Raw genomic sequence first — 72,089 nt, 5'->3', positions numbered from 1 at the left:
TATATATATATATATATATATATATATATATCTATTGTCCCCAAAAGCCCTTTTGAGGGCTGGTATTTGTGTAATTTTTTTTGTTCTGTGATATATATATATATATATATATATATATATATATATATATATATATATATCTATTGTCCCCAAAAAGCCCTTTTGAGGGCTGGTATTTGTGTAATTTTTTTTGTTCTGTGATATATATATATATATATATATATATATATATATATATATATCGTCCCCAAAAGCCCTTTTGAGGGCTGGTATTTGTGTAATTTTTTTTGTTCTGTGATATATATATATATATATATATATATATATATATATATATATATATATATATATATATATTGTCCCCAAAAGCCCCTTTGAGGGCTGGTATTTGAGTATTTTTTTAATATATATATATATATATATGTAGCATGTCCAGAACCAGAAAAAAAAGATCATATAGGTGTAAAAGGGGTTCCCACCATCCCTGCTCTACTGAAAAATTATCTTCTTTTTCTGGTTCTGGACATGCTACAGAGCTGAAACTTCACATGTACACTTTTTAGACCCCCTAGACACTAAATCACACAAAAAAGTTCTTAAAAATTGTCATTTTTGATAGAGAGCCAATTATTGGAAAAAAAAAAAACTTAACAAAAATTTCTTTGGATTTATTGTCTGGGGGGTCTAAAAAGTGTACCTGTGAAGTTTCAGCTCTGTAGCATGTCCAGAACCAGAAAAAAAATAGAATCAGGGTTAGGGTTAGGGCTAGGGTTAGGGTCAGGGCTAAGGTTAGGGTTATTTTTAGTGCTTAGGGTTAGAGTTAGAGGGGTAGGGGTAGGGCTACTAACTCTAACCCTAAGTATCTCACCGTAACCCTAACCCTAGCCCCTAACACTAAACCTAACCCTAACCCTCTAACCATAACCCTAACCCTCTAACCCTAACCCTCTAAACCTAGCCATAAAAATAACCCTAACCCTAAACCTTACCCTAACCCTAACCCTAACCCTAACCCTAGCCCTAACCCTAACCCTAACCCTAACCCTAACCCTAGCCCTAACCCTAGCCCTAACCCTAATTCGCATTTTTTTCTGGTTCCGGACATGCTACAGAGCTGAAACTTCACAGGTACACTTTTTAGACCCCCCAGATGCTAAATCCAAAGAAATTTTTTATTTTTATTTTTTTTTTAATTTTTCCAATAATTGGCTCTCTATCAAAAAATTACAATTTTTAAGAACTTTTTTTTGTGTGATCCCTCTCCGGCATGCCACAGTCCAGGTGTTTGTCCCCTTGAAACAACTTTTCCATTACTATTGTGGCCAGAAAGAGTCCCTGTGGGTTTTAAAATTCGCCTGCCTATTAAAGTCTATGGCGGTTCGCAATGTTCGCCGGTTCGCGAACATTCGCCGATGTTCGCGTTCGCCGTTCGCGAACAGCGAATTTTATGTTCGCGACATCACTAATTTTATATATTCTGACACAAACAGTGTTTGCGCTCAGCATATATGGATACCTTTGCTGATAGCAGCTGTGGTGATTTTCTGATTTCAGCACTGCAGTTAAAATCCTATTTTGGTGGATAGTGTCGTGTATACCCATCATTAAATTCAGTGGGTGGTTGTTTGGGCGGTTAATGATGAGTAATACTACGCATTATTCCTGTGCTGATTTCTGATAGGTTCTCTTTTTTTCCGTTCAGCCCACAGGCTGCATGAAAAAAAAAAAAACCTATATGCCAAACAAGGACCAGCAATGTACTGGTACGTTGCTGGACTTTGAGTGGTTGTACCAGGATGATGCCTGCAGATTTAGGCATCATCTTGGTATCGTTTTTTACAGCCAGCGGTCGGCTTACATGTAAAAGCAATCCTAGCAGGTAATTGGCCGCTAGACTGCTTTTACATGCAGTGGGAGGGGCTTCCCCCCCACCGCCGCCTTCCGCAGCCTTCCGTGGTTTTTCTCGGGCTCTCCTGTCCCACCGGTTAACCCGAGAGTGCAGCCGGTGGTTCAGTTATCTAACCATAGAGCTAATTGAAGATTAGAATGGCTCCAATCATCTCTATGGCCTAAGATGCCGGAGGCTACGAGCATTTCATGACTTCTTTTTCGCCAGAAATAAACAGGGCCATTGGGAAATTGTGAAAGTATTTTATCACACCAATTTTGGCGTGGTCAGATGCGTTAAGGTCAGAGTAGAGATCTAGAGTATAAAAGACCCCAATTTGTTTTAAAAAGAGTACCTGTCACTACAGATTGCTATCATAGGGGATATCTAAATTCACTGTGATAACAATAAAAATGATTTAAAAAAAAAAATTAAAGGAAAGGTGTCAAAATAACATAAAAAAGCAAAAAAAAAAACGAGCCCCCCCCCTTTCCCCCCGTGCTTGCGCGCAATGGCACACGCAAGCGTTGGTCTAGTGTCATATGTAAACCGCAATTTCAGCATGCATGTGAGGTATCGCCGCGATTGCCAGATCGAGTGCAGTAATTCTTGCAGTAGACCTCCTCTGTAAGTCTAAAGTGGTAACCTGTAGAGACTTTTAAATGTTTTTAAAAATGTACGTACGTTGTTGCCGCTGCGCAGGCGTGCGCAATTTTTAAAGCATGTCATGAACTCGGCATAAGATCATCTTTTAAATTTTACCAAAAAAAATGGAATTATATAGTGTATTTGTGCAATAAATTTAAAAAAAATGTATTTTTTTCGCAAAAATTGCGTTTGGAAAATCTGTGCGCAAATACCGTGTGACAAAAAAATTTTCAACATCCACCATTTTATTCTATAGGGCCTCTGCTTTAAAGAAATATATAATGTTTGGGGGTTCAAAGTAATTTTCTAGTAAAAAAAAAATATTTTTTTCATGTAAACAAAAAGGCACAGAAAAGGCTTGGTTTTCAAGTGGTTAGAAGAGTGGGTGATGTGTGGATAAGATTGAGCATAAAATGCCGGGACAGTTCAAACACCCCCCAAATGACCCCTTTTTGAAAAGTAGACACCCAAAGCTATTTGCTGAGAGGCATGGCGAGTCCATGGAATATTTCATATTTTGCTACAAGTGTCGGGAAAATTATTATTTCTTTTTTTTTTTGTTGTTTTTTTACAGAAAGTTGTCACTAAATGATATATTGCTCACACATGCCATGTGTATATGTGAAATGACACCCCAAAATACATTCTGCTGCTTCTCCTGAGTACAGGGATACCCCATGTGTGAGACTTTTTGGCAGCCTAGCTGTGTACGTGCCCCCGAAAACCAATCCACATCTTCAGGTTTTCTAATGGCGTAAATTGCTGATTTTACCCCTGACTACCCGTCACAGTTTCAGAGGCCCTGAAATTTCAAGATAGCACAAAACCCCCCCAAATGACCCCATTTTGCAAAGTAGACACTCCAAGCTATTGGCTGAGAAGCATGGTGAGTCCATGGAATAGTTTATATTTTGCCACAAGTTTCGGGAAAATAATTTTTTTTTTTTTTTTTACACAAAGTTGTCAGTAAATGATATAATGCTCACACATGCCATGGGTATATGTGAAATGACACCCCAAAATACATTCTGCTGCTTCTCCTGAGTACAGGGATACCCCATGTGTGAGACTTTTTGCCAGTCTAGCCGCGTACAGGACCCGGAAAACCAATCTGCACCTTCTGGCTTTCTAAGGGCGTAAATTGTTGATCTCACTCCTTACTACCTATCACACTTTTGAAGTCCATAAAAGGCCAAGATGGCACAAAACCCCCCCAAATGACCCCATTTTGCAAAGTAGACACTCCAATCTATTTGCTGAGAGGCATGGTGAGTATTTTGCAGCTCTCATTTTTTTTGGAAAATTAAGAAAAAACAGGAAAATGCATTTTTTTTCCTCTTTTTTCAATTTCCAAAACTTTGTGACAAAAAGTGAGATCTGCAAAACACTCAACATGCCTCTCTGCAAATAGCTCAGGGTGTCTACTTTCCAAAATTGGGTCATTTGGGGGGGTTTTGTGCTATCTTGGAATTTTAGGGCCTCCGAAACTGTGATAGGTAGTCAGGAGTGAAATCAACAATCTACGCCCTTGGAAAGCCTGAAAGTGGAGGTTGGTTTTCGGGGTCCTGTACTCGGCTAGACTGCAAAAAAGTCTCACACATGGGGTATCCCTGTACTCAGGAGAAGCAGCAGAATGTATTTTGGGTTGTCATTTCACATATACCCATGGCATGTGTGAGCAAAATATCATTTACTGACAGCTTTGTGTAAAAAATATATATATATATATATATATATATATTTCCCGGAACTTGTGGCAAAATATAAAATATTCCATGGACTCACCATGCCTCTCAGCAAACAGCTTGGGGTGTCTACTTTCCAAAATGGGGTCATTTGGGGGGGTTTTGTGGTATCTTGACATTTCAGGGCCTCCTAAACCGTTATAGGTAGTGAGAAAATGCAATGAAAAATGTACGCCCTTTGAAATTCTGATGGTGGTGATTTGTTTTCGGGCTCCCGTACACAGCTACGCTCCCAAAAAGTCCCACATATGTGGTATCCCTGTACTCAGGAGAAGCAGCAGAATATATTTTGGGGTGTAATTACACATATACCCATGGCATGTGTGAGCAATATATCATTTCAATGACAACTTTGTGTAAAAAAAAAAAAATTTTCGCTCTTTTTTTATTAATATCGCAAAAAATAAAAAGCGCAGAGGTGATAAAATACCACCAAAAGAAAGCTCTGTTTGTGGGAAAAAAAGGACGTAAATTTCGTTTGGGTACAGCATTGCATGACCGCGCAATTATCAGTTAAAGTCACGAAGTGCCAAGTTGAAAAAAGGGGTCTGGTCTTTTAGCAGCCAAATCCTCCGGGGCTTAAGTGGTTAAAGGAACACTCTAACCACCATGACCACTTTAAATCACTTTTTTTTCAAAACTCCCCATTATAGCCATGGACTGCCTCTGGAGGTTACACCCTGCTTTCAGTAAACCCGGGGGGGGTGGGGCTACATTTCTGGTGCCCAATGTGGGGCCTGGCAGAAAGTGTTTGCCGTTGTCCCAAGCAACCAACTGCAACACAGCAATTTTGCCATGGCACCCTGGGGATTGTGAACTGTGACATCAAGTAAAGCCCTAGAGACTGTTTCCACCCTGCCTTCAGTAGACCCAGGGGGCACTACAATTGGTAAGCTGGAATATAATACATTTTTTGTTTTGGGTTAAATACCACTTTAAGATAAACCTAAACAATAATCACATGAATTATTTAGTAGTATATTAACTAAAAAAAGAATTGTGTCCGATTTAAAAAAAAAAAAAAATCAATGTTGGTGTATTCAGTGTTATGGCACACATAAAATTATGAATTCTTGCACTGCCTCCTAAAAAATTCTCTAAGAATTTTACACATGTGTCAAATTACAGCTCAGATCCAATGCTGCAGGAACAGCTAACAGCTATGTGACTTGTACCTGGAAGAAACATGTGCTGAGTTGCCAATTTAAGCCTGTCAGCTGTGATAGATGGCTTTGGTAACCAAATATTTCCCACAGCATGCAAAATGATTTTGTTTGCGGCATCCTGGTCTCAAACCAATTACCTCTGAAGCTAAGGTTTTCATTCTGTGAGGGTAAAGCACTTCAAGCAATGGTTTTATCATTTTTAGGCAGTCAGTCAATATTCAATAGTGTCCCTTAGAGATATCTTGCATTCCTATAAAATGAAGTAAAGGAGATTAGGATACATGAATAAAATGTTTAAGTATGCTCTACATGACTTTGCTATTCCTACATAATAACTTACTAAAAATGTATTATGCAGCTAAAGCAGGTGAGCATACAGTAAAACATAAAATAACAAGGGATTAATAAAGACACCCAAGCACAGAAGGTTTTTGTAATTCAAGTGCAAGATTCAATCCTCAGAATATCTGTAGATCTTTGCTTTTCTACCACCAATCTTCAGTGCATATTGCACAAATCAGATCTGTATTTATGGAAAGATCTCATGGACTCAGGCCATGGTCTTGTATACATACATACAGTGAGGAAAGTAATTATTGGATCCCCTGTAGATTTTGTAAGTTTGCCCACTCACAAATAAATTAAGGGTCTATATTTTTTTTTATCATAGGTGTAATTTATATGATAGAGACATAATATCAACTAAAAATCCAGAAAAAACACACAATACATAGTTACATAGTAGGTGAGGTTGAATAAAGACAACAGTCCATCCAGTTCTACCTGTGTAGGTGTGTGTGGCTGTAATCATCTCACATACCCCTGAATGTTCTGATCCTTGAGATGTACATCTAAAAGTCTTTTGAAAGCCACCATACTACCCGCAGAAACCACCTCTTGTGGTAGAGAATTCCACAATCTTGTAGCCCTAACAGTAAAGAACCCCCCACGTTGCCTGAGGTTAAAACGCATCTCCTCTAATCGCATTGTATGCCCCCGAGTCCTCATGCAATCCCTTCGACTGAACAGCTTTTTTTCTAAGCTGAGATCCCCATTGAGATATTTAAAAATTGCTATCATGTCCCCCCTCAGGCGTCTCTTCTCCAGGGAGAATAAATCAAGCGATTGCAGACGCTCTTCATAATTAAGGTCCTCCAATCCCCTAATTAGTTTAGTTGCCCTTCTCTGGACTCTCTCCAGCTCCAAAACATCCCTCCTGAGGACTGGCGACCAGAACTGGACAGAATACTCCAGATGCGGTCGGACCAGAGTTATACTCCAGATGCGGTCGGACCAGATGTTATATAAATTGAGTTGCAGTTCAGTATTTGATTCCCAAGCAAAACATGACTTAAGCCCAGTACACACGATCAGATTATCGAACGATCTGTCGTCCGTTTTTTGTGGCATGCTAGTCTGATGTGGAAAGTGAAGAGGTTATTTTCATACGAATTTTCCCATACAACAGAATTCTACTTCAGAAGTGATGTCATGTGTTGGATTGCTTTGTATGTGTTCTTTCGTCTCTGAGCATGCTTAGTCTTGCTCATAAGATTTTTCCCCGTCGAAATCTGTACTAATGAGACGAAAATCGGACGTGTGTTGACGGAGGACAAAAATTTTATAGCCTGCACATCAGGATTTTGTCAGCCGAAAAGTCGGAGTCGGCTGCCGAATGCACCATACTAACAATCCGAAAATCGGCAGATCGGTCGTCGGATGAAATTTCCCTTCCGAATTTCTTATCGTGTGTACGGGGCTTTAGAACTTGGTGGGGAAACCCTTGTTTGCAAGCACAGAGGTAAGATGTTTCTTGTAGTTGGTGACCAGGTTTGCACACATCTCAGGAGGGATTTTGGTCCACTCTTTAGAGATCTTCTCTAAATCCTTAAGGTTTCTTGGCTGTCTCTTGGCAACTCTAGGTTTCAGCTCCCTCCATAAATTTTCTAGAACAAACCCCCAGAACAAAATCCTCCCATGCAAATCCCCCCTCCCAATATACAGTATCTCACAAAAGTGAGTACACCCCTAACATTTTTGTAAATATTTTATTCTATCTTTTTATGTGACAACACTGAAGAAATGACACTTTGCTACAATGTAGAGTGTACAGCTTGTATAACAATGTAAATTTTCTGTACCCTCAAAATAATTCAACACACAGCCATCAATGTCTAAACCGCTGGCAACAAAAGTGAGTACACCCCTAAGTGAAATTGTCCAAATTGGGACCAAAGTGTCAATATTTTGTGTGGCCACCATTATTTTCCAGCACTGCCTTAACCCTCTTGGGCATGGAGTTCACCAGAGCTTCACAGGTTGCCACTGGAGTCCTCTTCCACTCCTCCATGACGACATGACGGAGCTGGTGGATATTAGAGACCTTGCACTTCTCCACCTTCTATTTGAGGATGGCCCACAGATGCTCAATAGGGTTTAGGTCTGTAGACATGCTTGGCCAGTCCATCACCTTTACCCTCAGCTTCTTTAGCAAGGCAGTGGTCGCCTTGGAGGTGTTTTTGGGGTCGTTATCATGTTGGAATGCTGGCTTGCGGCCCAGTCTCCACAAGGAGGGGATCATGCTCTGCTTCAGTATGTCACAGTACATGGCATTCATGGTTTCCTCAAAGAACTGTAGTTCCCCCGTGTTGGCAGCACTCATGCAGCCACAGACCACGACACTCCCACCACCATGCTTGACTGTATGCAAGACACTTGTTTTTGTACTCCATACCTGGTTGCCGCCACACACGCTTGACACCATCTGAACTGAATAAGTTTATCTTGGTCTCATTACACCACAGGGCATGGATTCATGAAAGACAGAAGTTGTCAAACAAACCTGATTTATTTTTATTAGGAGGTGGCTGTGGACGTAATATACTTGGATTTTGCAAAAGCATTTGACACGGTTCCCCACACAAAGCTAATGTGTAAGGTAAAGTCTACTGGCTTGGAAAGATTGGTTTGTAATTGTATAGAAAATTGGCTAAAAGATAGAATTCAGAGAGTAGTGGTTAATGATTCTTACTCTGAATGGTCTAAGGTTATCAGTGGTGTACCCCAAGGTTTAGTGTTGGGACCCTTACTTTTTAATATCTTTATAAATTATATAGGGTCTGGGACTAAAAGTACCATTTCAGTCTTTGCAGATGACACCAAGCTTTGCAGTGGAATAACAGGATGTCTCCAACTTACAAGCTGATCTCAATGCATTGTTTCACTGGGCAACTATGTGGCAAATGAGGTTTAATGTTGATAAATGTAAAGTTATGCAATTTGGGGCTAAGAATATGCATGCATCATACATACTAGGTGGTGTAGAACTGGGGGAATCCATAGCGGAGAATGATCTGAGTGTTCTGGTAGATCATAAGCTTAATAATAGCATGCAATGCCAAGCTGCAGTTTCCAAAGCATGCAAAGTCCTTTCTTGTATTAAAAGAGGCATGGACTCCAGAGAGCGGGATATCATTTTGCCCCTGTACAAGTCATTAGTAAGACCTCATCCGGAATATGCAGTTCCGTTTTGGGCACCATTTCTTAAAAAGGATATCGGGGAACTGGAGAAAGTGCAGAGAAGGGCAACCAAACTGATAAGAGGCATGGAGGAGCTCAGCTATGAGAAAAGATTAGAGGAACTGAATTTATTCTCTCTTGAGAAGAGGAGATTAAGGGGGGATATTATCAACATGTATAAATACATAAGGAGTCCATATAGTGAACTTGGTGTTGAGTTTTTCACTTTAAGGTCAACACAGAGGACAAGAGGGCACTCTTTACGTCTAGAGGAAAACAGATTTTGTCTCCAAATATGGAAAGGTTTCTTCACTGTAAGAACTGTGAAATTGTGGAATAGACTCCCTCCAGAGGTGGTTCTGGCTAGCTCACTAGATTGCTTTAAACACTTGCCGACAGCCGTAAGTACATATACTGCGGCGGTCAGCCCCGGCCAGGCAAAGTGACGTACCGGTACGTCACTAGCGTGTCACTCGCTTGTGAGCCAATAGCCCCGGCTCGTTCCCTAACAAGTCAGTGTGTGTGATCATTCGCCGGGAAGGGAGAAAGGCAGGCGGCTAATATAAACAAGCCGCCTGTCATTCTCCCCTGTGTAAAAATGGAGATCAGACGGTTCTACTATGTAGGACCATTGATCTCTGTTTTTACACTAGTAGCCATGTCCAATCACAGTTAGAAACACGCCCCTAGGACACACTTAACCCCTCCCTCTCCAATACAGTTAACTCCTTCCCTGCCAGTGTCATTTTTACAGTAACAGTGCATATGTATAGCACTGATTACTGCAGTAATGTCACTGGTAAGCCCAAAAGTGTCAAAAATGTCAGTCAAGGGTCCGATCTTTCCGCCACAATGTTGCAGTCCCGCAAAAAAAAAAAAATTGCAGATCGCCGCCATTACTCGTTAAAAAAAAACCAACAAAAATGACAAAAATCTTTCCCTTTGTTAGTAAACGCGGTAACTTTTGCGCAAACCAATCAAAATACGCTTTTTGCGATTTTTTTTTACCAAACATATGTAGCATAAAACAAATTGGCCGAAAATGTTAAAAAATGTATTTTTACATTTTTTTGGGGAATTTCATATAAAAAAATGTGAAAAATATTGTTATTTTTGCAAAATTTACGCACTTTTTTTGTTTATAATGCATGATCAAAAAATTGCACAGGTGATCAAATACCACCAAAAAAAAGCTCTGTTTGTGGGGAAAAAAGGACGTCAAATTAGTTTAGGTACAGCGTCGCACGGCCGCGCAATTGTCCGTTAAAGTCACGCAGTGCCGAATCGCAAAATACCCCCTGGTCAGGAAGGGGGGTAAAATCTTCCGGGGCTTAAGTGGTTAAAAAAGGTCTGGATTCTTTCCTGGGTGTACTTAATATACAGTCTAAGTGGGTAAAAAAATATATATATATTTTTTTTAGGTAAAGTTGATCCAGGGAATATCCGATTGCCTCTTGGGGGGATCAGGAAGGAATTTTTTTCCCTTGCTGTAGCAAATTGGATCATGCTTTGCAGGGTTTTTTCGCCTTCCTCTGGATCAACTGCGGGTATAGGATTGTGTATATGGGATTGTATGGTTGGGTTTTCAATACTGGTGTGAGATTCGCATCAAGTGTAGAGCGTTTAAAGGACACCGCTCCACGCTTTTTCTTTCTTTTAAGGGCTTTCCTCACCCATGTTTATTAAAGGAAAGTGCATCAATCAGAAAAATAACATAGGTTTCCCAAGCAGGGGTTTCAGCATTTCAATCCTCAGCAAAAATAAATGATCATTCAGCCTTCCTGGCTTGAACTTGCAGCCCTCCTGGCTTGTACTTGCAGCGCTGCTGCTCTGGCCTCAAACTCCAGGCCCTTGTCTGTCTCCCACAGACTTTACTCACCTAAAGAGGTGCACACGGATAGCTGCCTCATGCTGCACTGACTCCCAGGCCAGACCTCCTGTCTGCCGGGGTGGAGCTGTCTCCAACTGGGGGCTCTGAGTGGTAAACCTTGGAATAATATGAACGCAGCCCACAGGTGTGCAATCAGCAGGCCTGTCTTAATCAAAACCAGACGTAGATTGCTAACACACACAGTGACCCGGGGTCGCCTTCCTACACTGTTTTTTTTTTTTCTTTTTTTCTTTTTTGTTGGTTGAACCAGATGGACTTGTGTCTTTTTTCAACCTGACTAACTATGTAACTATGGTTCCAGTAAGCCATGTCCTTAGTCTGCTTGTCTTCAGCAAACAGTTTGCAGACTTTCTTGTGCATCATCTTAAGAAGAGGCTTCCTTCTGGGACAACAGCCATGCAGACCAATTTGATGCAGTGTGTGACATATGGTCTGAGCACTGACAGGCTGACCCTCCCACCCTTTTAACCTCTAAAGCAATGCTGGCAGCACTCATACGTCTATTTCTCAAAGACAACCTCTGGATATGACGCTGAGCATGGGCACTAAACTTCCTTGGTCCACCATGGCGTGGCTTGTTCTGAGTAGAACCTGTCTGGTTAAACAGCTGTATGTCTTGGCCATCGTGCTGCAGCTCAGTTTCAGGGTCCTGGCAATCCTCCTATAGCCTAGGCCATCTTTATGTAGAGCAACAATTCCTTTTTTCAGATCCTCAGAGAGTTCTTTTTCATGAGGTGCCATGTTGATCTTCCAGTGACCAGTATGAGAGAGTGAGAGCGTTAACACCTAATTTAACACACCTGTTCCCCATTCACACCTGAGAATGAGTCACATAACACCGGGGAGGGAAAATATTTAATTGGGCCCAATTTGGAAATTTTCACTTAGGGGTATACTCAATTTTGTTGCCAGCGGTTTAGACACTATTGGCTGTGTGTTGAGTTATTTTGAGGGGACAGCATCATACAAGCTGTACACTCAATACTTTACATTGTAGCAAAGTGGCATTTCTTCAGTGTTGTCACATGAAAAGATAGAATAAAATATTTAAAAAAATGTGAGGGGTGCACTCACGTTTGTGAGATACTGTAAATATTCCTCCCCCTTCCTCAGCATAAGTACTCCTCCACCCTCCCCAAATCCCCTTGTTTTGCCTTGATTCACCGAGACTCACATCAAATCCCGGGACAGTCCTGGTGAATCTGGAAAGCTTTTGAGGTATGTATACACTCGGCTACAGTTTTTCATCAGCTTGTGAATGAAGACAGGAATGTGTGCAATTAAACCACCCTTGCAATCCAATTGCTCACTTTGAGCAACCAATAATCATAGCTCCCAATTGTCCTTTTGAGACCAATTCCCTCTATATCGGTGCAGCCTCAATTGTCCCCTCTTTTTTTATTTGAGTTGTACATCTCTATACAAAATGTACCTTTTTACTAAAGTTTAATGTTGCACTAAATTTTTCTCCAAGCTCCATATTACTGCATTTGTTATTTTAAAAAGTCATTATAAAGGAAAAATAAATGTCAATAAAGCACTTGCGTGGTTTTGCCAACTGTTTTCTGCATTTGGACCTTTGTGGTCCCTGTACCAGGGACTGTGGCACGGACATGTTCTTTGCCTACATAATGTGGATGATTTACTATAACTGGAGAGTACAAAATCTGGTGCAGCTGTGCATGGTAACCAATCAGCTTCTAACATCAGCTTGTTTAATTGAAAACCTGGAAGCTGATTGGTTTCTATGCAGAGCTGCACCAGATTTTGCAATCCATAATTTCAGTGCTATAAAGTGTCCCTCTTTATCATTTCAGAAAGTTAAGAAGTATTAAATAATAATAAAGAAAAGACTCAAATTGCTGGAATATGCCTTTTTGTATTGTGGTGGTATTGATATACTGTTCATTTCCAACAATTTTTTTTTGTTTACTAAAGGCTGATTGAAAGCTTCCAAATTACCAAGTGTTGGGGCAACTTAGGGCTGCAAATTTATAAAGATGGCAGACTGCTATTTTCTTTATTTCTACCATGCCTGAGGGGGGAAACTAAACCAACGTGCCACAAACGTGTGTGTTCAGTTCACTATGGTGGCATGTTTTACTCAAATGTAAACATAATACAATACTCTTCTGCCAATCGCCTAAAGTGTTACTAAATCCAACACAGTAAAATCAGTCTGTATTTGCAGTAAAGCATGCTTGTTAAGTTCACAGTGTAACCAAAGGAGTTATCCCCTGCATTGTGTAAAAAGGCTGTTTGATCCGGTCTTCTCTGATCCTCCCCTTATTTTCTGTTCCCAATCCATCTGCTGATTGTACAGAGCTTTGAAGTCACTCTGCACATGCTCAGTTTGGTGTGTATTGCTAGAGAGTTTTTTGTTATTATTTTTGCTTTTTGGGAGGGTGCATTTGATCAGCAAAGGGCCAATCAGCACTGCCCGGACAGAGGGTCAGGGGCCATGCAACCTCATAGGACAGTTAGAGAAGAATGAAAACTCCTCCAAGCTGTAACCAGTGCTCGGCCAGACCCTGATAGACCTCATAAGACTACTATATACTGCTGATGAGAAAAGGTATTTAGCAGGTTTGATTTACTAAAACAATTGCATTTCTATGCAATGATTGCATTTCTATGCTCTGTGTGTTGGAATTAAGTTTTATTTAAATATTATATAGTCATGCTTAATTGAATGATTGTAGTTATGCTTTGTCAATACTTACTTTATCTAGTTATTCTGACCAAGTAAAAAAGGCACTGGGCTTGCACCCTTTCACATTAGGTAATAGTTTGTTTATCTGTTGTGGTAAGGTATGTTACCCATGGATTCTTATACAATAGTGAGGATGGTGCTATCTGGCCTCTCTGGTTCCAGTTATGGATATAATTGGGAGTGGGGGTCCTCGCCATGTATTACAAGCAAGTAACCATCCAAAATATCCCCTTAAACATGTAAATAGGAGGGAACTCTTTAATAAAGGGGACACGGCATGGGCAGGGTTCCTATCATGGACAGGATGGGGAATTCAGGTAATGAAAAGAATAAACAAGTATTCAGCTATAATGGATGAGGTATTAGATCAAAAGTCAGATGACATTGCCCTACTTAATCGGGAACAAAGGGCTTTATGGAAACAGTTAATGTTACATAAGCTGGCAATTGAATCTATGGGAGCTGCACTTACTGGTCTCTGTGAAGTAACAGAAGATTATGAGTGTTGTACGTGGATTCACAATACAAGCATGGAAGTACCTGATTATTAGGAAGTAATTGATCAAAATTGAAATGAGGTAGCAGGACTTCAGGCAGAAGCCTGGAAAATTGTTAATGATGGCTGGAATCCTTTTAAGGGATTGGGAAGTTTTGGAGATTTTTTTGGATCTGTACTATTATGGTTTAGACAAGCTGGAATGTTAATTTTAATGTGTTTATTGCTTCTTCTCTTTATATATTTGCTTGTAAAGATAGGTCAATGCATTTATAGGAAGGCAACACACGATGATGCATATTGGAGACAAGATTTATAGTTGTCACTTTTGTGACAAATGGGAGGGAATGTTGGAATTATGTTTTATTTAAATGTTATATAGCCATGCTTAATTGAATGATTGGAGTTATGCTTTACATTTTAATTTTACCAAAAATATTTCTCTTTGTAACCTAAACATTTTACTGTTGAGGATGTAAATTTCCTCCCATTGTTTCTGAGTTGTGAGAAAATTTTTTGGTCGCACAGTATTTTGCTATTATGAGATGTTTCTTTCCTGAGTTTGCTTTCCTGTTATGTATATATCTGTTTCCTACTATGTATATGTTATGTCCATTGTACTTAAGTATTATATGTATATTTTTAGTTGGTCTGGAAAACTAATGTCACATCCCCTTTATGAACTTTATATAAGCTGTCCTGACCAGAATTCCATTGAATACAGACTGAAAGACCATACCTGTCTTTCAGTCTGGCCAGCAGAAGTGTACCTACCAAGGGGTATTACCTTTCACTGTGTACTGTGGGAGGCCAGATATAGTGAGTGCAGGATCCTGGGTTGAGTAACACTTTAATTTACTATTGAAAACAATTGGATTTTAGATAAACATTCCAGCCTTCCTATCATTGTTTATGTGAATCTGGTATATTGGGCTTATATGCTAAAACCTATCCTTGGATATAACTGCCCCATAATTGCACAAATCTGTTAAAATGGTTTCAATCAAATTACAAAATAATGTATATCTAATTACATTTCTTCTTTGTATATGTAATTTACAATTTGCAATATGTCCAATAGGTTTAATCATTTTGTACTTTCCATTATTCCCAAATAATAGTGTAGCGATAACTCCAAAGGAGCCACTTGGTAATTTGGGCTCTCTGTTCTGAGCCTTAACTCCAAGAACAACCTCAGCCCAGCTGACTCAACTGGTTGAATAAAAGTCACTGCAAGTATTTATAATAACAGTAGTATAGATACCGTGGCTGTAATTTAGCACCAGGAAATAGACACAGTGGTAAATAAATTGAATGTATTGGTAGGAGATAGAATGAATGGTGGTTTGAGCATATATGAGTACACAGACGATAGGTTCAGACACAGTCTGCTAGACAGTATAATCATGGTGCTAAATAGAGTTCTGTACCACTTGACTAGAATCAACACATAAATCACTAAAGTCAGCAATAAACAGTGCATATAGGCATTACTTGCAATGTGAATAATAATACTATAACTAGTCTAGAGTGCATTCTACAAGAATGGCCAGGATATGGTGCAATGTCTCCTGAGAGGTACCTCTCAGCATAAGCAATAGGTAAAGGTCTCTGTGTAACAGCTATAAAAGACAGTCTTTAGTCCTAACTTTTGAGCTGGCTAGCATTAGGGCCCTGTTGTACTATTGATGCACATGAGAATCATCCTAGTCAAGCCTGCAGACAGCAATAAGGTTACTAGTAGAGATGTATAGAACTGTTCGCCGGCGGACAGTTCCCGGCGAACTTAGCATGTTCGCGTTCGCCGCTGCGGGCGAACATATGCGATGTTCGGTCCGCCCCCCATAATACATCATTGAGGCAAACTTTGACCCTGAACTTTACAGTCAGCAGGCACATTTCCAGCCAATCAGCATACCTCCCTCCCACACCCTCCCACCTCCTATAAATAAGCAAGGGCAGCATCCATCTTAGATCATTCTGAAGCAGTGTGTGTAGTGAGAGTAGGGAGAGCTGCTGCTGCTGCTGCTGTTAAGCTAGGGACAGTTAGTCAGTGTTCCTGGTCTTGCAGTGTTCTTGGTCCACTACTGCTGTAAGGACAGCACCCCAAAAAGCCCTTCTAAGGGCTGGTATTTGTGTAATTTTTTATATATATATATATATATATATATATATATCTAGCGTCCCCAAAAGCCCTTTTAAGGGCTGGTAATTGAGTTGTTTCTTCTTATAGTGTCCCCAAAAGCCCTTTTAAGGGCTGGTAATTGAGGATTTTTTTTTATTTATATATATATATATACATATATATATATCTAGTGTCCCCAAAAGCCCTTTTAAGGGCTGGTAAGGTAATAGAGTTTTTTCTATATATATATATATATATATATATATATATCTATTGTACACTGTGACTGCAGTTGCCTGCCCGCTGTGTGTGAGAGGCCACAGACCTACCACAGACTGTACTGTGTGCACACCACACTCATTTCGGGTGGCACAGGCACAGTACCTGGCATTTTAAAAAATATTTTTTTTTTTTCCTCTGTCATAATTGCAGTGAGTGCTGTGTCAGGTCCACAGAGTGCACTGTACCCACTGCAGTGCACTGCCCACCACTGATATATATACGGTGGCACAGCATCTTGTTGCAATAAATTGAAAAAAAAAATATTTTTTATTATTGCAGTTGCCTGGGCTGCCAGTGACTGTCAGGTCCACAGAGTGTACTGTGCCCACTGCAGTGCCACTGTGTGCCCACCCACCACTGATATATAAGGTGGCACAGCAGCTTGCAAAGTAAAAAAATATATATATATTTTTTAATTGCAGTTGCCTGGGTGCCAGTGACTGCTGTCAGGTCCACAGAGAGTGTACTGTGCCACTGCCCACCCACCACTGATATATAAGGTGGCACAGCAGCTTGCAAAGTAAAAAAATATATATATATTTTTTAATTGCAGTTGCCTGGGTGCCAGTGACTGCTGTCAGGTCCACAGAGAGTGTACTGTGCCACTGCCCACCCACCACTGATATATAAGGTGGCACAGCAGCTTGCAAAGTAAAAAAAAAATATATATATTTTTTAATTGCAGTTGCCTGGGTGCCAGTGACTGCTGTCAGGTCCACAGAGAGTGTACTGTGCCACTGCCCACCCACCACTGATATATAAGGTGGCACAGCAGCTTGCAAAGTAAAAAAATATATATATATTTTTTAATTGCAGTTGCCTGGTTGCCAGTGACTGTCAGGTCAACAGAGTGTACTGTACCCACTGCCCAACACTCCTATAGGGGTGGCACAGCACCTTGCACTCATAGTACAACAGTAACAACACATTAAAAAAAAAAATGACAGGCAGAGGCAGGCCACCCCGCAAGGGCCGTCGTGGTCGTGGTGCTGTGATTTCCTTAGGCCCTAGAATAATGCCCAGTGTTCAGAGGCCACCACAGACCCTGAACTCAAAAAAATCTGAGGCCATAGTTGACTGGCTTACACAGGACACCCAATCGTCTACAGCTTCCGCTCGGAACCTTAATGCACCATCCTCCTCCAGCTCAGCTTCGGGCACCTCTCAATTTACCACTCGCCAGCCCGCCGGCACCACCACCAACACTAGCACCACAGCCGCTTCACTTGATCCGTCAGAGGAGTTATTTTCACATCAGTTGGAAGAAATAAGTGATGCGCAACTATTAGTGCCAGAGGATGTAGATAACGGGGATATGTCTCAGTCAGGCAGCATTATACACATGGACGTACATTGTGATGATGATGATGATGATGTTGTACCTGCTGCTGCTGCCTTTGCTGAGTTGTCAAGTGAAGCGGCTGATGATGACGATGTGTCTGTGGATGTCACCTGGGTGCCTGCTCGAAGAGCAGAAGAAGAGGGGGAAAGTTCAGATGGGGAGACAGAGAGGAGGAGGAGACGAGTTGGAAGCAGGGGGAGGAGGTCATCGCAAGGAGCTAGTGGCGCAGTCAGACAGCATGTAGATTCGGCACCCGGGGTCAGCCAGACAGCACGCCAATCAATGCAAGCTGTTGCCACCACCAGAATGCTGTCCTTGCAAAGCTCAGCAGTGTGGCATTTTTTTTGTGTGTCTGCCTCTGATATCAGCGATGCCATTTGTAACCTGTGCCAAAAGAAACTGAGTCGTGGGAAGTCCAACACCCACCTAGGTACAACTGCTTTGCGAAGGCACATGATCTCACATCACAAACGCCTATGGGATCAACACATGAGTAAAAGCAGCACACAAACTGAAAGCCACCATCCTCCTCCTGGTCCAGCATCTTCAGCCACGTCAACCACTGCTGTCCTCCATGCCCCCTATCAACAACCCGCCCCTCCGCCTCTCACCTTCAGCAGTTCCTGCTCGTCACCTGCCCACAGTCAGGTGTCTGTCAAGGAAATGTTTGAGCGTAAGAAGCCAATCTCACAGAGTCACCCCCTTGCCCGGCGTCTGACAGCTGGCTTGTCGGAACTCTTAGCCCGCCAGCTTTTACCATACAAGCTGGTGGAGTCTGAGGCCTTCAAAAAATTTGTCGCTATTGGGACACCGCAGTGGAAGGTACCCGGCCGAAATTATTTTTCACAAAAGGCAATCCCCAACCTGTACTCTATTGTGGAAAAGGAAATCATGTCACGTCTGGCACACAGTGTTGGGGCAAGAATCCATCTGACCACTGATAGCTGGTCTGCAAAGCACGGTCAGGGCAGGTATATAACTTACACTGCGCATTGGGTAAACCTGCTGGCGGCTGCCAAGCATGGAATGCGTGGCTCTGCTGCAGAGGAGTTGGTGACACCGCCACGACTTGCAGGCAGGCCTGCTGCCACCTCCTCTACTTCTCCTACTCCATCCTCTTTGCTAACCTCCTCGGCTGAGTCCTCTTCTGCTGTTGCGTCTTGCTCCACACCAACTGCACCCCCCCAGCTCCCCAGGGGCTATTCCACATGCCGGATACGACAGTGTCACGCTGTCTTGGGGTTGACTTGCCTGAAAGCAGAGAGTCACACCGGACCAGCACTACTGTCCGCCCTGAACGCACAGGTGGATCAGTGGCTGACCCCGCACCAACTGGAGATCGGCAAAGTGGTGTGTGACAACGGCAGCAATTTGTTGGCGGCATTGAATTTGGGCAAGTTGACACATGTGCCGTGCATGGCACATGTGTTGAATCTGATTGTGCAACATTTTGTGCAGAAGTACCCAGGCTTACAGGACGTCCTCAAGCAGGCCAGGAAGGTGTGTGGCCATTTCAGGCGTTCCTACACGGCCATGGCGCACTTTGCAGATATTCAGCGGCAAAACAACATGCCAGTGAGGCGCTTGATTTGCGACAGCCCGACACGTTGGAATTCAACACTGCTAATGTTCGACCGCCTGTTCCAACAAGAAAAAGCGGTCAACGAGTATTTGTATGACCGGGGTGCTAGGACAGCCTCTGCGGAGCTGGGTATTTTTTTGCCACGTTACTGGACGCTCATGCGCAATGCCTGTAGGCTCATGCGTCCTTTTGAGGAGGTGACAAACCTAGTGAGTCGCACCGAAGGCACCATCAGCGACATCATCCCATATGTTTTTTTCCTGGAGCGTGCCCTGCGAAGAGTGCTGGATCAGGCCGTAGATGAGCGTGAAGAGGAAGAGTTGTGGTCACCATCACCACCACCAGAAACAGCCTTACCATCGCTTGCTGGACCTGCGGCAACACTGGAAGAGGAGTGTGAGGAAGAGGAGTCAGAGGAGGAATGTGGCTTTGAGGAGCAGGAACACCAACCACAGCAGGTTTTCCAGGGTGCTCGTTGTCACCTATCTGGTACCCGTGGTGTTGTACGTGGCTGGGGGGAAGAACACACCTTCAATGACATCAGTGAGGACGAGGAATTGGACATGAGTAGCTCGGCATCCAACCTTGTGCAAATGGGGTCTTTCATGCTGTCATGCCTGTTGAGGGACCCTCGTATAAAAAGGCTGATGGAGAACGACCTGTACTGGGTGGCCACGCTACTAGACCCCCGGTATAAGCAGAAAGTCTCTGATATGTTACCCAATTACCGGCAGTCGCAAAGGATGCAGCAGCTACAAAATAAGTTGAAAAGTATGCTTTACACAGCATATAAGGGTGATGTCACAGCACAATGGGAATCCAACAGGGGAAGAGGTGAAAGTAATCCTCCTCCTACCACCACAACCACGCCGGCAAGGACAGGACGCTTTACAGACGTCTTGTTGATGGAGGACATGCGGAGCTTTTTTAGTCCTATGCATCGCCACAGCCCTTCGGGGTCCACCCTCAGAGAACGACTCGACCGACAGATAGCAGACTACCTTGCCTTAACTGCAGATATCGACACTCTGAGGAGCGATGAACCCCTTGACTACTGGGTGTGCAGGCTTGACCTGTGGCCTGAGCTATCCCAATTTGCCATTGAACTTCTGGCCTGCCCCGCTTCAAGTGTGCTGTCAGAAAGGACCTTCAGCGCAGCAGGAGGTATTGTCACTGAGAAGAGAAGTCGCCTAGGTCAAAAAAGTCTTGATTTCCTCACGTTTATTAAGATGAATGAGGCATGGATCCCGAAGGGACTGACAGTGGGGGATGCATTTGACTAAAAAAGGCCTGGTGATGACTGAGATGCCTTGGCCTAAAAATGGTCCACACGCTGCTGTCTTTAATCATTCTCTGCATGCCGGATGACTTACGTGACGTCTCCGCCACCAACTACGGTTCAAGCCGCAATGTTTTAGTGCACTTTCTGCCTTGAAAACCTCAATTTTTCAGGCCGCTGCTACAGCAGCGGCTGCAACAATAGCTACTTTTTCATGCATGTGTACATGCCTAATTTTTCTGGCCTCTGGTGCTACACTGTGGCTGCAAAAAAACAAAAAACAAAAAAAAAGGCACATACATGTGTCAATTCCCCTTCGTGATCGTTACCTTGTCGTGGTGAAGGGGCTTGCGTATCACAATGAAGCGATCACCTCTAGGAGTGTGTTGGCACACCCCAGATGATAAGGTCGTTGCTTCATTGTGAACAGACCAAAAGCGATCCGCAGGATAATTTTTCATAGAAAAAACATTCATTTTCTTTCATTCTTTCTGCGGAGCTGGGTATTTTTTGGCCGCGTTACTGAATGCTCATGAACAATGGCTGTAGGCTCATGCGTCCTTTTGCGAAGGTGACAACCCTGGTGGTCAGTCGAACCCAAGGCAACATCATCGACCTCATCCCATATGCGTTTTTTCTGGAGCGTGCCCTGCGAAGAGTACTGGATCAGGCTGTAGATGAGCATGAAGAGGAAGAGTTGTGGTCCACTCCCCATCACCACCAGAAGCAGCCTTGTCGTTGTCAATTGCTGGACCTGTGGCAACGCAGAGAGAGGAGTCTGAAGAAGAGAAGTCAGAGGAGGAAGGTGGCTTTGAGGAGGTGGAATACCAGCCACAGCAGCCGTCCCAGGGGGCTTGTTCTCACCTTTCGGGGACCCTTGGTGTTGTACGTGGCTGGGTGGAGAAAGAGACCTTCAATGATGTCAGTGAGGACAAGGAACGGGACACGGCTAGCTTGGTATCCAACCTTGTGCAAATGGGGAGTTTGCGGTTGTGCAAATGGACTGACTGACTGTTGTTAAACGGGGAGTTTGGTCTGTCAGAGTTTGGTCTGTCACTGTGAAGCGGGCGTAACCCTTACACTACTTGACCGATAAAACATCATACCTGATCGTATTCACACACTGGATGTTTTAAAGCACGTTATTCCAAACAATTTAGGAATGTTAGGTGATTTTTGCCCTTTATGGATCAAAACCCGACTCTGCGTCAACTACGTAATTTTCCATGGGAGTTTTGCCATGGATCCCCCTCCGGCATGCCACAGTCCAGGTGTTAGTCCCCTTGAAACAACTTTTCCATCACTATTGTGGCCAGAAAGAGTCCCTGTGTGTTTTAAAATTCGCCTGCCTATTGAACTCTATGGTGGTTCGCCCGGTTCGCCGGTTCGCGAACATTTGCAGATGTTCGCGTTCGCCGTTCGCGAACGGCGAATTTTAGGTTCGCAACATCACTAGTTACTAGATGTCTGTATGGTCAGTTTCTTAAGTCCTCAGTTTATTTAGCAGTGGTTAGTAAACTCCCACAGCAGCAGCTCGTCAGTCCAAGCGATATTTTAGCTCACCATCTGGTAAAACACATCGATCGATCCATTCTTTGCTCTGCCCCCAGGTGAGTTTTGCTGTTAGCATTCCTGAATTCAGCACTCATCCAGCAGTGATGATGCACAATGGACAGCAATGTGCACTCTCCAATCTCCTTCATGGCAAGAGGAAGCTGTGTCCTGCTCAGCCTGGGAAAATGCAGATCTTTCCCCTCCTCCCAGCAATGTCTAACTGGGGAATGTAGTTCAAAAGCTCTTGATTACACAATAGTCTCACCTCAGGACTACAGTTTCAACAGTGTATTCCTGCCTGACTCAGTCTATTAATCTCTTCCTTCTCGAAAACTCCTTCCTTTTGTTGATATAGCTTTTAACCCATTTAGTGCAGCTGCAGCCAGTGTTTCTCCCACTCCCATTCTTAGCCATTCTTAGCCAAGCACCTGACTGCAATAGTTTGCCTGGCCCACCTTTTATCCAGTTTGCCACAGATCAATCAGAATCACATTGCTGATACATTTCAAAGACTTCTTTTGGTGTAATAACATTAAAATACTGTATTTCAGTACCACACTTATCAATATATTCTGTCGGATCCATTCTCATAAGCACATTACTGGAAAATTCAGATAAAGAAATTTTCCTCGATATTCGCTAATGAATAAGCACAGAGATTTCTTTCCTGTCTTATCTAGGGATTGTTTGTTCTGGAATGTATTAGGTTCTTTTGTATAGTATGAATGTCTGCAGCTCTTCACAATGAACAATTCAAGCTTCACACACAGAGTCTGTTCATAACAAAGATTACAATTATTGTCTGTAGATCAGGCCTATACTCTCACTAGGGTCAAGCTGGGGAAAATCAATATATCTCCTGGTTTTTGAATTTTTTGCTTTCATTCTCATACCGCAATGTGACCTCTTTAAGATAGACCTGAGTCTGACTTGATTTCTATGAGGAGCATTCTACCACCTTTACACTAGATCATTAATCAGCAACTAGATTGCAATTTAGCAGTAGATTTCAAACACGTACTGAATAGAAAGACAGGCTGTTGGTCAAACAAGGAGAAATGATTAGGCGAACAGAAGATTTAAATGAACCACCTACTAGAGAGCCTCTTGTACTGAAATCCTTACCCTAACTCTTACTATGGTTAACTCCACCCTATCTCCTCTTAAAAAATTCCCCAAAAGTGTGGAAAAGCTTCAGGAACATCTGGTTCCATTGGACTCTCTATATGTTCTCGGGTCTATGATACTTTTATGGTGGCAGGGGTGAGGATTATGCAATTTTTGGGGGTTTTGGTTGCCCTTACATTGCTGACTTGTTGGCTCTAAGCCTTCCCTATCCCTTTCCCATTTCAATTACCCTTCAATCCCCTTAGGCCCCTTTCACATGGAGCAGACTCCATCCAGTGGATGCGCCTGCTCAGCGGGGATCTCTCTGCTGATTCCCTCTGAGCAGGTGGATGACAGGTCACAGCCCGCTCTCTTCTAGGGGGTGGCCAAATGGAAACGGACAACCTGTTAGTTAACATCCGACCCACTGGATGGATCTCTCTCTTTCTCTCTCTCTCCATCTCTATCTCTCTCTCCATCTGTGTCCCATTGCAGAGATTTCCCTTTACTTCCTGTCCCATAGCCAAACAGGAAGTGAGAGGAAATATCTGCAAATTAAGAGAATTTCTTGGGGACCCCCCAGATCACCAAAACTAGTGTCCCCATTGGAAGATTTCCCCTGTATTACTTTGCTAGGGTCAACCCAAAATTTGGGATTTTCTTTTACTTTCACTTTCAATGATAACGGTAAACAGTACAAATAGAGAGGGAAAATCTCCTTAACCGGTTGCCGACCGCCGCACGACTATATACTGCGGCGGTCAGCCCCGGCCAGGCAGAGTGACGTATCGGTACGTCACTCGCCTGTCACTGACTTGCGAGCCTATCGCGGGCGGGCGCGCGCCCGCCGAGGCGCGCGCCCGCCGCGGCTCGTTCACAGGCAAGTCAGTGCGTGTGACCGGTGGACTCGATGTCCGCCAGTCACACTGCGATCGCTCCTGTGAAGGGAGAAAGACAGAGCAGCTTGTGTAAACAAGCTGCCTGTCAGTTCTCCCTGTGTAAAAGTAAAGATCTGACCATTCTACTATGTAGAACGGTTGATCTTTGCTTTTACACCAATAGGAATGTCCCTACACAGTAGAAAGCACGCCCCTAGGACACACTTAACCCCTCCCTGTCCAATAAAGTTAACCCCTTCCCTGCCAGTGTCATTTTTGCAGTAACAGTGCATATGTATAGCACTGATTACTGCAGTAATGTCACTGGTAACCCCAAAAGTGTCAAAAATGTCAGTCAAGGGTCCGATCTGTCCGCCGCAATGTCGCAGTACCGAAAAAAAAATCGCAGATCGCCGCCATTACGCATTAAAAAAAAAAACACCAAAAATGACAAAAATCTTTCTCTTTGTTAGTATAACTTTTGCGCAAACCAATCAAAATACGCTTTTTGCGATTTTTTTTACCAAACATAGGTAGCATAAAACAAATTGGCCGAAAAATGTTAAAAAATTTTGATTTTTACTTTTTTTTTTGGGGAATTTCATATAAAAAAATGTGAAAAATATTGTTATTTTTGCAAAATTTACGCTCTTTTTTTGTTTATAGCGCGTGATCAAAAAATCGCACAGGTGATCAAATACCACCAAAAGAAAGCTCTGTTTGTGGGAAAAAAAGGACGTCAAATTCGTTTAGGTACAGCGTCGCACGACCGCGCAATTGTCCGTTAAAGTCACGCAGTAAAAAATCGCAAAAAAAACCCTGGTCCTTTAGCAGCCAAATCCTCCGGGGCTTAAGTGGTTAACAGGGGCAAAGACAGCAATAAAAACCTGACAAGCGTTCTAATCCTCTTCCACTCTATTCAAAGCTAAAAAAAAAATGTTGCCTTTAGTTATACTTTAAATAAGTAAAGTGTGTAACTGATTAATATAATTATTAATATACTTCTTCTCTTCCCTCTGAATATTAACTCAAGGGTTCATTCATACAATAACACATGATACACACTGGGACTGATTTACTAATGCAAATGTGCTAATGATTCACTAATTCGCAAATGCCAAAATATCCATTACACAAGATTTATGAAACTGTGGAATACTGCTGTTAAACTGCCAGAGCAGGTCAGCATGGTAACAGTGGATTAATGGAGGTATTTTGGAGTGTGTCTGAAGCTTAATCACTTCTGGACCGGAAGGATTTGCCCCCTTAATGACCAGTCCATTTTTTCAGATTCAGCACTGCGTTATTTTAACGGACATCTGCACGGTCGTGCAATGATGTACCGAAATAGAATTGATGTTCTTTTTTCCTACAAATAGAGCTTTCTTTTGGTGGTATTTGATCACCTCTCCGATTTTTATTTTTTGCACTATTAACAAAAAAAAAAAGTGGCAATTCTGAAAATAAAAACAAAAACAACATTTTTCACATTCTGCTATATAACATTCCCAATAAAAAAAAAAAAAAAATGTAAAAATCACATTTTTTCATCATTTTGGGCCAATTTTTATTCTGCTACATATTTTTAGTAAAACAAAATCCCAATAAGCATATTTTGATTGGTTTGTGCAAAAGTTAGCGCGTGTACAAACTAGGGGAAAGATTTATGTCATTTTTATTTATTCATTTTTTACTAGTAATGGCGGCGATCTGCGATTTTTAGTGGGACTGCGACATTGCGGCGGACAATCAGTGCTATATAATCAGTGCTATAAATATGGACTGTTACTGTAATAATGACACTGGCAGGGAAGGGGTTAACCCAGGGATGATCAAAGGGTTAAATGGTTGTATCCTCCTAAACAAAAAAAAAAAACCCTGCAAGACAAAGGCATAATGAGCTAGTGTGCATCGCATACTAGCTTATTATGAAATACTTACCTTAAAACGAAGCCCCGACACGGTTGCCCGGACACCGCTGAGGTGACTTATCCAAGCTCGGATCCCTAACTGACATCCTAACAAAGAACTGCAACTTATCCAAGCTCGGACCCCTAACTGACATCCTAACAAAGAACTGCAACTTATCCAAGCTCGGACCCCTAACTGACATCCTAACTGACATCCTAACAAAGAACTGCAACTTATCCACGGTCGGACCCCTAACTGACATCCTAACAAAGAACTGCAACTTATCCACGGTCGGACCCCTAACTGACATCCTAACAAAGAACTGCAACTTATCCAAGCTCGGACCCCTAACTGACATCCTAACAAAGAACTGCAACTTTTCCAAGCTCGGACCCCTAACTGACATCCTAACAAAGAACTGCAACTTATCCAAGATCGGACCCCTAACTGACATTTTTGACACTTTTGGGGGGACCAGTGACATTACTACAGTAATCAGTGCTATAAATATGCACTGTTACTGTAATAATGACACTGGCAGGGACGGGGGTTAACCCAGGGGTGATCAAAGGGTTAAATGGTTGTATCCTCCTAAACAAAAAAAAAAACAAAAACCCTGCAAGACAAAGGCATAATGAGCTAGTGTGCATCGCATACTAGCTCATTATGAAATACTTACCTTAAAACGAAGCCCCGACGCGGTCGCCCGGACTCCGCTGAGAGAGCTGACATGTTCCCGTGGCGTCTCTTCCGGGTTCGGCGGCTCCGGTGATGTGAGTGGCCGGAGCCGCAATGATGTCACTCCTGTGCGTTTTCTTTCCGGCAAGGAGTCGGCAAAGAGCTCTGAAGGTCCGCCGGACCTTCAGAGCGCATGCGGCGCTGGTGTCAGCGGCTGCATGCAGGGCGAATATCTCCTAAATAGTGCAGGTTTAGGAGATATTCATTTTACCTACAGGTAAGCCTTATCATAGGCTTACCTGTAGGTAGAAGTTTAATGGCGGAGTATACTACTGCTTTAAGTGTGAGCCTAGGGGGTGTTTTCTAATGGTGAGGGGGATGGGCTTGTGGAATCAACACAGAGACCTGTGTTCCTTAATAGGAGGATCGCAGGCGCTCTGTGATCATTTCAGAGAACAACGGTCTGCTGTGTTTACAACAGCAGACTGCCAGTCCCTCTCCATGGGGTGCCTGGTGGCAATCGCGGCTGCCGGCCCTGTGGATTGGCTTCCCTGCTGCCTAATGGGAGCACACAAGCCGCCGGAGTGCTCCTGGGAACCGACTTACCTATAGTATACGTCGGTTTGCGCAGCTGAGCCAGCCTGCCTCAATATATGTGCGGCACGCGGTCGGCAAGTGGTTAAGGAAACAGGATCAATATATTTATTTTTTTATTTAGGTTAACAAATACTTTATATACAACATGCATTTATTTATTTATTAACTTTAGTGAATTTACTTCAATGCCTTTTTACGCGTTATTTACCGAACGTTTTTGGTGTTCTTGTTAAATACCGCATATGAGAGATAGTGAATTGACATTTTCGTGATCAAATGCGTTAAGTGGTCCCATGACTGACATAACGCATGCGATAAGCTTTAGTGAATTGTGCCCAGACATCAGCATGGCATGTGAGTGCCCTGCATTATAATGCAGCTGGAAATGTGTATGCTGGGGTGCATTGCGTTTAGGTGTGAATGGGCAGATTTACATACTCACATCCTAACAAAGAACTTATCCAAGCTAACTTTACTTGAATTCACTTCTGCCCCCTCACCCCCAGCCGTCCACAACCACAACCTCATCATGATGCAAGCAGACAAAAAGCGTATGACTTGTGACAGCACGCTAATTCCCAATAAACCAATCACAGCTGGCGGCGGGCAAAGACAAGCTCTCGTGACTGACAGCAAGTTGGTGTGCGGTAAGCCCAATCGGGGGAGGGGGCGGGCAGAACAAGGAGTTTTTGATCGACAGCACAGTGAATCACGTTGAGCCAATTAAAGCTGGGGGGCGGGTTATTGTGACGAAGGACTATTGGGTAGAGGTGTAGGGGCGGAAGGATGATACAGGTAGGTGTCGATTGAATAGTGTGGTGGTCACATGACCCCGGCACATGCAGAACGGTGCTATTTATTATTCTTATGTCCTCTGTGCCTCTCCAGGTTACAGTTTCCAGGCGGTGACAGAAGTTGTGTAGTCAGAGGAGATTCCTGTGAAGTGTTTGGTGAGTGTGACTTCTGAGCAGTGCCTGACATCCTCCTTCTTGTACTTAGTTCTTCTGTGTCCTAGAACGTTATGTAATATGGCTCATCTGTTCTATTTATATGAGGGCACACCAGTGCTAAGCAAGGGGCATATCAATGGCCCCCCCACCCACACGAATCACTAATTGCAGCCGTTTGTACATCCACATCTCATCACTCTAGTTTGCTGTGATTTGTTGCTGCTGCTATAGGTTACAGTGATACTAATATATATATATATATTAACCCCTTTATGCTGGCCATACACGCACAGAAAGATCTTTTGACATTCGTGCTATTAGCGAACCCAACTTTTACTGATGATTTCAACCATGGGCCCCGCTAATGTCATTGGATCCGAAGCAAAATCTTTTACCGTTTCATCTAAAGTGTATACGTGTATTTTTTTTTTTAAAGAAACAAAGAATAACCTGTCTTATACGTTTTTATTGTTATCGAGCGATCACTACAAACATGGACATCATACAACATCATATAAACAAATTTATTCTATCAGTTAGTGGACAATTTGCTTTCGAACAACGAATAATCCTTCAGTCTGCAAATAGGCCAAAAAGTCTGTGTGTGTATGGCCAGCATAAGGGTAAAACAAATCTAAATGCCTAAGCCCAATTTTACAATTTTGACATGTGTTATTAAAACTGCACATATCTCAACTACTTTGTGCATCCAGGTGGATTATACCTTGTTTTTTTTTTTATCAGGACAAATTGGGCTTTCATTTAGTGGTAAATGGTAAAATGGATAGCTTCTTTTGTTGAGGTGTGTGTGTGTGTGTTTTTTCTTTCAAAGAAAAACTGGCCCAAAATATATTTTTTTGTAATTCAGCTGTGTGTATATGTGTGTGTGTGTGTGTGTGTGTGTGTGTGTGTATAGAGGAGACCCGATCTCCAATGCAAAAGTTTACTGAATAGTATTTTCCATACAATATGTGAAATTAAGCAGCAACTGTACAATTTCGAGCATGCCATGCCATTCATGAAGCTTGATGACGAGCATGGTATGCTCAAAACTGTACAGTTGCTGCTCAATTTTACATATTGTATGGAAAATACTATTCAGTAAACGTTTGCATTGGGTATTGTGACCCTTCTTCTTTCTATTGAAATTTGTGGATAATTGGGGGCCCACCATGACCCCTCTCCTTTGGAAATACACAGATACAAGAGGAGTGACTCACCCGATTAGTGTGTGTGTGTGTGTGTATATAATTATATATATATATATATATATATATTATATAAAATCTTTTTTTTCTTTGGTACTACCTATAACCTTCCACTAAAGAACAACCCAAAACAAATTCTCTTGCTCCTGATGATCTCAGCAATACCACATTTGTGTATGGGCTCTTTCACACGGCCGCTCCGTATGTCCGCAAATCATCCTATTTTTTTGCGGATGATATACAGACAAAATGTAAGTCTATGGCATTGCGGATGTCAGCGGAATACCATCCGCTGACATCCGATTTTCTTCCTTTCAGTTCTGTTCCGTTTTTTTGGAACAGAACAGAACCCTTTTTTTCCTCCATTCAAAAAACGGAAAGGAAGGAAAATCGGATGTCAGCCGTGTCATCCGCAGACATCCGCAATTCCCATAGACTTACATTATGTCCGCATATCATCCGCAAACGGATGGGATGATATGCGGGCATACGGAGCGGATGACAGAAATGTCATCCGCTCCGTGAAAAAAAAAGTCCCGCAGCGGACAAAAACAGCGGAGTGGCCGTCTGAAAGAGCCCTTAGTTAGTTGTTGTTTGTATCCAAAGTACAGCTGTGGCTAAGGTAGGGTTCACACTTAGTGCGGATGCGGCTCGCAGCAGGGGGTCCAGTGCGTCCCTGTCCTCCGTTTCAGGGACAAATTTTTGCTTGAATTCTGACCTGAAACGGAACCAAAGATGCACAGGACCTTTGTGCAATCCACCCACAGCTGCACGGTGATGTGTGAACTGGCTCCATTAAAGAGGAAGTAAACCCTCCTCTGACACTTGTACCTATAGGTAAGCCTATATTAAGGCTTACCTATAGGCACTGTAAATATCTCCTAAACATGCACCGTTTAGGAGATATTTACCTTACATGCAGCCAGTGACGTCATACTAGCTCATTATGGGTTTCTCTTTCAGGTTGCAGCAAAAAAAAAAAAAAGTTTCGAGGGTTTACAACCTTTAAGAGCCAGGCACACTCTCCTATTATGCAAATTGGACGCAGAGAAACCCACATCCAATTCACACTAGTGTGTACCTAGCCTAAAAGTTTTGAGACTGACCCAAATATTAATTTTCACAAAGTCTACTGCTTCAGTGTGTTTATATCTTTTTGTCAGACTTTGCTATGGTATACTGAAGAATAATTACAAGCATTTCATAAGTGTCAGTCGTTTATTGACAATGACATTAGGTTTATGCAAAGTATATTTGCATTGTTGACCCTTTTTCAAGACCTCTGCAAGTCGCCCTGACATGCTTAACATCAACTTCTGGGCCACGTCCTAAATAATGGCAGCCCATTCTTGCATAATCAATGCTTGGAGTTTGTCAGAATGTATGGGGTTTTTTGTGTTGACTTTCCTCTTGAGGATTGACCACAAGTTCTCAATGGGATTAAGGTCTGGGGAGTGTCCTGGTCATGGACCCAAAATGTCGATGTTTTGTTCCCCAAGCCACTTAGTTATCACTTTTGCCTTATAGCAAGGTGCTCATTCATGCTGAAAAATACATTGTTTATCACCAAACTGTTTTTGGATGGTTGGGGAAAGTTTCTGTACCATTCTTTATTCATGGCTGTTTTCTTAGGCAAAAATTGTGAGTGAGCCCACTCCCTTGGCTGAGAAGCAATCCCACACATAAATGGTCTCAGGATGCTATACTGTTGGCATGACACAGGACTGATGGTAGCGCTCACCTTTTTTTCTCCTGACAAGATCAGAAAGGGGATTGATCAGAGAAAATGACTTTACCCCAGTGCTCAACAGTCCAATCCCTGTCCTTTTTGCAGAATATCAGTCTGTCCCTGATGTTTTCCCTGGAGAGAGAAGTGGCTTCTTTGCTGCCCTTCTTGATACCAGGCCGTCCTCCAAAAGTCTTCTCCTTCCTGTGCATGCAGATGCACTCACACCTACCTGCTGCCATTCCTGAGCAAGCTCTGCACTGGTGGTGTCCCGATCCCGCAGCTGGATCAACTGTAGGAGACGGTCCTGGCGCTTGCTGGACTTTCTTTGGCGCCTTAAAGCTTTCTTCGCAAATGCAGTGGAATTTTTTTTTTTTTTTTCATTTAATGGGAAAAAGTTAATTTTCATAGCAAAGAGGGACTTAATAATTGTTTGCAATTCATCTGATCACTATTCATAACATTCAGGAGTGTATGCAAATTGCCATCATAAAAAAAACTGTACAGCCCAAAAAGAATAGTGTGCTTTTTTTATTTACCTGAAACACACTGACACCAATGGACACCGATGCTAATTTAAAAAAAAAAAAAAAAAATTCTGTTCCAAAAAAAAATGACCCTACCTTTGACCCTAACACTGGCACTGACCTAGATCAAACTTTGATCTAGATTTTTTTATTTTTTATTTATATTATTATTATTTAGTTAGTTATTTTTTTATTTTTTACACACACAACGGGAGACAGAGTTACAATGTATCTCTCTACTCCATTCACAGTGAGTAAACCCAGGGTGGTCACTGTGATAGCTAATCAGAGGCTATCACAACGATTAGGTGAGCCAGAATCAGGGAGTTGCGAATCCTGATCGTTAGTATGGGGCTGGGGCTCAGGGTAAGACCCCAGTCTCTGGGCTGGGAGCGCGCCCAGCACAAAGGGAGATACGCAAATATGTGGCCCCATGGAAAAAAGCCGGCATGAAGGGGTTAAAGAGGTAATACCTGTTCTGTGCAACAGTATTACACAGAAAGGTCACATGTCTCTTCTTCTGACAGTCCCCACCAGCACTCTCTGCACTTCCAGGTGCCTCCTGTAGTAAGCCAGTGTGCAAGCATACGTGTGCTCTCGAGCCATAGACCCACACAATTCTGAGAAGCCACACCTCCCTCCACTCCCATGTCTGAGGAGTTTGATTGATGGCTCCTGCTTCCCTTAGTCCCTCCTTTAAGACCAAAAATTGAAGGGAGCAGTGCTGCACCCCAGGTAACAGTGAAACAGTGACATGGAGACAGGTAATTGTTTTAGGGCTGGGGGATAGAACAGGTAGTGGGGTATTCTTTACCTTAAAGTGTCACTAAACCCACATCATAAAAAAACTATCATTAAATAGTGTCTTACATGCTGTTCATATTCTGTATTCTGCAAAAAAAAAAAAACCTGGTTGATCCTGCTGCTCTCTATCTCCACCTTCTGTTCATGTCCCAAATTCAGCTAGGGATTTTACAGCTGTGATGGCAACTCTGCACATGCTCAGTTTTAAGTGAGTTTCCTTGCTGAGCATTTCCTCATATCTGTCATATCTGACCAACTCATATGACTAGTCACTATAGAGTCACACATGTGGGTGTATACCCAGTGGTAAATGACAACCCACTCCTTCCCTCTTCCTTCGTGCCCACTAACTAGCTAAATACAATGGGGACGGGATATTACATGTAGATAAATGGTGGCTTCACCTCCCTCTTATTCCTTTCTAAGACACAGACTGAAGGGGTGTGCACAGCCTGTGACTGTAGAAATCCACCCACACCATGTTATTTTCACGAAATAATAAATATTTGATTTCAAATATATATTTGTATGCCAATTTAAAACCATTTATTAATATTAATTATGTCTTTTTACTCTGTATTCCAAAGGCTGTTTTTTTTTTCTTTTATAATTTTGAACATATGACCAGCAGCAGAGGACTAGAGGCTCCTCCTGCTTATGTTTCCCTGCAGACAGGCTGGCAGAGATCTGGGCAACATGGCATCTGTATATCGATTAGGAAAAATGTACTTTGGATATTTTCTTTATTAGAATAATTACTGTGTCATCATCCACATACAGAAATAGAAGGGACAATGTAAATTCAACAGTGTGTGGTTAGTATCACTTTAACCACTTTAGCCCCGGAGGATTTGGCTGCTCAAAGACCAGGGCCTATTTTGCCATTCGGCACTGCGTGATTTTAATGGACAATTGCACGGTCGTGCGACACTGTACCTAAACGAAATTGACATCCTTTTTTTCCCCACAAACAGAGCTTTCTTTTGGTGGTATTTGATCACCTGTGCGATTTTTTTTTTTTTTTTTTTTTTTTATGTTTTGCGCTATAAACAAAAAAATAGCAAAAATTTTGAAAAAATAAACAATATTTTTCAATTTTTTTTTATATGAAATTCCCCCCCAAAAAATGTAAAAATCGAATTTTTTTAACATTTTAGGCCAATTTGTTTTCTGCTACATATTTTTGGTAAGAAAAATAGCAATAAGCGTATTTTGATTGGTTTGCGCAAAAGTTATTGCGTTTAACTACAGGAAAGATTTATGTCATTTTTATTGTTTTTTTTTTTTTCTTTTTTTAACGAGTAATGGCGGCGATCTAAGATTTTTTTTATTTTTTTTATTTATTTTTTTTGCGGGACTGCGACATTGCGGCGGACAGATCGGACCCCTGACTGACATTTTTGACACTTTTGGGAGTACCAGTGACATTACTACAGTAATCAGTGCTATACATATGCACTGTTACTGTAAAAATGACACTGGCAGGGAACACTTGTGATCAGTGGGTTAAATGTATCCCTAGGGGCGTGATTCTAACTGAGGGGGGGCGTGGCTAATGAAGTACCCACAGAGACCTACGATCCTACATAGCAGGATCCTACATAGCAGGATCGTACAGTCTCTGCCTTTACATCAGGGAGAATGACAGGCGGCTTTGTTTACATCAGCCGCCTGGTTTTCTCCCTCTCCTGCGGGAGATCGCGAGTGGCTGGCGGACATCGAAGCCGCCGGTCACTCGCGCGGGGATGCCAGGGAACAATCGGGGCGCGCGCTCGCCCCCTACAGGCTCCTGGGCAAGCGACGTAGTACTACGTCACTTTGCCCAGGAGGGACTGACCGCCGCAGTAAATGTACTTGCGGCGGTCGGCAAGCGGGTAAGGGCTAGCTCTCACTATAGCATAAAGCTGAATTTTTCTGCATAACACAGCTTTCTGCAAGGGCACACAGAGAAAAATGGTTTTCCATATGCCCCGTTCACACTTCCTCGCAGCTGTCACTCGCAGTGCAGAATTCTGCAACACTGCTGCAGTTTTCCGCACTGCTCCACGAGTGAACGAGCCAAAACGCAGCAGGGGAATCTGACAGTTGGGGGGGGGGGGTACTTACAAAAACCGATCTCCCTGTACGGCTCTCTGCAGCAGATGAAAGCCGCTTCTTCTCCTCTCCCTCCTGCAGCTTTCAGCTACTTAACCACTTGCCGCCCGTATAACTTATACAGCGGTAAGGTGGCACTGCTGCGGCGTATCACATACCTAGTACCTGATCCAACACTTCCGGGTCTGGGGCACGCATGCACGCATGCACACCTGCGGCGACCTTCTCCTGCCACGATCATACATAGCGGGAGCTGATCTGCAGGTACCGCAACCTCAATGTCCGCCAGCCCCCGCCGATGGGTAGGCAGAGAGCCAGAACGGTGATCTGCCTATGTAAACCAGGCAAATTGCCGTTCTGTCAGTAGGGATGGCATGGATTCTGTGTTCCTGCAAAACAGTTGCTAGGCACACAGTTAACCCTTTGATTGCCCCTGATGTTTAACTCCTTCAACCAGTGTCGTTAGTACAGTGACAGTGGTAAAAATATGCACTGTCGCTGTATTGGTGTCACTGGTTCCCAAAAAGTGTCAGTTAGTGTCCGACTGTCCGCCGCAGTATCGCAGTCCAGCTAGAAGTTGCTGATCGCCGCCATTTCTAGTTAAATAAATAAAAATATCCCATAGTTTGTAGAGGTTATAACTTTTGCGCAAACCAATCAATATAGGCTTATTGGGATTTTTTTTTTTTAACCAAAAATATTTTGCAGAATACATATTGGCCTTAAATTTGATAAAAAAATTCAATTTTTTTTTCCTTAAATATATATTTTTTAGCAGAAAGTAAAAATATAATTTTTATTTCAAAACTGTCTGTCCCTTTTTTTGTTTATAGCAAAAAAATAAAAAAAAAGGTGAGGTGGTCAAATACAACCAAAAGAAAGCTCTATTTGTGGGGAAAAAAAGGACATGAATTTTATTTGTTCGCACGAACACGCAGTTGTCAGTTAAAGTAATGCAAAAAAAAAAAATGGCCTGGCCATGAGGGGGGGGGGGGGTTAAATATTCTCTTCTGGAGGTCAAGTGGTTAATGGAGAGCCATACAGGAAAATCTGTTCTTGTATAAGTTAAACCCCCACCCCTGCCATGTTCTAATGACCCCTTATTGTCTGATCCCCTCTGCTCTCCATGTGTTCCCCCCCCCCCCCCCCATCCGCAGCGTGTCGGCTTCCCTCTTCTGCCACCAGTTGCTTCGGGGGATCTATTCAGAATGGAGATTGAGGAAGAGGCCGATATAGATGTGATTTATTGGCCCCTTCGTTGTCTGAATGATCCCTAATGATCACTCACGTGTTCATTCATAACTGAAGCATAGTAAACTGTGTTTATTTCAGTTTGTGAATGAACAGGAGCCTCTATCTCCTGTTCATCTGCAGTGCAGCTTAGGCTACAGAGAAAAGGATTGGGGAATGTGTTCTCTCATTCTCTGTTGACATCTCAAAAGTGAGACTTCAGGGGCCTGTGTAGATCACTGATATTTTACCAAAGCCCCCTAACAGGCTGTTAAAAAAAAATATTGTAGAAAAAAAGAAAAATTGTAAAAAATAATATAATAAAAAAAACCTACTGACCCTGTCCACTGCCCCACTGACACAACCCCCCCCCCCAAAAAAAAAAAAAAAACACTTTAAGAAATAAAAAGGAAAAAGAAATTCAAAAAAAAAATCTAAATCATTGCATATACAGTGTGTAAATGAGCAGCTGGGGCTGCCTGTTACTCCATGGGGACGCAGTGGCTGTTCAAAACACAGCAGCAGGTCCTAATTTGACAGGGATGCAGATAGGTGGCCCCAAATGCACACTTAGCTCAGTAGCGGGTTGTGCATGACTCCCTGGATGAGTCGCAGCACAGTGAAAAAGGCATCGGAAGAGAGCAGGTTCTTAGTGAAACACAAGTGTGGTTTATTGTCAAAGTTAGTGTTCACAAAGTGCAGGTATCAAAACAGCAAAACAAACACAGAAAATAAACCTTTGCCACATTGGGCATCTTACTAAAAACACAGGAACCTAACTACTTGTCCTACTGCTGCCAAAACAGTTGAATTTACATGGAATAAATGAGAGTCCATAGTCACACAGATTTAGCCTGGGTTCACACTACTGTAATGCAGGAACCAGCGCAATTCTTGTGCGGGTTCACGCATCGCATCTTCCCCGCAGGCAGTTCACACTGCCCTCTGAGAACCGCTGCGGGTGTCAATGCAGAATTAATGACAACCCCCCCCATGGATTGCTGTGCAAACTGTTAATTCGGACAGGAATCGGATCGCATGGATGTGAACACCCATGTGATCCAATTCTAGTGTAGGGGGAAAAAAGGTTCCTGCACCTTTTTCATGCAAATCTATTGCAAGCTTAGAGTTTAGCCATACAACTGTATGGCTGAATTTGCATTGCACAGACATTGCATGTGATTTGGACAGCAATGCAGTGTGAGTCACATGCAATGTCTGTGTTCATATTAGTGTAAGCCCAGGCTCAATATCACCTTACAAGCAAATGACTGATCCCCAGTCTGTCGTGCACAGAAATCTGGTTCCAGGGTGAAGCAACCTCCCTAAGCAGCCTGGGAGTTTTAGAGAGCCCAGAGTACTCAACCTACTACAGCTGAGCTTGTTAGGTTTGTATACAGAATGAATCTGTATACAAATATATCTCCCATCTTAGACACAACCCATAGTTTTTCCTGGCTTCCTGTCACAATGTACATCCACACACTTGTCAAACTAGGACCTGTGGCTGTGTTCATACAGTTGCTGCATCCCCATAATGTAACATGGGCTGCCTGTACACAGCTCCAACCACATAAAAAATAAAATCTGTACAGTCCAGTACTGCACCTGAACTGGTGAACAGACATGCACCGGACCAAAGGCATGAACCCGCAGCTGCAAATATGTGAACCTGGCCTCAATGTTAAATGGTCTGTCTCATCAAAAGAAACTTTTATTTGGACTGCTGATACAGATACTGCTGGCCAGGAAACTGAATCCAGCAATCAGCTTCCCTGCACAGATTCAAACAGGAAAGCCTTATTTGAGTCCACTCAAGGTTCTTTCTTTTACTTGAAGCCATGATGAAAGGGGAGTTCTTTTGGCCCCCGTAATGCATTGGCTGTCTTTTAACACAATAGCATTAAATTCGTTTAGACACTTTTACTTTTTGGTCTGACGCTCCTTCCATGTTTGCACGTCTTTTTTTCTCTAATTGTCTTCCAGGGCAGCATCTGAAAGATAGGCTCCTCCCACCCGAAACAGGAAACGCAATAGTCCACCATTATAAAAATGTCAGTTCCTCCTGATCCACATTTATTTTCGGTCTCTGTGCTAACTTGCAGGAGCCTCCCATCCAGCTCAGCGAGCTTTGGGCAGTGTAGGTCAGAGGCTGCACATTGGGGCAAGCTTGCCCCCCGCCTGAGGTTTCACTCCCCTACTGAGGGGCATGCAACCCCCCCAGCTGTCAGGATGTCTGTGGCATTTCCCCCCAAAACTGCACCTGGACGAGCCAGCGATCCTGCCACCGATCTTCTAGGCTAGTTCCTGCTAGACACAGCTATCCTCCTGGCCGGCATACCTTACTCAGCATCCTATGCTGTTGGAGGAGCAAGATGACGACGGGACCGGAGCCTCGCGACACTTCGGGTGACCATCTTGGGGAAGGCGGACGATAGAGCGGGGAACGTCCGCTGATGTCACTTCCGGGTGGCGCGATTAAAAAAAAAAGCAAAATTCACAGAATTAAAACAAAAAGAAAAAACAATCAGAAGGATAGATGTACTCTCCTCCCCATGGAAGAAGCAGGCCGTAGGATACCAGGAGAGCAGATGACAATGCAAGTATGTCCACCAACCTGCATGGGGGGGGCGCTGGGCAGGAAACAGTCAAAAGGCCCCTATGCAGGGGTTTCTTTTCTGAGGCTGACCATGTCGGATGCTTCCCCACCCTGCCCTGCGTATCCTGCCGGTCAGAACAGCTCCAAGGTAAGCCAGAGCACTCTGGAGTTCCCTCTGTCTTTACCTTACTACAAATGATCATTCATGTTTGTGTATGGCAACTGCCTGCCTCACTGGGTCCTTTGTGCTTGTTTACACACAAAGATCCCCAAAGAGAAAAAGGCAAAGACCAGTAGCAAGGAATGCGCCTCTTGCGGTCACAGGTTTCCTCCAGAATGGAAAAAAAACCCTATGCCAGAAATGCATCAACAAAATGGTGGCCAAAGAGTCACAGCTGTTCCTTAAGGACAAACTTGACTCCTTTAAAAAGGAAATTAAAAGCATGATTGGGCCACTTCGTACGGCCATAGAAAAACTGGAGGCTCCAGCCAGGCCAGCATTTCATCTACCAGTAAGACACCCATCCCCTCATGCAGCGGGGACGAGGTGGAACCAGTGGAGCAGGGAACTGATTCAGATAGCCCAGAATCAGAATCCGAAGAAGGCCTATGCTCGGACTCAGAAGATGAAGATCCAGCACCAGAGGGTACACTTTTTCCCTCGGAAGACATGGATAATTTGCTGAGAGCCATGACACTGGATATCAAAGAGCAAAAAGTCGCAGAGCTTTCATTACACGATAAGATGTATAAAGGCTTACAACCGAAAAAATCAAGAACATTTCCGGCATGTGAGAATGGGGAAGAACCAGAAAAGAAGCTCTTCACCTCAGCTGCAAATAAACGCATATATCTTTTCACAGAGGAGGATACTAAATCCTGGGCAAAATGCCCTAAAGTAGACGCTGTCAGGATTATTTGGGTGATTGAAATAATAATAGAAAAGAAAAATGGATTTAAAAAGCCCTCTTATGCATATAAGATTCTGAACAGTATAGTTTCCATTTTGTTTAAGGTGAAAAAGTTCATATATGTTCATTTGCAAAATGTCTCTTACAAGCTTACAAGAGAGAATAGAGTTTCAACAGAGGTATTTCTTTTAAGATCGTAAATAAGATTTACATAGACACCTTTTCAGATAAGACATAATGGTAGTGAATAAATATTTTATATATATTCCATACTGTAGACTGTACTCACTAAGATTGGTATATGCTTTTAAAAAGAAATTAATCTATTAAAAATAATTCACTACATATTGATTTGTGGAAATAAGTGAAGATTCTCCTTTCTCACAGATCTTTGCTTATTGACATAAATAGACACTGTTATATTCAGAGCAGTATAAATATTCTGACATAATGAAGTACGAGCGCGAGATATTATTATTAAATATTCTTACAACGCCTCCCTCTTCATGGTATCAAACCGGTCTTAGCTTAACTTTCAACGACGCCGGGACTCTCAGTGACCCCATGGACAAAAAACAGAGGCACTTCTGAGAAGAGCTTGGGAAGCTGCAGCAGCAAATCTGAATCCAGCCATAGCTTCTACCTGCAAAGCCAGGACCTTATTAGTCTGGCTGACGCACTTGCAAGAGCTGCTAGAAGGCGATACCCCAAGAGAAGAGCTAGTGAAAACCATACCCACACTGACCAGAGCGGCAGCATTCCCCCTGGACACGTCGGCTGAATCCGTGAGGATATCGGCCAGGACCACTGGTCTAATTATTTCTGCTAGGAGAGTCCTGTGGCTGAAGTCAAGGGGAGGGGACATTGCTTCCAAAAAATAGATTATGCGTCATCCCTTTCACTGGCGATTTACTGTTCGAACCCAACTTAAAAAATGTTTTAGACAGAACTGCAGCCAAAAATAAGGTGTTTCCTAAAACCAAAAAGAAGCCGGGGAAACCCCCCTTTCGTCAGTCTAGGAGATTTATTAAAAGCGGGATCAAAGAAGCACTTGACGCAACAAAATAAAAAGGCAAGGGAGATTTTATCCTCAAGCCTTCCATTCCAAAAAACAAAAAGCAATGACTATCTCCAGCTGGGGGCAGATTGGCATTCTTTGCTCATCAGTGGAAGAAAATCACAAAAAACGGATTTGTTCTTTGTACGTTAGCAGGCCATTCGATAGAGTTTTCCACTCACCCCCCCAAGTATCTAGTGACAACATTCCCGAATTTCACAGACCAAACAGAAGCCTTTTTATCTGCGTTGAAGAATCTAATAAAACAAAAAGTGCTTTGTCATGTTCCACCGGAGGATGAAAAGACTGGAGTCTATTCGCACATATTTGCGAGGAAAAAAACATCAGGCAAGCTAAGGCTCATACTGAACCTAAAACCGCTCAACAAAAAGATAAAGTACAAAAAAATCAGGATGGAATCCATCTACTCGGTCAGAAATATCCTCCCGGCAGGAGTATTTATGGCCACATTAGATCTGCAAGATGTATATCTACACACACCGATTAAAAAAAGAGCCATACAAAATACCTAGGATTTGTGGTCCAGGGTCAGGGATCTCTTCCGCGCCCAGGATTTTTTCAAAAATAATGGCAGAAGCCTTAAAAAACCTAATACAGCAAGGCATAGGCGTGGTGCCATATCTAGACGATCTACTATTCTTTGCCGAATCAGCAGACAGACTGGATGCCAATCTACAAAAGAGCATCTCTTACTTGCAAGGCTTAGGATGGATCGTGAACAAAGAAAAATCGCAATTAATCCCAAGCCAGAGAGTCATATACTTGGGCTACATAATATATGTCAAAATAACCAAGATTTTCCTGACGGAGGAAAAAGTCAAAGATCAAGGAAGCGATAGAATCCCTGATAGAAACCAAGTTCATGACCATCAGAAGGGGCATCGCAGTGTTGGGACTAATGATGTCCTCAATCCCGGCCTCACCTGGGCCCAGCTCCACACAAGACCTCTACAGAATCACATTTTGGCCCGATGGGATGGCAACCCATCGTCCCTAGAGGTGAATATTTTGGTTCCTCGTGTAACCAAAAGAATGCCCTGGTGGTGGCTCAGCCCACTAATTTACCTCAATGGACGCAGATGGACACAGACCAATCCGCTGTAGATCACTACGGACGCCAGCGCCCTGGGTTGGGGAGCACACATGGCGGACCACTGTGCACAAGGAAAATGGAACCCCCCACTGGTGTCAAGCATGCTCAAACCTGAAGGAGTTAAAAGCCGTAGAGGAGGCGCTAAAAGTGTTCCAACCGGCGATTCAGGACAAAGACGTCAGCATTCAGTCAGACAATGCCACAACTGTCATAGGTACTGGCATACCTGAACAGACAAGGGGGGGGGGTACAAAATCGACCCGTCTAATGGGCCTGACAGAAACAACACTGCCGTGGGGCGAGAGAAACATCAGCTCCATCTCCGTCATCCATCTGAAGGGAACTGACAACACACTGACAGACTTCTTAAGCCGAAAAATCATAAAACAGACGGAACGGTCCTTTAAATCAAGAAATCTTGTGGATCACCCGAGTCTGGGGTTTGCCCGAAGTGGATCTGTTTGTGGCAAAAATAAATACGAAGCTCCCAAAACTCTTCTCTCTAAACTCTGCAGATGGGAACATCGGGGTAGATGTGTTCAACCAAAGCTGGGCTTCCCATCTGCGTTATGCAGCCCCCCCCCTCCCCCCCCAAGTGCCCTAATATAAAAGTTGATACACTTATTGCACCTCATTGGCCTAAGAGGCCATGGTTCCGTCACTTAAAAAATCTCAGTATTTAGTCACATCTAGCACTTCCAGACATGCCAAACCTCCTATCGCAAGGGCCATTTAACCACCCGAACCACAAGATCATGAAGCTTTCGGTCTGATTCCTGAAAGGGTGAGGCTACAGAACAAAGGTCTGTCAAACAGGGTGATTGACGCCATATTGAACAGCAGAAAACCTGTGACCTAGAGCGAAAAGTGTGGAAAACGTTCATCTTCTGGTATGAGAACAAATGAGACCCTGACAAGAGGACCATTCCAGCAATCTTAGATTTTTTTTTACAGGAAGGAGCGGACAAGGGAATTTCCCATAACACTTTGAAGGTTCAAGTGGCAGCCCTATCTTCCCACCTAGACATTAGGCTGGCAGAAGATAGGCTCATAAGAAGATTCCTTCTCTCGATGAAAAAAGCCAACTCATGAAGTTCAGCAGAACTCCGACATGGGACCTCTCCATGGTACTTTAAGGATTCCTCTAAGCACCCTTTGAACCATAATAGAACTATATTGTTTAATTCTGACAGATAAAATTATCCTCACAACTGACCCAGCCTTCCTACCAAAAGTCTCTAACGTTCCACAGAACTCAGGATGTGGTTATTCCCTCCCTTCCAAATTTGATGGATAGCAAGAAAATTGTCACCTACAACAAGCTAAATGAAAGAAAGTTCCTGATGGCTTACCTCGAGAGAACAAAAGATTGCCGAAAAACTCCCACACTATTCATTCTCCATGCAGGAGTCAACAAGGGGAAGCCGGCCCCGAAGTATGATAGCCAGATGGATAAAGCTTGCTATTCAGACAGCCTACCAAACACTAAACCTTGCCCCGCCGAGCAAAGTCACGGCCCACTTGACCAGAGCTTGGGCATCATCAAGCGCAGAAAGAACCAGAGCAGATCTGCAGGGCAGCGACATGGTCGAGCTTCAATACCTTTGCAAGGCATTACTGCATCGACCAGCTGTCCAGTCAGGACCGGACATTTGGTTGCAAGGTGCTCCAGACTTTATCCCCTCCCTAGTAAGTGTTGCTTGGTACATCCTCTCAGATGCTGCCTTGGAAGACTATCAGAGAAAACAGAGTTAGGTACCTGGTAACTCTTTTTCTAAGAAGTCTTCCAGGGCAGCACTCGTTCCCGCCCTAAAGAACAAGGCAAAATAGGGTTTGCAGACTCCTGAGCTTACTGAGGGTTCCTTTTGGCGCTTTAATATTACTGAGACAGAAGGTACGACTGACATTTTTATAATGGTGTACTATTGTGTTTCCTGTTTCAGGTGGGAGGAGCCTATCTCTCAGATGCTGCTCTGGAAAACTTCTTAGAAAGAGTTACCAGGTACCTAACTCTTTTTTTCTTTTTCTGGTAATCTGCTGGAGTACCCAGTGGAGGGTAGCCTTGTCTGTTTTGAGTGGCCTAACCGGAGCGAGTGGGCTCTTCATATGGTTTTTGCCCTCTTTTTACCTTGTTTAAACTCATATCAAAGACCCAGAGCCCCTTGGATGCCCTTCTTTCTTTTGTGGCATCTATCCGTGTGAGCGCAAGGCCCTACATGCATCCTGGAATGGGAAGAGGCAGCTATACCCCCCGGGATTTCTGTAAAGGACCTTCACACACACTGACAAATTGTATGATCCAAAGGCAAACTCTCTGTGTGTTTGGAGCATGTATCAGTGCGCATGAAGGTATATGCAGCGGGTGCTGGGGGAGGCATCACAGAGGCTCTGCATTCTGTATGGCCATGTACATGAAGCCTTACAGGCTCAGAATACCTGTATCAGTGAGTCCTATGTGGAAGCATTCATAAATTCTTAAATTGTGTGTAGCCGCCACTAGAGATGCACCGAAATTTCAGCGGCCCAAAATTGTGTTTTTTGGCATTTTGCAGATAGAGAAAAAGGTGCCGATAATGAAGCCAAAAATGCATGCACTTTTTTTACCGTGTTTTATGGTGTGTTTTGCCATAGAAACAAAAACGTAACACTGGTGCATTATTGATGTGTTTTTAATGCATTTGAACTGGAAGGTGCATTTTTTTTGTGGTGCAGATTTTTTAACTGACCAAAAATGCAGCAAGCCATATTTAACACCACAACGGAAGCTCAAAGAACCAGTGTGAAGACTTACATAGGATTTAAAGAGATGCATTTTTCTTGAGCTTTTCTTGTGCTAAAGGTGCCGAAAATGGCCGAAATAAATTCATATTAATGTAAGTTCATGATAATAAAAAGTTGATTATAATACAATATATGTGATGTGGTGTGTGTGTGTTTAATATATACATATATACTTTTTTTTTTTTTTTTAAACTGTCATTATCGATTTCGGCCAAGTGCATCCTGAATTTTCGGCTTCAGTTTTGGCACCAAAATTTCCATTCAATGCACCTCTAGCTGTTTTTGTCAGAAGATGTGAACAAATGAAAAATACTCCCATGTTATATAGTGAACTTTCTCTAGATTGTCCTACAAAAGCCTGCTGTCAGTACAATATAGTGTACATTGGAAGGAAAAAAAAAACGTTAGTGTTTTAACATATTTTATTCCTAAATGATAATGTGACCTGTAGCTATCCTAACAATTTTTTTCTATCTAATGCAAAGGTTGGAGTACAGGAAAATCAGAGGTGCATTTTTACAATACCTAGACATGTGACTCACCGAACAGGACATGCTATACTGCATTATTCATTTAAATCACCAGACAACATACTGGTCTTACTAATGGTTTTGGAAGAGTTTATCTTATTGTACTTTTCTGTACATGCTCATGGTTTTTCACCTCTCTGACCTGAAATCTGGGAAGGTGCCTCTTTAGTTTATCTCATGACTGTTTTTGTTTTTCTTTCAGAATTACACACCATGGCCAAGAAGTTGCTACTGGTGGATGTGGATTGCGGGGTGGATGATGCCCAAGCACTTATGTTGGCTTTTGCAGCTCCTGATGTCGAAATCTTGGGTATAACCTGCTGTCATGGAAACTCTACCTTAGAAAATGTCTGCAGGAATGTCCTGTGTGTTCTGAAATGCTGCAGTAGACTTGAGGTAGCTGTGGATTCCAGATTTATACATTTAAGTACTGTCTAAAGTTATGTTATAAAGGATGCTATGCTTTCAGTAACATAAGTGTTACCTCATTGGTCGCTCTATCCTTTTTATCTCCCTGTCTCCTACAAATTTTAGTAAAAACACATAAATCTGTGAAAATGATTGGTTTATGGAGTCTCTGTGCCTTTGACAGCAGTTGGGTTAGTTTAACAAAAAAAAAATGATCAGAACCTGAGTGTGCCCCTTTCCCTCCTTTCTTCTAGTCTGCATGTAATGGCTATACGTGAAGGTTTTTATTTTTTTTTTTTGTAAATAATTCAGGTGATCAAGCTAACCATAGTGTCAGAACTTAAGCTTCTTGGTGTCCCTGCAAATATGTTTGTGAACACCAGCTGCTTTTGTGTGGACTTTCTAAAACTGCAAGATTCTAGGCCCTTACACCAGACCTTGACATCTGCTCAACAATGCATTGAGCCCAGTTCACACAGTTGTGCTGTGTCAGCATGTGAAAATGTGCTTTATGTGCGTTGGAGCACTGCAGTGCCATTTATTCTTATAGGCACTCCCAACACATCCTGCCTATGTATGTGCATTGCAGCACTCCACAACACATGGCAATATGCTACCTGCACTGGGTTACAAAAAAATAGTGCGTGTGCCTTTTTTTTTTTTGGTGTATTCTGCAACTAGTTCAAATGACTAATGTTGGAGGGAGGCTGGAGCCTCAGTGGTCAGTCAAAGCTCTCAAAGTGCTTTGTTGATTGGGGGGAGTCATGTCTTGGATTGAGTGGTCTGGGTTTAGCTTTGTGTCAGACCCATGTCTATGTCCTCTGTCTAGTGTGGACCCAAGACCTTGGAACTCTTCCCCCCCCGCCCCCAAATTCACAGAAAGACTATAAATCAATAAAAAGTATGTATGTATAGGTGTGTATATATTTGTGTGTGTGTGTATATATTACACACACACACACACACACACACACACACACACACACAGTGTATGCCTAACCACATTCTAACAAGTATTAAATATATCCTGCTAGTTTAACTTGACATGTTCATTCGAAAGCAGGGCAGACACAGACAACAATGCTTCTGGTTATCTATTTTACAAAACCATTTGTTTACATTTGAATCCTCACAGGTTTTGAAACTGAGATTAAAGCACACACAATGAGATTATTAGACGAACGATCATCCTTTTTTCTTTTTTTGCATTCGTACGGCAGATTAAAATTTAGAAGTGATGTAATATATTGTATTTTTGTACGAAAACTGCACTGATTAAACAAACTGCACAAACTGGTATTGTGCGACAAATATTTTCATGTTTGTCCCTTTTAATAATTTTGGACAAAAGCTGTGTACGAACGATCATAAAGCGGTATTGTGTGTACGGGCCTTAAACTGTTAAAACCGTTCTGTAGTGAGGATCTATATACCAGAGTTCTTCACTTTTTAGTGAATTCACTTTAATCTAATCTTAAATGAACTTGTTTTGCATGTTAGATTCCTGTTTATGGTGGAGCAAGCAGACCGTTGCTTGGGAAAAATATCCATGCTAGCGAATATCATGGAGTTGATGGCTTGGGCAATGTACCAGATCTTGCGTTTCCTGGTCTTGAAGCCTTGAACAAAGAACATGCAGTTCTTGCAATGCTGAGGATAGCCAATGAACACCCTGGGCAGGTGAGACACGTTTTTCTGTACTGTAGGTGTATAACTTTGGTGAACCTACAGCTCCCCTCTTCTAAAGAGATTTTCTGAAGCATTTTAAAAATGTAGTTGGGTTTTGTGTTACTTTAAAGCGGAACTTCACCCTAAATGGGAAATTCTGCTTTATGTCCCCTTGTTCCTTCCTCTACTAGATTTGGCACATCTTTTTGGGGGAGCAGGTACCTAATATTGCTATGTACCCACTCCCAACTTCCATTTGGACAACCTATGCGATCTTAGCAGAGGTTTGCCCCCCCCCCCCCCCTTTGCTTGCAGCCTTCTGGAACATGTCACAGGTCCCAGAAAGCTGTGGGACCATTCAGAAACTGCAGCGTGGCTTGGGCATCCACATTGGAAAACCAGCAGTGAAGCTGGAGGGAGTCACAGCTGGCTTCCCACAATATACGCACCATTACTGAAGGCCTGAAAACCTGCAAAGAACTGGCCTGAGTGAGCACAGCACTGGATCTCTAAACCTATAAGTGTCCTTTTAATAAAACTCAGTAGCTGCAGTATTTGATTGATATGGATGAACATCCTATTTAAAGGGGATTCCAATTCGGTACAACATTTTCAAATGCACATCAGTGCTGTCCAGCTTTTAGGAGCAGTCTGTTTCCTTGTTGCCTTTCCTTATCAAAGAAAAAACATGTTTATTTCCTTTTTTGTCAAACCTTTGTAATTATTCTAGCTTTATTCTCAGCTGTAGATTTAGTGGACCTTTTTGCAGAGTTCAGATTCTTTTTCTTACTCTGGAAAATCCATTTTTTGAGAACTTTGCCATCATAAGGTAACATGAATTGCTGAAAAACATGTTAAAGAAATGTAAAAAACTGCTAAGATAGCAGGTTTCTCAACAAATGCCATTATAACATACCTATTTTATAGCAGTAGTACTTGATTTGTGTATTCAAAAGAAACAATATTCCTTTGCGGAAAAAACAAACCCGATTCTACACATACAATTGAATAGAACAAATCTGTCATACCTGGCAATCCTAGTGTTTAGAGCCTCGTTTGCATTTGATTTGAAGGTCATTAAAGTGTTACTAAACCCAGGACCCTGCATTCACTATATCTTGTCTCCCACAGTGCACAGAATATGGAAATGCAATAGTTTTAGTAAATATAAACTACTAAATACCTCTTTTAATCAGCAGTTAGAGCAGTCTTTTGACTTGTATCTGGTTAAAGCTCTTAGGAGGAGTTTTCACTCTCTCCTGACTGTCTAATATGGCTGCAGGGCCCCTGACCCTCTGTGTAGACAGTGCTGATTGGCCCTGTGCTGATCAGATGCACTCTCCCAGGAAAAAAAAAAAAACTCTCTAACAATGCACACCAAACTGAGCATGTGCAGCTTATCCCCCTAATGCTCTGTTCTATGAGGAGATGAATTGGAGTCCGTAGAAGAATAGGCGGATCAAAGAGACTGGATCACACAGCCTTTTTACAATGCAGAGGATTACCCCTTAGGTTTCAGTGAGTATAACAAGCATGCTTATACCGACCATATTTTACTGTTTGTTTAGTAACACTTTAAAGCAATCCTGTGCTGTGTCCATACATCTTAAATTAGGGTCTCTTTTGGATTACAGACACCATAACTTGCACACTACCTGTATAGTCAACAACCTTCCAACCATAGTTTTAGTTGCTATTTTTTGAAAACACTAAAGGTTTACCTTAATATTGCTCGTTCAGCGGTTTAGACTGCCATAACTGACTCTTGTGTTCAACATTAATTTGTCCATCCTTTTTGTAGAGCAAGCATTTTATGCATTAGTTTGTAGGGATAATAAATTGGAATACTTAATAGACATGGCGTTGATCTTGCTGATTCTGTGAGACTTGATAAACTAGGTAAGAGTTAATTAAGCTGTAATGCATGACACATTTTAATCACAAAAACCCCAGTCAACATGTATTAGCATAGTAATTGGATATCCACAGGATTATCCAACAGTGTCTTTGTGGTTCACAGAACTATTAACCACCAAGCTATTTGCTTGTTCATTTGTATCTTGGGTTAGTCCAATCAATGGACAGTGTTTTATTCCATGGGTTTGAAAGAATATTCAGAGTAAAGCTTTAGCTAGGAAAACTGATGTCTTGCTGTGTGTTTTTTATCATATATATTTTTAAATTTTAGGTCACTCTTGTTGCAACTGGTCCATTGACAAACCTGGCTTTAGCTTTCAATATGGATCCAACTTTCCCACAAAAGATCAAAAGCCTTTTCATTATGGGAGGTAACATGGAGTGTAAGTATATGATGTTTATTTCCAATAAGCCAACTCCTATAGTAAACATATTGGTCATTTGGTTTTGGCATAATTAAGTTCCTTGGCTTCTGATGTCTATTATTCTTTAAAAAGTTCATTGATGGTCTATCCACCCCAAACTAATATTTAAAGGGTAACTCCAATTTCGTGGGGGAAAAAATCAGCAAATAAGAAAAAAAAATATATAGCGTATACAATTGCGACACAAATCATATTGTAATTGAATGTTATTAAAAATTACCTTTTACTTTTCAATCTGCAGCTGTTGTAATTTTCTGAAAATGCATTGCAATATGGCTACCTGGAGCTGTTCTGTACACAGAATGTGTACTGACCACACCCCAGAAACATTATTTCCAGCTTGTGTGATTGGCTCACCTATTTTCCCAGAAGTCTGCCTAAGATACAAGTCAGATTTCTGGCACCCCCTGCTACAAAAATGTAATTTTTGGTGAGATACTCCCAATAGAAACACGTCTAAAGGGATGCAGGCCCAGCAGCTTCCCTCATTAGAGCCTTGAAGCTGCCACAGCTGATAAATAATTATGAAACCACTCACATTTGACCCAGTCTGCACAGAGGAACAAACAATAATTTCTTCAGAATAAGAAAAGATAGGAATCTGCAACAAAGTTTGGTAAAATCCCTGCAATGTACAGAGATCACCCAGAGGGGAATTTTTTTTTTCTCAACAAAAGTGGAGTTATGCTTTAAGTTCTTGGTAAATTCTAGAGAGTTAAAACTGACAATATCTTTTTATTGTTTAGAAACGTTATTGGTAAAATATGCTCACCGGAGTTCCTAGGTCTACACACCTAATGTGAATATTATGAGGGGACCATGTTTTGAAAAATGTGCATTTACAGGAAGAATCAAAGAACTAGCAGAGCGCTCAATAGCGCTGTGGTAGTTCATTGAAACCTACAACCTGACAGCCGCACAGGATGTTGGAAGGTGTAGTTTTCACATTCACAGAAGTAAAATAATGCTGCGGCCAGTAGGGCAAAGCAGCACAGCCACTTTTTTTAAAATTGTGACAGCGAGCAGGGGGAGAAGGTTCCCCCTCCCCACTCGCTGTCAAAATGGGGGTGCGGGGGGCAGTGCATCTGTAACATGTTACACCCTGAATATTGGTGTTACTTGTTACAAATGTATCCTTTAAACCCAAAATACTTAGCATAACCAGTGTTGTGGAGGCTTTTGAAAAAAAAAAAAGGTTTAATTGCAAAATAAAGGTTTATGCAATAATAACAAATATAATAATGCAATAATAACAAATATAATACAATCAGATTAAGTGTCCGTTCACACTATGGCGACACGACTTCGGGGCGACTTAATGAAGTCGCCGTGCACCGCGACTTCGGCGCGGCTTGCACCGACTTCATAAAGTAGTGCAGGAACCTTTCTCTAAGTCGGAGCGACTTGAGTCGCTCCTATTAGAATGGTTCCAATTGCACAGAATGGAGCACGACTTGTCAGGCGACCAAGTCGCCTGACAAGTCGGAACAGCGTGAACCTGCACTAAAGCATATCTAAACCAAAAAAAAAAAAAATATATATCTCATAAAAGTGAGTATACCCCTCACATTTTTGTAACTATTTTATTCTATCTTTTTATGTGACACCACTGAAGAAATTAAACTTTGCTTCCATGTAAAGTAGTGAGTGTACAGCTAAAGTTACAGTGTAAATTTGCTGTCCCCTCAAAAAACCTCAGCACACAGCCATTAATGTCGAAACCGCTGGCAACAAAAGTGAGTACACTCCTTAGTGGAAATGCCCAAATTGGGCCCAAAGTGTCAATATTTTGGGTGGCCACCATTATTTTCCAGCACTGCCTTAACCCTCTTGGGCGTGGAGTTCACCAGAGCTTCACAGGTTGCCACTGGAGTCCTCTTCCACTCCTCCATGATGACATCACGGAGCTGGTGGATGTTAGAGACCTTGCGGTCCTCCACCTTCTGTTTGAGGATCCCCCACAGATGCTCAATAGTGTTAAGGTCTGGAGACATCCTTGGCCAGTTCATCACCTTTACCCTCAGCTTCTTTAGCAAGGCAGTGGTCGTCTTGGAGGTGTTTGGGGTCGTTATCATGTTGGAATACTGTCCTGCGGCCCAACCTTCAAAGGTAGATGATAATGCTCTGCTTCAGTATGTCACAGTACATGCTGGCATTCACGGTTCCCTCCATGAACTGTAGCTCCCCAGTGCCAGCAGCACTCATGCAGGCTCAGACCATGACACTCCCACCCCCATGCTTGACTGTAGGCAAGACAAACTTGTCTTTGTACTACTCACCTGGTTGCCACCACACACGCTTGACACCATCTGAACCAAATCAGTTTATCTTGGTCTCATCAGACCACAGGACATGGTTCCAGTAATCCTTGTCCTTAGTCTGCTTGTCTTCAACAAACTGTTTGTGGGCTTTCTTGTATATCATCTTCAGAATAGGCTTCCTTCCGGGATGACAGCCATACAGACCAATTTGATGCAGTGTGCAGCATATGGTATAAGCACTGACAGGCTGACCCCCCACCCCTTCAACCTCTGCAGCTGGCAGCATTCATATGTCTATTTCCCAAAGACAACCTCTTGATATGACACTGAGCACGTGCACTCAGCTTCATTGGTCGACCATGGCGAGGCCTGTTCTGAATGGAACCTGTCCTGTTAAACCGCTGTATGGTCTTGGCCACCCTGCTACAGCTCAGTTTCAGGGTCTTGGCAATCTTTGTATAGCCTAGGCCATCTTTATGTAGAGCAACAATTCTTTTTTTTCAGATCCTTAGAGAGTTCTTTGCCATGAGGTGCCATGTTGAACTTCCAGTGACTAGTATGAGAGCGATAACGCCAAATTTAACACACCTGCTTCACACCTGAGACCTTGTAACCCTAACGAGTCACATGATACCAGGGACAGAAATTGGCTAATTGGGCCCAATTTGGACATTTTCACTTAGGGGTGTACTCTTGTTGCCAGCGGTTTAGACATTAAAGTGTGTTGAGTTATTTTGAGGGGACAGCAAATTTACACTGTTATACAAGCTGTACACTCACTACTTTACATTGTAGCAAAGTGCCATTTCTTCAGTGTTGTGACATGAAAAGATATAATAAAATATTTACAAAAATGTGAGGGGTGTACTTACTTTTGTGAGATACTGTGTATGTATGTGTGTATGGTGTCTCTGGGTGGCCATGCTCACTCCTTTGCTGCATCTATGAAGGGAACCCTGGCTGCCACCCAGACTGGAATTCAAACATGTCTGCTTTAGTATGTAGCTATTACATGGAGGAAAGCCAGAGTGTACCAGTGCCAGATGTGTATATATCCTAAACTGAGTAAGTTCTACACATGTTGACACTCTTACATCTTTCAGTGCAAACTCCATCTAGGTGACGTTTAAGCTTTGTTTCCACAAGAGAGCAATCATCATAAGTATTTTACTGTCATTATCTTTAAAATTGTTAAAGTTGGCTGTGTTTTAGGCAATTATCAGTTAAAGTAAATTTTCGGTTGGCAGTCCAGCTTTCCTAAACAAATGTATTTCTTATTTAATTTGTTTTAATTTCAATTCTTAGCTAGAGGAAACTTTACAGCTTGTGGCGAATTCAACTTTTTATGTGATCCAGAAGCTGCATATGTAGTTCTAAATGGCTTTGATTGTCCAACACATATTTCCACCTGGGAGTTCACTTTCAAAAACATGCTTCCTTGGGTAAGATGAAACACATTTATAAATGTTTTTAAATACATTATTTTGTTCTTTTTCTATATTGAGTGGGGATTACTGTATACTGTACATGCACCAAACAAAAGAATTGGATATTGCTCTGTTTTTTATTTTCCTTCCTTTGAGGTAATGACAGAAAAGCAAGCGCTGCTTATCACATATTTGCTGGGCAGTGCTACATTCACAATCTATGCTAGTGCTTTTCCACCTTTTGCTGTAGGGGATGGGTGCCCAACTCATTGCCCGCAGGCTACCTCTGATGTGGCCCACAAACTCAAAGCAGGGAAGCGCGTGGTCTGGGATGGCGGGTCAGCAAGCCCGATCATGATCATTGGGTTGCGAGCCAGCCATCCAAGAGCATCAGAGTGCATGTAGCACTGGCTGCGGAGAGAGCAGGAGTCGCATAAACCAGTGCTTCCTCTGTAGCGCTGACTGTGAGCTCAGGTGGAGTGATACCAAGTGCACTTCACCTGGGACGTTTCTAGCAGCCTGGAGAGCAATGCCAGCAAAGATTGTAAGAGGAAAAGGTCAGTGTATCGAACATTACATACGCTGCACTTTTGCAATAAGCATATTTGCAATTTTAAAAAGGGGTTATTGGGTGTCTTTCACACTGATCCACAGGTTAGCTGCACTGAGCCGTAGACTTCTATTATATCCTGTGTGTTTGATATGCTTTCGGAAAGTGTGATAACACTCCTGAATGAAGGAGTTTTAAAGCGCTTTCAGAAAGTGCACTACACCCACAAGATGTAATAAAAGTCTATGGCTCAGTGCAGCTGACCCGTAGGAAAGCCACAGGTGCACTGCGCTGCACCCACAGTCCATCAGGGTGAAAGCAGTCTCAGGGGGCTCAAGACAGGAAGAGCTTTACATTTGCAGTTTGGGGGCGGTAAAACCACATAGTTAATTGTGGCCTGCGACCGGTTACTAAAGACAAAACTTTTTTTGACGGACACAGCTTCAGAATCTTCTTGACCATTGGGTTATACTGCCCCCTACAGGTAAAGCTTTACCATGCCTATGGGCGGTCCCTGGGGATATAGGCAGTTTTATTTCTGCCTAGTCAGGAGTAAGGACCTAGTTCCTTGCTGGGATTTCTGATCCTAGCATTCTTTCCTTTTTTAAATTACATTTTTTTCCTCTTTTTTATTATTTTTTGTTCATGTGAGAACTACAATCAACTGCTGGATTTGGCGACTGACTGGATATTCTAGATCCTTATGGTATCACCAGTCCGGCCAGCGAGCGCGCTGGCCTCAGCTCTGCGCTAGGTCAGCCATGACATAGCTCCACTGGACAGGGGCTGGCCTGCGTATGACCTGCTCCCAGCCAGAGTGCATCTTGGCCCACAGCACCCCCATGCCGATGGTGTGGGGGTCTGCCCGGAGCGGTGCCCACTCGGTTCCATGGTGTGGTAAATAGCGTCCCTCCCTCTCCCCTGGTGATCTTTTGGGGTGGACATGGGCCCCTCCCTGGGACGGTCGGACCACCGGCTTCCCCTCCCTTTCCCCCAGCCCCTCTAAATGGTCATTGTGGGTCTTTTGGCCCCTCAACCTCCCCCAGTGCAGTAGTGAGCTGACTTTGCCACATGCACCAAAATGGGGGGTTGGCTGTAGTTGCTGCTGACCGGGTTGCACAACGGGTGGACAAGCAGGTTCCCTGCCTCCTGGGGGTTAGTGACTGGGGCAGGGATGTCCTTTGGGCTAGGGGAGCGGATGCTTTTCCATCCGCAAGTAAGCACCTCACGTGGCCGGATCTGGCCTAAAATTAAGGGTGCGGCTTTGCGGCCTACTTGGCGAAATGTATGTAAGGCGGCCCCTGTGAGGATGATTGAAGCTACTGCCTTCCATGTGGGCATCCGCCTTCCCTTCCGCTGCCATGGGTGGTCGGATCGGCTGGGGCTCGCGTTCTGGCGGCGGACACCTTCAAAATTTAGGCCGATTCTAAAATCGGACAGTTTTCAAGGCTTCTAATCAAACTTGTTTACAGTTCTCAGGAAGGAAGGCAAGGCACGTCCAATCCTGGACCCCAAGGCTTTGAACCGCTTTTTGCAGGTACAGACGTTCCAAATCGAGTCCTTTCGTACAGTATTGGCATCTCTACACCAAGGGGATTTTCTGGCCTCTACTGATATCAAGAAAGCTTCCCTTCCATATTCCAATATATGTAGTTTATCAGCGTTTCCTCCACTTTTCCATGGGCGAGGAGCATTATCAATTCGTGATGTTACCCTTTGGTCGCCTTAGCTCCTTGGGTATTCACAAAAGTGTTGGTCCCGGTGTTGGCATTGTAGCGGCAGTGGGGGATTGCGGTACTGGGTACCAAGACAATCATCTTCTGCAAGCAGAGTCTCCGACTGTTCTAAAGAACAACCTGGAAATCACTGTGTGGACTCTGCAGGAGTTTGGTTGGAAATTGATTTTCCAAAAATCTGCTCTGGTTCCGTCCACCAAGTTGGACTATCTGGGTCTGACTCTGGTCTCGGCTTCAGCCAGGGTGTTTCTTCCAGGGGAAAAACTACAAAAGCTGCAGGATGTGATTCGGCTCCTGTTGTCCAGCAGCCGGTCATCCCACAGGACTTGCATGCGGTGCTGTGCCTGATGGTGTCTACCTTTTTTGAGGCGGTTCCGTTTTGCACAGTTTCACTTCATGCCAAGAATCCAGTCTCTAGACAATCTGATCTGCGCTTTGACAGGGCAAATCCTTCCTTCCCCTGTACTGGACGATGTTCACCACGGTTGCCAGCCAGCCTGTCATTTAGGGCACAGATGCAGGGCTGTGGAGTCGGAGGAAATTTTGGGTACCTGGAGTCGGAGTCGGCAAACAATGCTCCGACTCCTACTCCTACTAACTAAATTTAGATTGGAATTTAAAAAAAAGCAAGTTTAAATGTCCCAATTCAAAAAATGTTATAATTAATGACTTGGTATAAGGAAACTTATAATTGAGGAGGCCAAATGTAAAAAGGAAGAACTACAGAAAGTACTGAAAGGACGTTTTGTCTTCCTTAAAATGGATGCATGTTCACGTCACAGAGTCAATTATTTTGCTATTAATGTTAGATTTTGGATGATAACAAAACAATAACACAGACCCTCGGATTAAAGGACACTCAGAAGTTAGTGGAGGGTGTTATAGAAGATTTTGATATTACAAAGGAACAGATTTTGTGTGCGGTGACAGATAACGCTTCTAACATGTTGAGCACGATTGAGAAGATGAACGCAGATGAAGAAAGTAACAAACAGATATTAGAGTTAGAGGAAGACAGCTCTGCAAGTATTGGAGAAAGTTTAGAAACTGAAGAGAATGCTGACATTTTAGACAACTTTGTTGAAGCATTGAAGCTTGCTACTATTCATCATATGCGATGTGCTGTTCATACACTGCAACTTGCCATAAGAGATGGATTAAAAGATTGCCATGCAGCTACACTAATTGGCAAATTATGGCTAGTAACTGTTGCAGCCAGGGCCCCGAAAACAGATGCAATTTTGAAGACGTGCAGGAAAATGAGCCATTTTGGATCAAACAACTCACTGGGGAAGCACTTATTTAATGGTGAAGCGTTTGCTTGAACTTAAAGACTTCATAGAAGAAATGGACAATGAAAATCTTGCATTAACTGAAAGCCAGTGGACACAAACAAAAGAGCTGGAGAACCTTCTTTCTCACCCCTTCACTGTCACCAAGAGGTTGCAATGTGACGATCTAACCCCGGGTAAATTCCTCTTGGAATGGAAGACCCTGTTATATCGCCTGAACAAAAATGGAGGGTTAATAGCCGAGGGCATTGTATCTTCAATGATGAAAAGAGAGAGTCTTTTGCTGGAAAATGAAATCTTGTTAGCGGCTATTTATGTCGACCCAATGAGCCGACTTTTGTTGAACAGTGAACAGACTGCTACTGGGAAAAAAGCCCTCTATGATGTAGCAGTTCGCATGAAGGGATTACGACCTGAAATACCTCCCACAGGATGAAGTTCTTTTAAGCAATAGTGGTAACTCAGGATCATCTTCTTCGAAGAATTAGACTTTGATTCCTTCTTAGACAAAATGGAAGTTGCTAAAGGAAAGTGACGTCGCATAAGCGTTACAGAACCAGTAAATGTCCAAATAAAAAAAATTCCCACAGGAGTTTTATAAAGCACTAAAAGAAGTTGAACAGTATGATCGCTCATCAAAACTTACTGTTGAAGTAGCCATCCTTGTTTATCCAGAGATCGTTAGTGATATGGCCAGAATAGTTACTGCAATGCCACCCACCCAAGTCAGTGTCGAACGATTAATACATATTAATACACATTTGATACACATTTATCTACCGACTCCACAGCCCTGCACAGATGTGCTCAAGTGGTCTGGACTCTGGAGGAGTCAAGACTACCGATCAATCTACTAGATCTTTGGGGGATAAGACTGTCTGGCTCATGGAAAAATCGCCTTCGGGGGTGCCCGGTAAGGGTTCAGTCAGACAGTGCCACAGCCGTGGCTTATGTCTATCACCAAGGGGGCACAAGTAGGGTCCTCGCGGCTCGGGAGGTAGCCAGCATTCTAAGGTGGGCAGAATATTTCATTCCAGCCTTTTCTGCTGGGCATATTCCAGGGGTGAAAAATTGGCAGACGGATTACCACAACACACCAGTGGCTCCTTGGGGCCAGTATCATCTGATATACGCCTTCCCCTGCTAACACTTCTGCCGAGACTCCTGCGAAGGATCGAGGCAGAAGGGATTCAGGTCATCCTAGTAGCCCCAGACTGGCCTTGGTCGATTTGATATGGCTGGTCGTCGATGCCCCTTGGAGACTTCCTCTCAGAGAAGATCAATTGGCCCAAGGGCCCATCTTCCATCCTGCTTTACAGTCGCTGGTTTTAATGGCTTGGCTGTTAAAAGCCAGGAGTTGAATGATAGGGGGTTGTCTGAATCGGTGATTCCCACACTGTTAAAGGCTAGGAAATCTACCTCTAGGAAGATTTACTATTGCGTTTGGAAGACGTACATTGCGTGGAGTGAGCCTCTTGGGGGTTCATCCCTGTTCCTTTTGGTGCTCCAGTAGCCACCTTTCAAAAATATTTGCAAGTTTCCTCTGCTTACATTGTCCCAGAAGGTAGCCTTGGTGGCTATTACTTCTGCATGCAGGGTGTCGGAGCTGGCGGCGTTGTCTTGTCGTTTACCTTACTGGTGGCTCACCGAGATAAAGTGGTACTTCACCCTTGTCAGTCGTTCCTTCCTAAGTTTGTTTTTTCTGGTTTCCATCAGAATAAAGACATTGTGTTGCCTTTCCTGTGTCCTAAGCCTAAACATCCTAAGGCGAGCCTTGCACTCTCTGGATGTGGTTCGGGCGATCAGGGTGTACCTTGCGGCAACCGAGTCGTTTTAGGAAATCATCTTCACTATTTGTCCTTACAGATGGGCCTCGCAAAGGGTTGGTCGCATCTGCCGTGACCATTTCTAGATAGATTAGACAGACGGTGGTGCAGGCCTATTCAATCCAGGGTCAGGTTCCCCCGTTCTCTGTTAAGGCACATTCTACATGGGCGCTTAGTGCCTCTTGGGCCTTCTGCCATCAGGCGTCAGTGACACAGGTTTGCAAGGCGGACAACTGGTCGTCTGTGCACACTTTAATAAAATTTTACAAAGTCGACGTACTGGAATCTGCAGATGCTGCAAGGTTTTGCGGGCCAATGTTTGAGAGGACTTGGTCCTCTTTGAGGGTGTATTGTTTTCAGGTGAGCTCCCGTTGTATCTGATGGAGCTCCATGTTACCTGGTTGGCTAGTTTTAACCTTTTGGGATTTTTTTCTGCTGTGTTTTCCCACCACTCACGTTTGACACTGCTTTGGGACATCAATGAGCGAAAGAGAAAACTGGATTTTTGTCTTACCGTAAAAGCCTTTTCTCTGATGTTCATTGGTGGACACAGCACCCACCTCTCTACTGAGTTGGGTTATTTTTCTTCTGATACTGCTTGCAACAAAACGGTGCCTATAGCAGAGTGTGGGAGTATATCCCCTGGGACTGCCCCAAAGGTGTGGTAAAGCTTTTTTCTGCCTAGTGTCCTACTCCTGTAGGGGGCAGTATAACCCAAAGGTCAAGATGATTCTGGAGCAGTGTCCGTCAATGAACATCAGAGGAAAGGATTTTACGGTAAGACAAAAATCCAATTTTGTGTTTTTTTTTGGCTAGAGTGAGGGGCAGGTTAAATATTATATATATATATATATATATATACATTTTTTTTGCCATCTGGGTCCCATTGAAGAGATTTTCCTTCACTTCGTGTTTCCTGTTCAAACGCCAAAACCGGAAGTGAGGGAATATTCATCTAAAGTTAGAGAATCCCTGATTGTCACCAGGGTCCTCAGAACTAGTGTCCCCATTGGACTATAGACCCAGTTTTGGTGATAAAAGTAAATGGAACAAATGGAGAAGGTGAATCTCGCAGACAACAATGAAAACCTGGCAGGTGTTCTAATCCCAACTTTACTCTATCAAAAATTGTAAAAAGTTTAGCCTTTTAGTTATACTTTTAAAATTTGAGTCGTAGACTGTAATGCCCCATACACACGTGCAGATTATCTGCAGACTTTTGTCTGCAGACTTACCAAAACCATATAATATGAGGTCAAACCTAAACACTTCCAATTTGTATGCAATCCGGCAGGCCCTTGTACTACATAGAAAAGGTAAGTCTGCAGATAATCTGCACGTGTGTACGGGGCATAAGGGAGTAGACTGTTGGGCTTCAAATGTGTTAGAAGATTCATTACCCTTTGCAATTAGTCAGCTTCGGGTTTCTAAGGCAGATGAGGAAATGAAAGGCAGAATATGATTACTATGCAGACAGTTTTGTTAGATGCCTCAAACAGGACCCTGATACGCAATCTCATGGGTTAGACTAGTACTACTAATGCTGGTCATATTTTTGATTTCTAATGATGCTGCTGACCCAAGCATCCCTTTTGCTGTTTCGGAGATCCCTGATTCAGTACACAGTCTTCTGTGGAGAAAACTGTGCTCTGGCACAGTTTGCACTCACACTGGAGCAAACGATACTAGTGAATCATGTCGGGGACCACCTCTTCCAAGTGGTCCCAAACCACTTCTAATAATGATACTGTACCTGTTCTGGTGACAATTGTGTAAGATGGGATATTTCTCTCACTTTGCTCATTTCACTCTTTTTTGTGTCTTGGGGACAAGATGTCGTACACATTTTGATTACTAGAATGTTGATTGTTGCTTTTCATACATATTGTATGCATGTAAATAAAGATAAAAACAAATCTTGGATGAGATAAATCACATTTAGCTCATACAGACATCATAATTGTAATAGAAATCTTGGATTGTTGAAATGTTTCTACATATGGTTAGAATAGAGCTGCTAATTTATACAAACATTCTTAAATGTAACTTGCTAGCATTCAAGGTGTTTGCAACAGTCTCCTTTTTAGTTTGGACATACTCTGAAGGGCTCCATTGTATCTAAAAGCTCATAATCAAATGTCTTGAACTGTTGGATAAGGCTCCTCCTGTTACTTATTAGTCACATTTTAGCGGGATATCAATCGTTCATGTTAGTACATAAGAGGAATTCAGTAACGTCAGATGTCTGTTTTCCTAGACCTTTTACAAGGAGTGGCTCGCCCAGGATACCCAGAAGGCAGACTTTATGAGGAAAATTTCAGCCCATTCTGAGCGATACACCGAAAGACGCACTGGCAAAGCAGGGGAAGCATGGACTGAAGGATTTGTGCCATGTGATTCTTATGCAATGGCTGCAGCCATAGACGAAAGCTTTGCTACCGGTGTCATTCACTGTGCGGTAAGCGTAGAGCTCAGTGGCTCACTGACTCGAGGGATGATGGTGTTGGATCTGCGGGAGACACTACAAAAAAAACATAAAGCTTTTATCCTGACTAAATGTGACACAGAGAAGTTGAAAAGTCTTTTAATGGAAGCATTGAAATAACCTGCATTGATGTACCAGACTGTAATGAGGAAGTGATCACTTCACTTCTCTACTGCTATTAACCAGGTGACCACAAAAACCATGCCAATGCTTGCATCAGAACAGGGAGCTGTTCTTAAAAATAACACTTCACTTTTTAAAATCCAGGAAGGAAAGCCAAAAGTAGTTAACATGGAAGGTATTACTTATTCAGCTGTGATATATAGACTTTGTTCCCTGAGTTCAAGAAGCCCATAACCAGCAATCCTGCTTTGTATTTGTGTTTTCAAGTGTAGATTATGCAAATCACCACATAGGGATTTTCTCAGGACTTAATTTACAGAAATCACTCACACTAATTCTGGAAGTGGTCATCTTGCTTCCTTATGAAACTGATTGAAGTGCTTTGAAAAAAAATAAAAAAAAAAACCATCTCTAAACTCACGTGCACACTTACAGGCTTTCATATTTAAAGCGTATGTTTTGTTAAAAATGTGTATTTTTGATAAAAAGCTGTGATTTACATAGGGATGGGTTAAAGCAGGCATGTCCAACCTGCGGCCCGGGGGCCGCATGCGGCCCAGAGCCCCAGGCAATGCGGCCCACTGCCCCCTGACAATTCTTTTTTTGATGGGGGTAGAAGGAATTCAGGTCAGGAGCACGGCCACAGCGGCTTCTAGCTAACTGTAGGCAGAGGCTGCCTCGGAAGGGATCATCCTCTAGTTGTGTTAAATTAGTGCTGGGGGGGGGGGGGGGCAGCAGCACTGGAAGGGCACAGCGGCGTTTTATTACTTATATACCTTAACTATAGTATATATTTTATATGCGGCCCGAGAAAATTTCTCTACACTCAATGTGGCCCAGAGAAGCCAAAAGGTTGGACACCCATGGGTTAAAGGAATTCTAGGGTCACAAGCATATTCTTTCATTAAATAACCAGCATGGAATTATCAATACAAACAATAGCTCTTTTTGGCAATCCAATATAAGGCCCCATTTACATCTAGCAATTTTGGATTGAGACGGAATTGCCGCGATTCTGCCTGCCATTCCAAATAGCACTGCAATGCTAGCAAAGCACAGTGCACCGTTTTTGTGCCATTAATTTTTAATGGCATCAAAACGCGGTCCGGTTTTACCACGATTATCACGTAGCAAATCGCATTGCGTGAAGCTTGTCTACCAAAAAAGCTCCTGGTCCTTTTTGGGCATCAAGCTTTACGCGATATGGTGTTTTAGATGCCATTGAAAATGCGTTGAGCGATTGTAGAGCGATTTGAGATCACGGGCCGAATCACAATGTGAATGGAGCCTAATCTCTTTCCATAGGCTCTGTGACGTGTGACACAGCAGTGCCCACTCACAGTTTATAGTGAGTATGTGTCATGGAATTCAAGGAAGTAAATGTGTGGAGATCTTATCAAAGTAAGTTTACAAATTTCAAGGTCATTCAGATTATTAGAAATAAGCCAGAAGTAATTGATCTATATGGAATTGTATGATTTTACATTTTTGACCAAAGAAACCCTTCCCTGTCAGTTTTTTTTTTTTTGTTCCCTTTCTCTGTCCCATAGGGAACATTTTCCTTCTCTTCCTATCTCCTACCAGAACTAGTTTGCCCATTGTCAGATTTACCCTCCCCCTCAACTTAAAAATGTAGCTGTCCCTTTAGAGTCTGTACCTTTTTGACAGTAGTCATCAGGGCAGATAGGATGAATTTTCTCAGTGAGCACACAAATGGCATTAAAAACCTGATAGGGGTTCTGATCCATTCCTACACTATCTGAAACTATATATAGAAACAAATTTTTGTGCTGTGAAGGATCTATTCAAAGCCTTAATAATCAAAAATTCTTATAAATGATATATTTGTAATCCCCAAAAAATTTGTATTGAATAAGCCACCCAATTATTGTGCATATAAAATAAATCAATTATTATCTCACTGCTGCCACCGTAAAAGGTAAAAATATACAATGTCAACGTGCAGAATGTTCCACTTCAAAGCGGCGCTGTGATCTACAGTATAAATCTTCTCAAGAAAATAATCAAATGTGACATAAACTGTCCATAATAAATAAGTCCACCAAATGACAGTGCTGACAAACAAAAGGGTGGTTCAGTCTTCCCCGCTGAAACTGCTTTGTCCACACACCACCTCACGTGCACAGGTGATTCCTCTCTCCAACAGAAATGCACTCACCAGACTCTCATGCCTCCCCACTCTTATGGTTGGCATGGTACACTTGTGTTTTTATATGCATCTCATCTGTCAGATCATATGAGCATCACCATGTATCTTCACAGAATTCATGAATGGCCATTTATATGTGAGAAAAGAAAAAAAAATGCCTCCAATGGTACAATAAGTAAATAAATAAAATAGAAAGTCACTCACATTTAAATCAAATTGGCGCATAGCAAAGAAATGGCGTCCGGTGTCATCCAGCTACATGATAGACTGAAAAGTCTCACCCCCTCCAGGTACCCCGGACGGGACTCTGCCTCACTTCCGGTTCCGTTCCTGACGTCACCTCCGGTTACAGCGTAACCATGCTCCGACACGTTTCATCACTTCTGACAGTCACAGGGGGTCTGAAAGTAGTTTGGGCTTTACATAAACCATAATATGGTCCTGATCATTTTAGTTGTATTTCAAGGTCATTTTAATATTTGTACACCGAATTATTGTTTCTAAAATGTGGTTTACACAAATTTAATTATTTTTAATAAAATAAAAAAGTGTTAATACTGTATGCTTGTGTTTAATGTTTTCCTGTGTTGACATGCCAATTTCTCTCATTTTAACCTATTCTGTATACAATTATTTATTTATGCACATACAATGAGTGCACATCCACACAAATAAAAGACCAAAAACATTGGTGATTTTTTTATTGATACAATTTATTATTGGCACGTCCCTGGTAGAGGTGTAAACATCCAAATAGGATGAATGATGGAAAGTACCATCAAACCTCACCTAAAGTAAAGAGCTGAACTGCACTTAAACATAGTATGGACACATAAAATCCACTAGTTTTACCAAACCTAAATCTACTTACACCTCCATCAAAGGACCCTGAGTGGTTTCAAATTTTCTGCAGCCTAATGAATCAAGTTTTTTTCATAATAGGATTATTTTACTAGCACTAATGTGCATGTTATATTCTTTCTTGCCCATTTACCCTGCCAGAGCCGTTTTTGCCTTTTTTGCACACATGTTAAACTTTTTTTTATTTTGTGCTTAGGATTACTTAACCAATTCCGAAACGGAAGGATTTGCCCCCTTAATGACCAGGCCATTTCTTGTGATTTGGCACTACGTTACATTAACTGACAATTGAGCGGTCGTGCGACGCTGTGCCTAAATAACATTGATGTACTTTTTTTCCCACAAATAGTTTTCTTATGGTAGTATTTGATCACCTGTGCGATTTTTTTTTTTTTTTTTTTCTTTTGCGCTATAAACCAAAAAAGAGCGACTATTCTGAAAAAAAAAATATTTCTCTATCGTCCATTGAGAGACGCAGCAGCTGTGCTTCTTTAGCATTGGGTTATGCGCCATCTACAGGAGTAGATTAGGCAGTGAAAAAATTCACTGACGCCTTTAGGGGCTGTCCTTCTCGGCATAACTCTGCACACACTGTGCTCTCAAATCAGTTTCTTGCTGCCTAGTGAAGGAGTAGGACCTTGGTTTCCTGCTGGGACTTCGGTCTCAGTTTTTTATTATTTTCAGAAGATTTGTTTATTTCTCTTTATTCACTATCGCTAGCTAGTGTCAGGGGGAAGGATCCTCCTGGTGAACTACAAGCGACAGCTGGCTGAGGTTTCGCATTGGATAATCTAGATCCTTGCGGTCTCCCAGGCTGGCCAACGAGCGTGAGTAGATTATAGTCCCATGCTAGGCCTCACCACGACAGAGCCCCTGTGGAGGGACGAGCCTGCGAGTAGTTGTCTCGCTGGTACGCATCAAGCTGGAATGCCCTGAGTCGCAGCATACCCCTTGGCAGGTAGCACCCCCACTCAGGGTGGGAGGCAGTCTGCCTGGAGTGGAGCCCACCCGGTCCATGGTATGGTGAGTAATGCTGAGCCCCCCATGTCCCTAGCGGCCTCTGGGGGGGGGGGGGGAATGTGAGCCCACTCCTGGGGATAACAGGACTCTGTTTTTTTTTCCTAAAAGGTCCCCTGGGCCTTTTTTCTCCTAAAAGATCCCCTGGGCCTATCAGGACCCGGCCCTGCCCTCCCTGCTCCCACATGTGGGTGCTATATTCGGCGACTGGGGGGTATATAATATTAGCTTGTCCTATAGTGTCCTTTTAGGTGGATCCCTGAGGTGGCCTCATGCCTGGGTCCTGACCATATGGCGCCATCTTAAGTGTGGGTATTGGCTCTCTGTGTGTAAGGTACAGCGGCCATTTTCCCTGAGCTTCCTATGCTTTTGCATTGGCACCATTTTGTTTAAGCCTGGAGCTACACAGGCAGTTTGTCCTCTTGTGCTTCCAGGTTAATTCCTGTGAGACATTTCATCTGTTAAATCTCCATGCTGCAGAGCTGCTGAATACACTGTGAGGTGGTACAGTATAGGGGTCTTTTTGGGCATTGCTATTTAAGGGTGACTCGGCTTACAGCGCGTCATAGCAGCGCGGACCGTCCTCACGATTTAAAGGGGCAGTACATCTTTTTTTGTGCAAATTGCAAAATGGAGTCCCAAGCAGTAAATTCTCAGCCAGACCCCCTCAGTGCGACTGCCGGTGAATCCGGATCGCAGTCTCTCATGTCTCTTTCTGCAGCATTGGAAAATCTGGTATCAAAGGTGGATTTTGTAATGCAACAAGCAACTAGCCAAAAACAGCCACTGCCTTCTCTGTCCCCTGATTCAGAGCCTGAAATGGTCACCCCGGACAACCCCCTCCTCGAGGGATCCCTGTCCTCGCAGTCGGATGGTGAGATGGATATGTCCTCGGCTGCAGTGCAGGAACGCGCTATGGTGGAAGCACTGATTCGTTCAGTAAAGGAAACATTAACATTGGATGATGAGCCCACACAGTCAGAAAAGCGGGTAGTTTTTGGCTCCTGCTAAGCCCAGAAGTCAGGTCAGGTGTTCCCTTGTCCCGAGGATTTTCAGGATATTGTGAATAAGCAATGGCGCATTAAGCACGTGCTGGGGTGTCGGCCTTAGCTATCTACTTCCAACGCCTGTTGGCTGCTAATTCCATGATCCACACCTTTATTTGAGGGGTGCATTATCTGGCTCCTCCTAGAAGATACCCTTTGCCTTTGAGGGATCTGAATTTGGTTTTGTCGGTTCTTCAAAAGCCCCCTTTTGAGAATATCAGGGACATAGCTCTGCCTTTGCCTATTTCAGAAGGTTGCCTTTTTGGTGGCTATTACTTCTGCCCGCAGAATATCTGAGTTGGCAGCACTTTCTTGTCCGCCTTATTTCGTCGTCCACAGAGATAAGGTGGTTCTCCGACCTAATCCGTCTTTTCTGCTTAACAATCCCAAGGAAATCGCCCTGCGTTCACTGGATGTGGTTCAGGCAATGACGGTTTATCTGACGGTAACTGAGTCCTTTAGATAATTGGATTCTCTTTTTTTCCTTTACTGAAGGATCTCGTAAGTGTTTGGCTGCGTCTGCTGCAACCACATCCAGATGGATTAAGCAGACGGTTGTTCAGGCCTATTTGTTAGGTTCCTTCTTTACCTGTAAAAGCGCATTCTACTAGAGCGCTGAGTGCCTCTTGGGCTTTTCGCCATCAGACGTCTGTTACTCAAGTGTGTAAAGCGGCGATTTGGTCATTGATGCATACTTTTACAAAATTCTACAAGGTAGATTTATTCGCATCTTCGGATGCCTCCTTTGGCTGCAAGGTTTTGTAGGCTGCTGTTTTAAAGAAACTTGTTTTTTTTTCTTTCATGGGTTGGCTCCTGGTTGAGCTTTTTTGTTACCCAGTTGGCAACATTTTTAGCCTTGGAAATACGTTAACTGTTGTTAGTTCCCAACCCTCATGCTTATACTGCGTTGGGACATCCCAATGGTTAAGAGGCATAGCTGCTGCGTCTGTCAATGGACTATAGAGAAAACTGGATTTTTGTAAGAACTTACCGTAAAATCCTTTTCTCTGAAGTCCACTGACAGGCACAGCACCTGCCCCTCTGTTATGGGGATGGTTTGTTTCTTCTTTTCACTGCTTGCTATGAAACTGATTTGAGAGCACATTGTGTGTGGCGTTATGCCGAGAAAGACAGCCCCTATAGGCGTGTTAGTGAATTTTTTCACTGTCTAGTCTACTCCTCTAGATGGTGCATAACCCAATGGTAAAGAAGCATAGCTGCTGCATCTGTCAATGGGCTTCAGAGAAAAGGATTTTACGGTAAGTTCTTAAAAAAAAATTTTTTTTTTCACTTTATGCTTTAGAACATTCCCAAAAAAAAATAATAATTTTTTTCATCCTCCTGGGCTAATTTGTATTCTGCTACATATTTTTGGTAAAAAAAATCCCAATATGCGTATTTTGATTGGTTTGCGCAAAGGTTATTCCGTCTACAAACTAGGGGAATGATTTATGTCATTTTTATTTATTTATTTATTTATTTGCTTATTTTTTTTACTAGTAATGGTGGCGATCTGCGATTTTTAGCGGAACTGTGACATTGCGGTGGATAGATCGGACCCCTAACTGACATTTTTGACACTTTTGGGGGGACCATTGACATTACTACAGTAATCAGTGCTAAAAATATGCACCATTAATGTAATAATGACACTGGCAGGGAAGGGGTTAACCTAGGGGTGATCAAAGAGTTAATTGGGAGCCTAGGGGAGTCTTTTCTAACGGGGGGGAGGGGCTTGTGAAATGATCAGAGACCTGTGTTCCTATATAGGAGGATCACAGGTGCTCTGTAATCATTTCGTGTTTACAAGAGCTGACCGGTGTTCTCTCTCAGCGGGGAGTGATCACTGGTGCCCGGCGGCAATCAGTGCTGCCGGTCCCATGGATCAGCATCTCGGCTGCCTAGTGGGGGCGGGAGCACGCCGCCGCCGGCGTGTGCTCGCCCACAGGAGCGCTCCCGCTGATTGCTGTACAGATACAGCGATTCTGGCAGCCAAGCCAGTGGGCGGTCGGCAAATGGTTAAAGCTGAACTCTAGGAATTCCGCTACTTTGTAAAATGTGCTGGATTAAAGGTTTAAGTGGTAGTAAACTAGTTATTTCCTGAGGGCCATGATCCAGAGGAACTATAAGCGACAGCTGGCTGCGGTTTCGCACTGGATAATCTAGATCCTTAAGGTCTCCCAGCCTGGCCAGCGAACGTGAGCAGGTTATAGTCCAGAACTGAGCCGCGCCACGACAGTGACCCGATGGATGGGGATGAGCCTGCGAGTGGACAGTCTCACTGGGACGCATCGACCTGGAATGCCCTGAGTCGCAGCTTCCCCTTGGTGCCCAACTGGTACCACTGGATGGTGAGTAAAATTTTCCCCCCCAAACATCCTGGGCGGGCGTGGGCCCCTCCCTGGAATGGTTGGACTTAAGGGGCTCCCTTGGTTCCCTGGCACCCAGGGGGACAAATCTGGTGTACTCCTTGGCATTCCCCTACCCCTGGCAGGTTTTACCTTGGGGGCGGTAATAATGCGGCCGTTATGGCGCTTATTTGAGGGGGGTGGATTGTCCTGGGTGGGTCCCTGGCAAGGGACATTTAGATGCCTATTGTTCTGGGACCCCTTTGCAGGGTCCTAGAGACTGCATGGTGCGCCATAGAGGCCGCCATTTTGCTGCGATTCCTGATCTCGGTGTTCCCATTAGTTTGCATGGGCAGCCATTTTCTATGCTTCCCCATTGAGAATGTATGAGCGGCCATTTTCTTGAGGTCTGTGGGATGGACAGGCATGCGGCATGGCTTGTAATTAGAGAGGCAGAGATTCTTCCTCTTCCTGTACAGACAGTTTTAGTTTTGTTTTTACACTGATCAGGCTAAATGCTTCTCTGTGGTCTGGTAACGCTCCTGGGTTTCCCTGTGGGGTTTTTCTTCTTCTGCTCTGCTATTATTACATAATAATCAGGGATTGTGAATCCGCAGTTATAGCGGGGGACCGTGTTTTTTGCAGTCTTAAACGGGCATTACACCAAAAAAAATTTTATTTGAGCAATGGAGTCCCAGGATAAAAATTCACCTGGAAGGGACTACGGAACCCTCAGATTCACAGTCGCAGCCAGGAATTTGAAGTTTTTTTGCATAGCCTGATGCCAAAGTGGATTTTGTCATTTCTGGTGCTGCCAGCCGCAAACGCCCTCCGCCCTCACCTCCATCGGCAGGGTCAGCGTGGACGCAGACCACCTTGAGGGGTAGGTGTCTTCACATTCTGACGGTGAAGAGGACCTGTCCTCATCAGCCGCCGTGCGGAAACGCGCATTGGTGAAAGCCCTGATAGTTTCTGTGCAGGAAACCCTAAAGTTGGCTGATGCGCAGGTGTCTTTTGGCTCCTGCAAACTCCGTAAATCAGGCAAGGTATTCCCTTGTCCAGAATTGTTTCATACTATTGTGGATGAACAATGGCGACGCATTAAGCACATGTTGGTGGTGCCTAAGCATTTTGCACGCCATTATCCTTTTGCGGAGGCGGTGTCCAATAGGTAGACTGTACCACCTAAAGTGCATTCTCCGGTGGCCAGGTTGAATAAAGCCATTTACATGTTGTAGCAGGTCACATGTTAAAGGCTACCTTTGTTAATGTTTTAGTAGTGCAGACTGCTACTGAATGGGTGAAGTTACTGAAAAGTAAATTGGAAACGGCACCGTTTCACCGCACACGTACGATCTCCCCCCTACACGTACGTGTGCGGTGAAACTGGCACTGACAGCCTGAATTCAATGAACAGCTCGCCTGAACGGGGTCTCCATTTTACATACGATCGCCTATCCCTTGAGGGTCAGTGGGGCAAAGGATTTGATATACCTTCCACATTGAGGTTACCAGAGGCAAGTCATCACCTACCTCTACTACGCTTGTTACCCCTGTAGGGGTACCAGTTTCTGGTGAGTGTGTAATCTATTGGGGGGACACTGGATTCACCTGCACGTGTTACCTTCAGAAGCGTGTCACCGCACTTCACAATTATTTAGGACCTGACAGGAGTCACCTATTTCATCTACTAAGGACTTCTAATGTTATATGGACTTATTCACACAGTCACTTTTCTTGTTATGTGACACTTATTAATTTATATCAGTGTCACTTGTTTTTGAATTTGCTGCTATATTTATTATTAATATTTTCTGGTGTTTTTTCATTCGGATCTGTGGTCACTATTATATTTGGAGTCACCTTCACTTTTTGCCTATACCATCTGTTCCAAACTCACTACTTTCTCCCTTTTGTTTGGCATTTTTGGGAGTTTTCATGTTTAAGAGCACTGTCACCTTATCCATTTCTTCCTTTGCTATGATTTTTAGCATTTAGTCACTGGTCTTTACCTTATTTTAGGTACTTCAGCACCCAGTCACTTTATATTTATTGCACCCTTTTGCACTTTATTAATTCATTTTGGGGACTATTGTGTATTTGTTGATGTATTTATTGCATATTGTGTTATAATACACATTTTTTACATTACATCATTTACATCACTCCCCTGAGAGATATTTACACTTTATATTTTCTCACATTTATCCACATTTCATTATTCTGGCAGCGCCCACTACCTTCCCTCTCTTTTACAAGAGCACTAATCTGCCCCAATCCTTTAAGGTCAAGGCCCCGCGTACTAGGCGGGGGCCTTCCTATACTGCTCACAAACATCTTTTACGTGCCTCCGGGTCGCAAGAAAAAGGTAAACCGTTTAGGTCTTCTAGGGGTTCCAAGAAGCCATGGTTGGGAAAATCTAAGTCCGCCCAACCTGGACCTGCAGACAAGTCCTCGGCTGCATGAAGGGGCGCCCTCACCTGGGGTGGGGGGACGTCTTTTGATTCTTTCAGGAACCCTGGACCTCCTTGATTCAGGACAAATGGGTTCACAAACTGATCCAATACAAGATCAAATTCCAGTCTCGTCCGTCGAACAGGTTCTTCCCGTCCAATCTTCAGTTATCCCCAGTCTGGTTAAGGGATTTGCGAGGGGCGGTATACGACTTGCTGTCGCAAGGAGGGATTGTGCTGGTTCCCGCTCAGGAACGGTTTGTTTTCAGGGTATTTTTTTCAAACCTATTAACCGTGCCCAGAAATTAAGGCAAGGTGCGTCCCATCCTGGATCTCAAGGCCCTTAACAGCTTTGTGTACAGGTACTTTCGGATGGAGTCCACCCACACGGTAGTAGCGTCTCTGCATCAGGGAGATTTCTTAGCCTCCATAGATATGAAGGACGCATATCTACACATCCCTAACTACACTGGACACCAGCGGTTTCTTCGCTTTGCAGTAGCAGAGGAGCATTCTCAATTTGTGGCATTACCCTTTGGTCTCGTCTCAGCTCCCAGAGTGTTTACCAAGGTACTAGCACCGGTATTAGCACTGCTGCGCCGGCGGGGGATTGCGGTACTGGAGTACCTGGCCAATTTCCTGTTGAGAGCAGGCTTTCATTCAGCCTTTTTGGGGGATCTGACAATCATGATCAGAACTCTGCATTAGTTCAGTTGGAACATCAATTTCAGGAAATCAGCACTGACTCCGGTTCTGAGACTGGATTATCTGGGCTTGACTCTGGATTCAGCCTTTGCGAGGGTTTTTCTTCCTCCCAGACAAGCTGCAAAAGTTGCAGGGGGCAATTCAGTTGTTGGACAACAATCTGTCCTCTCTACGAGTTTGCATGCGAGCCTTGTGTCTGATGGTATCGACCTTCGAGGCGGTTCCATTTGCTCATTTCCACACAAGGTCTTTGCAAAGGGAGATTCTTGTCAAATGGAACAAGGATCCAAAGTCCTTGGATTCTGTGATTCGGTTGAGCCACAACACAAAATCTGTTCTATTGCGGTGGATTCAGTCTCCAGCACTGTGCCAGGCCAAGTCCTTCCATCAGTTGTTTTAGGCATTGGTAACCACGGACACCAGCCTTCCGCTCTGGGGC

The 72,089-nt window shown here is 43.1% G+C and overlaps 1 protein-coding gene across 2 annotated transcripts; it reads left to right on the top strand.

Moving 5' to 3' along the window:
• Positions 1-28,244: 28,244 nt before the first annotated feature.
• Positions 28,245-61,151, top strand: LOC309547346 (inosine-uridine preferring nucleoside hydrolase-like). Of its 2 annotated transcripts, none has more exons than XM_082247184.1 (6): positions 28,245-28,351; positions 45,135-45,328; positions 46,841-47,020; positions 49,197-49,308; positions 52,917-53,053; positions 60,700-61,151. In XM_082247184.1, the coding sequence occupies exons 2-6, from the start codon at positions 45,146-45,148 to the stop codon at positions 61,045-61,047; spliced, it is 960 nt and encodes a 319-aa protein (XP_082103310.1). In that variant the 5' UTR covers positions 28,245-28,351; positions 45,135-45,145; the 3' UTR covers positions 61,048-61,151. The 2 variants fall into 2 exon arrangements, with proteins under 2 accessions (XP_082103310.1, XP_082103311.1); XM_082247185.1 differs by having other exon boundaries at positions 28,298-28,346.
• The last annotated feature ends 10,938 nt before the right edge of the window (positions 61,152-72,089 follow it).

This window comes from Pelophylax lessonae (genome assembly GCF_965119305.1).
Source record: "Pelophylax lessonae genome assembly, chromosome: 2".
Taxonomy (NCBI): domain Eukaryota; kingdom Metazoa; phylum Chordata; class Amphibia; order Anura; family Ranidae; genus Pelophylax; species Pelophylax lessonae.
Note: the sequence above shows the minus strand (reverse complement) of the source record. Positions and strands in the feature narration are given on the sequence as shown.

Bases quoted from the DNA above. Each gene is read 5' to 3' on its own strand.
- LOC309547346 (XM_082247184.1), top strand. From the start codon at position 45,146: ATGGCCAAGAAGTTGCTACTGGTGGATGTGGATTGCGGGGTGGATGAT. The intron at 45,329-46,840 runs GTAGCTGTGGAT...TTTGCATGTTAG, and splicing joins AATGCTGCAGTAGACTTGAG to ATTCCTGTTTATGGTGGAGC. The intron at 47,021-49,196 runs GTGAGACACGTT...TTTAAATTTTAG, and splicing joins CCAATGAACACCCTGGGCAG to GTCACTCTTGTTGCAACTGG.